At 42.0% G+C, this 53,768-nt stretch overlaps 1 protein-coding gene and 1 long non-coding RNA gene across 4 annotated transcripts; one reads left to right on the forward strand and one right to left on the reverse strand.

Moving 5' to 3' along the window:
- Positions 1-21,640: 21,640 nt before the first annotated feature.
- Positions 21,641-44,733, reverse strand: LOC116594335. Of its 3 annotated transcripts, XR_004287167.1 has the most exons (5): positions 44,469-44,733; positions 43,003-43,105; positions 42,679-42,808; positions 41,317-41,498; positions 21,641-21,819 (listed from the first exon to the last, which is right to left on the reverse strand). It is a non-coding gene; the product is annotated as an uncharacterized LOC116594335 (long non-coding RNA). The 3 variants fall into 3 exon arrangements; XR_004287165.1 differs by lacking the exon at positions 21,641-21,819 and having other exon boundaries at positions 40,027-41,498; XR_004287166.1 differs by lacking the exons at positions 21,641-21,819; positions 44,469-44,733 and adding an exon at positions 44,084-44,228 and having other exon boundaries at positions 40,027-41,498.
- Positions 35,027-37,971, forward strand: OTUD1 (OTU deubiquitinase 1). Its single transcript, XM_032349621.1, has one exon. The coding sequence runs from the start codon at positions 35,410-35,412 to the stop codon at positions 36,859-36,861; it is 1,452 nt and encodes a 483-aa protein (XP_032205512.1). The 5' UTR covers positions 35,027-35,409; the 3' UTR covers positions 36,862-37,971.
- Positions 44,734-53,768: the final 9,035 nt, after the last annotated feature.

Below are 53,768 nucleotides of genomic sequence, written 5' to 3' on the forward strand. Positions count from 1 at the left end.
CATATGGAATGCTCTAGAATGACATGGCATGGGAGAGACATCAGCTGATGACATGCCTCCTTCCCTTTTCTGGGCTTGCATTTGACTGCCTTTCCCTCAGTTAACTCTGGCTGTAGGAAGATGTTCTCCCTCGTGGCCTGGGGACTGAGGGATATTTGCCCACAGCTGCCCCTGCACAGACCTCCAAGCTCTTCTCTTGGCCAACTGGGGCTACATGCAGAGTGATCTTGAAATTCAATTGCGGGCACAGCCATCAGCCCAAGTTTTAGAATGACTTCATGAAGACAAAAGCCCAGTCCTTTCTCCCCTCCCCTGAAAACCAGAACTCTTAACAGAGCAAAAATATAATAATTTCTTTAAGCCACTGTATTTGGGTTCTATCTTTTGAGACAATATGGCACACTCCAACTCACATGCATATATGCATGGTAAGATGTCAATACACATTTGACACAAATATAGCCAAGTTGTAAGACAGTATTTAGAATAGGGTCCATTTTGGTTTGCCAAAGTATTCAAATCTGGAGGAATGGGCACCTGAATAATTCACAGCAACTGACTCTGGGAGGAACTACAGGGTTCTCAGTTTCTACGGTATATAGCTTTACAGTGTTTAATGCTAAAAAATAATAGGTGTGTTTCATCTGTAAAAAGAAAATAAGTCATAGTGAAAAATGTTGCCTTTGGCTTCATGTTATAGGAGGCAGACGTCCCCTTTTTAGCAACGCTTTTAAGAAACCTACATCAGATACATAAATCTCTCCTCAGAACACAAATTAAAAACTTTAAAAGAAGACAGGTATACCTTAATTTATACAACTAATATATTCTTAAAATATTATCTATAAAACATACATCAACCTTTATTTCCTCAGTGTCATTCAAAATGAAATTTAAGAGATGTTTGCCAGGAAGAAAAACATCACTCAGCAAGAGAGCAAGTTCACCTATTAATGTGTCAACCTTTGAAAGGATACGCTTTAAGGCAAACGATATTTGTTAGTTAAAATATTAACATTCATATAAGCTAAGCGCCAATGCAAATAATTGTATTATTTAACATTTAGAAAAATATTTAAGATGTGAAAGGAAAGCAACCGTTGATAACTCCTTTGAGCTTAACAAAAATGAAGCTCTGTTAGTCCTCTCCCCGCCAGGGTCTCCCCACTGGTGTCTCATATGTCTTATGCTCTCCTGCACCCAGATAATATATATTGGATTGCCTGAGCTGTACATTATGAAGAATTAGTGGTGCCTCTGACTTCTAAAAATGTTTTTTTCTATTGTTACTTAAAAAAGAAACCATAGATACAAAAACACACAGTAGGCAAGATATCAAATTAATCAGTAGAAAAATAACATTATTTGAATGTCATCATAAGTATGCAATGATTTTCTTGAATTTTAATGCTATAAGTCGGATTTTCAGTGTACACATGAGGGATTTTTTCCCCCCAAAAGAAAGCAGTTAGCTAGATATGAGCAGGGAACAAGTACTTTGCAACTGATCAGAGGGTGGAGGTCAAGTTCCAAACAGCTGGGAGCTGGGGGGAGGGGTTTGTCTTTCTCTTTTTCTTGGAAGGATGGGTGGTTGGTGGGGCTTTGCAGCCTAGCAAGGTGGTATAAAATTGTATAAATGAGAAAAGAGGTTTTAAGAATTATGGCTGGGATTTATGCAGTGGATAGCCTTTGATGTTTTAGAACTTAGGCAAGGTTAAAAAACTAGAATTCATTTTAAAAGGTAATGTCGGCTGTTGGGAGGATGCTTCTTTGAAAGTCTCTGGGTACTGTAAGGAGTACCTCCTACCCATCAGGAGGCCCATAGGGGGCCCTACTTGGATCTCCTGTAGGTGTAACCTCTAGGTGAAGAGATGGGACCAATGAGATGTGTCCACCCCTCCTCCTTCTAGATCAGGCACCAAAGCACCCAGGACCCCAGATTTTCCTGCCCAAATGACCTTAGGTTGATTTACAGGGCTGGTCCCTGATTCACTTTTGGGTCCTTCTTCCCAAGAGTAGATTGAGCCACTAGATGTGCACGCAGGGCCCTGTGGGTGATGCAGGGCACAGAGTTCCGATGAACTGGGAGGAACCCAGCCCAAGACCTTTCACTGTGTGGGAAGAGGAGGACAAGCCTGGGCCTTGTGCAGTCAGCGTCTGGCTTGTAATCCCAAGGAGTCAGAGAACCCGAAATTGATATTTGGCCTTTCAGATTATCCTAAAGGTATATTCATCTAGGTAGGAAGATCAAACATAATGTATTTAACAAATGTTTACTTGGTTTATATTTAAATACTTCTTCGTATGGTATGTGAACCTCTACCGTACACTCGGGCCGTGAGCTTGCAAGTCTACAGGGGCAGCTTCAGGGGTGATGGCAGAGAGCCATGCCTCTCCCAGGTTCATCAGGGTGACCCCATCACAAACGCACACAAGTCAGAGTGTGACTTTTCTGATCTTCATCTGCATAGAAATCTGGACTCAGACTGACCGGCCTGGTTCCAACCCCACCACCATACCCCTTACCTGCTTGACCGTGAGCAAGTTTTTGAGCCTCATCTGGAAGCTGATGGATGAAGACCATTTGGCGTCATATCTGGTCCATAAGAGATGATTAATGACAGTGATGGGGACGAGTGTCTTGAAAGTCAAAACCTTGGTCTTGGAGCCATTTCCACATTGCCATTCATATCTTGGGCTAAGACTTTAGAATGCCTGAGCTGAAAGAATATGTAGTCATTTTGTTAACATAACAGTTAGGAGAACCTTTGGAATCAAAATAGTCCTGGGTTCTGTTCTCTTCTTATCCCCTACGAGGTGTGTACCTGAGTGTCAGCCACTGAACCTCTGTGACACCCAGTGTTTTCAATGACAAGACAGCAATGCTAGTAGTAACTAATTCATTGCACCATTATAAGGATTAGATGAGAAAAACACACGAAAATGTTTGTCATACAGGAAGGAGATTATCTTCAAACGTGTCATACTTCAAACTTAAATTGAGTTTTATTCAGTGTAAAATTATTCTATTGAATTTCATTCATGTGACAATTTCTTTAATTTACTGGGACATTTTGAATGTCCATGGGGTCTGCAGAACGAAAATCAAATCTGGCTGTAATTATTTGCTACATCCGGGACAGCTACTTTTTCTTTTTATTTTCTTTTTTTTTAATTGTTGTTGTGTGACTGGTTTTGTTTTTCACTGGAGAGTTATGTTAGCTTCTGCTTTGATTCCATTTATGCTGCTGACAGATGTTTATCTTTCATCCCTGGGCCTTCAAATGTAAGAGTTATCACCCGAACAAACTCATAAAATACCATGTCATTTCTGGCTCTTTTTAAAAGCCAAAGAAAATAGTGATCGTACTTGAAGTCAAAGTAAAATGTGACAGAAGATCTGAGAAAAAGAAGCGTATGTGCTCACTGAAGTGTCCAGAACAAGAGCAGTGACCTCGAGTCCACCCAAAGGGACAAACAGACACACGGAGTTTGGCTGTGCCCATAGGAATTCTGCCGCAGACATGCAGAGCCCAGGAATCCGAGCTACCCCGATCCTGGCCGGCCTGACGTTTGGGTTGGGACTAGTACAGTGTGGAGAGACCAAGTGCCAGGGACTCAGATTCGCTTTTCCTTTTCTCCTCCCTCTTCCAAGGGGGATTATTTAATAGCCTGTTTACACATATAACACCGCTTACTCTAATAATAGCCTGGGGACCTGAATCATCCCGCGTCACTGCGATGTCATACGGAGTCCTCAGCTGTTTCCACGACTGGTGCGGTTGGCTTTCAACACTAGCTGGAAACCACTAAGAATGTGCAGGGTAATCAGTGCTTTTAATTTTAGCTACGCATGACGTGAGGGATCTTCTCTGTATCTCCATTGACCTGTCTTTAAAATACGGAGTGTCACGGTGAAGGAGATTCAGAAGACTTTGGCGTGAACCCTCTTCGCAATCATATATGTAGGTACATACAAATGTATTTTATTTATTTTTTTTTTTAAAGATTTTATTTATTTATTTGTTAGAGAAGGAGGCAGAACAGAAGCAGAGGGAGAAGCAGGCTCTCTACTGAGCAAGGAGCCTGGCGGGGGACCCGATCCCAGGATCCCAGGATCATGACCTCAGTCAAAGGCAGACACTTAACCTACTGAGCCACTCAGGCGTCCTGCAAATGTATTTTAAATCTATTAATATAAATGCATCTTATTGCTATGATGGCTATAAATATGATCAATTTGCTGACACAATAGAGACAATTACCTGTGTAGATTAACACCGTTAGGTGATGGGCGGCTGGGGCACCCACCGCGTTCAGTATCTTGATCTGGGAGCTAGTTACTGGAGTGTATTCAGTTTGTGAAAATTCAGCAAGCGAAAGACTTATGATACGTGAACTTTGCTGTATTAAATTTCAATAAACAGTTCGAAACATTTCCTGTTTCATCTCACTTTTTTGAGGAATAAGTGAGCAACTGCAATCGTGTACCATACGAACATGACAATACATATTTGAGCTGTTGCAAAGATCAAATAATGTTTGGAAAATTTTATGAAGTTTGACACACCTAAATCTCTCATTTAAATGGGACTCTATTTTATCTTTTTAAAATTTCTCCCCCCAGACGAAAAATAACATTGCTCATCTCTCAACAATAGAGGCATAATACGCTGAATTTTAAAATAACTCCTCTCTTCAATCTTAACGTCTCTTTGTTGTAAAGATCTTACAAATTAAATTGGTAAACGCTTTCTGGAGGCAGTACCTATAAAAATACAAGATGTTCACAATTTCAATCCAGCAGCTCTGCTGTAAGAACTATCCCACAGGGCGCCTGCGTGGCTCAGGTCATGATTTAAGCTCGGGTCATGATCTCAGGGTTGTGAGATAAACGATCATGGAGTCAGGCTCTTTCTCCCTCTGCCCCTCCCCGTCCCCCAGTCCCGTGTGTGTGTGTGTGTGTGTGTGTGTGTGTGTACTCTCTTAAACAAACAAACAAAAATTACCCCAGAAATACACTGAGAAGTCTAAGGCAATTTTGATATTTAGTCTTTCATACACTTGACTTTCAGTTGACCTGTATTTACTGACTGAGATCTACTCTATAGTGGGTGCAGGGCTAGGTTTGGAGATATGTTAGTGAACAAGAGAGTTGTAGTCTAATTTTAATGGCAGACTCTCACAAAGTTTCTATGCCAGAAGAGAGCATAAATATGAAACAAGCCATAGAATTCATGATTTTTTTAAAAAGATTTTATCTATCTATTTGAGATCGAGAGTAAGAGTGAGAATGAACAGGGGGAGAGACAGAGGCAGAGGGAGAAGCAGACGTCCCACAGAGCAGGGATCCTGGTGTGGGGCTTGATCCCAGGACCCTGGGATCATGACCTGAGCCACAGGCAGATGCTTAAGTGACTAAGCTACCCAGGCACCCTAAGAATTCATGATTTCGTTATACATTTATTTTTTTTTTAAAGATTTTAGTTATTTATTTGACAGAGATCACAAGTAGACAGAGAGGCAGGCAGAGAGAGAAGGGGAAGCAGACTCCCTGCTGAGCAGAGAGCTTGATGTGGGGCTCAATCCCAGGACCCTGGGATCATGACCTGAGCTGAAGGCAGAGGCTTAACCCACTGAGCCACCCAGGTGCCCCTCGTTACACATTTAATTTACAAGAAAAAAAAATGACAAATTATTCAAATTATATGTAACAAATATTGTAATTAAAGGATGTGGGCCAGCCTGGAGAAGTGAAATAGAAAAAAAATTGAAGCCACATAAAGGGGTTTCATGAGGGGTTAAGAGTTCATGGATAGATTAACACATTACAGTAAATCAGTAAACAGAATCTCATATAATTGTCACAAAGAATTAGGCAGCTGTACATTTGTCCAAGATAAATTATAACTATTATATAAGTTGAAAAAACAAGCTGCAAAATAGTATTGCTGTAGTATTATCCTAGTTTCGTAAATGAAAATAATTATAATAGGCAGTTATATATATAAAATGCATACGGAGGCATAAAATATGAGTGTGTGTGTGTGTGTGTGTGTGTGTGTGTGTGTGTATGGCTGCCTAGTCATCATAGTCTCTTCTTACCCTCTTCCTGGGAATCTCTGTAGACATTTCCCAGATCTCCTTGCGCTTAGGTGTGGTCAAATGACTAAATTCTCAAAACAGAATATGGCTTAGGGGAGTGTGTAGGTCTAGGCTCTTGGAGAGTAGACATACCTCCACTTTGTCTTCTTCCGCATCAACTGGAACTCGATTCAATGGGGACCTATCTCTTATGGTCCAGACAATGATGACGTTGTGGGGATGGCAGAGCCGGAACTAGGAATCCAGGTCCTTGAATGACCATATGGAGCAGAATTCCGCTAACAGCTTGGAATTTCTACCTTCACATTAAACAACAACAATAACAACACTTATTCTCTCCAGCAGTTTTAAGTTTACAGAAAATTGAGCAGAAAGTACAGAGATTGCCCACAAGCCCTCCCCCGACACCCCCCCCCCAGTTTCCTCTATTAGTAACTTCATGTGTTAGTGTGGTCTGTGTGTCACAGTGGGTGATTATTATTCACTGAAGTCCATAGGATACATTCGGGTTGACTCTTTATATTAGAGATGCTATGAGTTTTGACAAGTGTATAATGCCATATGATAACCATTATAGTATCCTACGAAACAGCTTCATTTCCCTAAAAATGCCCTGCATTCCACCTCTTCATCCCTCTCCCTGCCCCACCCCAACTCCCAGCAACCACGGATCTTTTTTCTGTCTCCATAGTTTTGCCTTTTCCAAAATGTCATATATTTGGGATCATGAAGTTTATAGTTTTTTCTCACGTTGGCATTTTTAGGGGAAAGAAAAGCCTCAGGGCTTTTAAAGTCACTTAGTTCTTTGTAATTATAGCAGCTGAATTTTTATCCTAATGAAGTTAGTGCAGGCAGAGAACAAGTTTAGAGGACTGTAACCTACATGAATAGAGACTTTGTCCCTGGGTGGGGTTAAAGCAATTTAGGATATTTATTTCTACCGACAGAGAGTTTCTCCTTGACCTAACTGTAATCTGTTGTCTCTAAACCCTTTGCTTGACTAAGCCTGATTTGGGCTTCTCTCTGTCCTTGCACAGTCCGGTTTCAGCAAGAGCCCCTGCTAAGTTCAAAGAAACCCCCTCACCCTTGGCATCAGATCAAATTCTTCATCTGTCATGCCCCCCCATTTTATCATTGTGGCTTGCCTCCAGCAGAAATTCTAGGGGCGCCTGGGTAGCTCAGTGGGTTGAGCCTCTGCCTTCGGCTCAGGTCATAGTCTCAGGGTTCTGGGATCCAGCCCTGCATCGGGCTCTCTGCTGAGCAGGGAGCCTGCTTCCCCTCTCTCTGCCTACTTGTGATCTCTCTCGCTGTCAAATAAATAAATAAAATAAAATAAATTTAAAAAAAAAGAAATTCTGTTGGGTCTGGTAAGAATCCTTTTTACCTTTGAGACTTCCCCTTTTCCATCCACTGACTTCCCATCTCCTTGCATATAATGCTCCACTTGTCCTTGTTACACTGGAGTCTCCCCTGCTACCAAGCTCCATTGTAGTGGCCTCCCCTTGAAAAGTCTGCCTTACCATCTTTAACAAGTGTCACAAATCATTTTTTCTTTAACACTATGGTATTTGAATCTTTAGTGGTGACCTATAATTTTGTGACTGGGTAAGTCATACATACATAAGTAGTTTTTTTAAAATTTTATTTATTTTTTTTAAAAGGTGTTATTTATTTGAGACATAGAGAATGTGTGTGCATGAATAGGGAGAGCAGAATGGAGACGAGGGAGGGGGATGCGGATGGGGGGAGAGGGAGTAGGGAAGGGAAGAGGAAGAAGAAGGGGGAGGGAGGAATCACACTCCCCACTGAACAGGGAGCCTGAGGTAGGGCTTGATTCCAGGACCCTGGGATCATGACCTGAGCCAAAGGGGTGTAACCAACTGAGCCACCCAGCCATCCCCATAGTTAAGTCTGTAATTGTCTCCTTAAACTAAATCCAGAGGGATTGAAAGGAATCACAGTATCGATATGAGTTTAATAAATAGTGCTATTATGTATTACTACTACTGATCAGCTGTATATACATGACTGACAGGCCATATACACCTGAGGTCAAACCATGCAACTATGACTCTGCCCACGTGTGTAGGTCATGGTGCAGGAAACAGATACATGATATAAAAAATGTAAATGATATAAAGATACAAGGCTGCTTTTAGGGAAACTGAACATTCAGATTAAGAGATTAAAGTAAAAGCTAGAGGGACTCCTAGGTGCCTCAGTGAGTTAAGCATCTGCTTCCGGCTCAGATCATGATCTCAGGGTCCTGGGATCGAGTTCTGCATTAGGCTCTTTGTTCAGCGGGGAGCCTGCTTCTCCCTGTGCCAACTGCTCCCCTTGCTTGTGTGCCTGCTCACTCTCTCTCTTTCTGACAAATAAATAAATAAAATCTTTAAAAATGTATATAAGCAGTTCTATTTTCAACATTTTGAGGAACCTCCATGCTGTTTTCCAGAGTGGCTGCACCAGCTTGCATTCCCACCAACAGTGTAGGAGGGTTCCCCTTTCTCCGCATCCTCGCCAGCATCTGTCATTTCCTGACTTGTTGATTTTAGCCATTCTGACTGGTGTGAGGTGATATCTCATTGTGGTTTTGATTTGTATTTTCCTGATGCCGAGTGATATGGAGCACTTTTTCATGTGTCTGTTGGCCATCTGGATGTCTTCTTTGCAGAAATGTCTGTTCATGTCCTCTGCCCATTTCTTGATTGGATTATTTGTTCTTTGGGTGTTGAGTTTGCTAAGTTCTTTATAGATTCTGGACACTAGTCCTTTATCTGATATGTCATTTGCAAATATCTTCTCCCATTCTGTCAGTTGTCTTGACCCAGCAATTGCACTATTGGGTATTTACCCTAAGGATACAAACGTAGTGATCCAAAGGGGCACATGCACCCGAATGTTTATAGCAGCAATGTCCACAATAGCCAAACTATGGAAAGAACCTAGATGTCCATCAACAGATGAATGGATCAAGAAGATGTGGTATATATACACAATGGAATACTATGCAGCCATCAAAAGAAATGAAATCTTGCCATTTGCGACAACATGGATGGAACTAGAGCGTATCATGCTTAGCGAAATAAGTCAAGCAGAGAAAGACAACTATCATATGATCTCCCTGATATGAGGAAGTGGTGATGCAACATGGGGGCTTAAGTGGGTAGGAGAAGAATCAATGAAACAAGATGGGATTGGGAGGGAGACAAACCATAAGTGACTTTTAATCTCACAAAACAAACTGAGGGTTGCTGGGGGGAGGGGGTTTGGGAGAAGGGGGTGGGATTATGGACATTGGGGAGGGTATGTGCTTTGGTGAGTGCTGTGAAGTGTGTAAACCTGGTGATTCACAGACCTGTACCCCTGGGGATAGAGTATTATGCCTCCATCAGAAAGGATGAATACCCAACTTTTGTAGCAACATGGACGGGACTGGAAGAGATTATGCTGAGTGAAATAAGTCAAGCAGAGAGAGTCAATTATCATATGGTTTCACTTATTTGTGGAGCATAACAAATAGCATGGAGGACATGGGGACTTAGAGTGGAGAAGGGAGTTGGGGGAAATTGGAAGGGGAGGTGAACCATGAGAGACTATGGACTCTGAAAAACAATCTGAGGGTTTTGAAGGGACGGGGGGTGGGAGGTTGGGGTACCAGGTGGTGGGTATTATAGAGGGCACGGATTGCATGGAGCACGGGGTGTGGTGCAAAAATAATGAATACTGTTACGCTGGAAATAAAAAAAAAAAAATGTATATAAGCCGGAGTGCCTGACAGGTAAACCTTCACTGGCCAGAGACAAATTATCTTGACCCAGGGGTAGACCAGAGACACAATCCTAGAGTCATGTGTTTAGATGGAGAAGTGGAGAGTGATTTGCTCTGGAACCCAAGCCTGACTGATCCCAAGGGTGAGATTTCGTGGCAAGAACCAATTACCTTTAGTCAATGGATGTTAAATCATTTCAAGACAGTCCAGGCAATATAGATCTTTTGCAGATACGTTGTATCTCAAGATTCTCTTACTTTATCTTAGAGGGTTTATGGCTGGCTGGCTGACTGGGCCACGGAAGGCACGTGAAAGGGAAAGATGCCTTTTCGGTTTGTTCCTGATATTTGCTCATGTTTGTTGCTTGCTTCGGACGGGTCCAGCACAGAGCTCAGTCAGTTTCATGTGTATTGTCTCATATAATCCACACAATATATGAGGTAGGTGCTAATATTAAACTCCTGTCTGTCCACGCGACTCCCCTATGAGGTGGTTACTATTATAAGATCCGTTTCACAAACGAAGAACCTCTCAAGTTCATGGATGAAGCGAGTAAGGCTGCTGAGCCAGGGTTTAAACTGGACTTGTTTATATTCCCAACTTGAACTCTTCACCGTGCTGCATTATCTATAAAGAAATAGGATGGAAAGGTCCTGAGAGCAAGGCCTCAAGAAGGAAAACCCCACTTCTAGACCAACCTCTTCCTTCTCCAGGGAAGGTGAGGCCAGGCGAGTCCCATAGCTCTTGGTCACGTGCTGGGGAGCAGAGCCAGGGTCTGGAACCTGTGTTTCCAGACTCAAGGCCACTAATTGGCCACTTGTCCGGATCCTTGCAGACGTTTGTGTGGTGGCGGTGGGAGGGCTATCTGCCAACAGGAGAACGAGCAGAGGATTCGTTGTTGGAAACAGACACTCGGCTTCTCTCTAGATCATCATCAGTTCCTTATCTCCCACGCTGCTCTCGCATATGTTTAACTTCGTGGCGTTCCGAGCCAGAGAATTCCATGTGTAACGTTATTACTGAGATAGATCCATCATTTTAAGCATCATTTAAACATTTCCGAAATGTATAATCTGGATATAAAATGCCCGAGGGCAAGTTGTTGCCATAGCGCTCCAGACAGCATTCGCGACGCACAAGCCTATTCCTGATATCGTTCCTCTAATAAAAACAGAAAGCTGAGAGAGCAGTGACTTTAAGTCGGGTGAGGGGGTTCGGGGAATAAAACATACTTTGTTGTATTTTTTTTTTTTTACCATTTTCGAAGCCATTTTTTAAAAATTTTATTTATTTATTTGACAGAGAGAGAGAGAGATCATAAGGAGGCAGAGAGAGAGGGGGAAGCAGGCTCCCCACTGAGCAGAGAGCCCAAGCCGGGACTCAATCCCAGGACCCTGAGACCAGGGTCTGAGCTGAAGGCAGAGGCTTAACCCACTGAGCCACCCAGGCACCCCTCGAAGCCATTCTTTTAACTGCTGCAGCCAACAGGACAGCTGTCATCATAGGTCCCCATTCTACTGGTATTTATCTCTGTTTCTTAGGCCTGTGTTTCTGTCAGCTGTAGAGAGAGGACCCTCAAAACTCCTTATTGATCAGTTAGAGCAGTTCCTCAGTCACTACACGTGAGTGAATGCTCTTGTCAGGGGCGGGGACACCTGGCTGAGGTACGAGGACTTTAGGATTACTCAGTCCAGACCCTTCAACATAAACACTTTCTTTCTCTCCACCGCCCCCCGCGGCCCCCAACACACAGCACTTCTTTCTACAGGAGATGAAGAGTTACCATATGACAGCAACAACCCCATGCCTTTTTAGAAGCCCTTCCCAGGATTCCTGATGGTACCGTTCTGGGGACGATAATGACAATCTCTGATCACTCCCCAGGGAACAGAGATCTCTCCCCTGCTCTTTGCTGCCACAGTCCCCCCCCCCCCCCCATTTACTTTGGGGAGAAAAAAAGGAGCAGTTCTCCTGGCCTTCACAGCTAGGCCATGTTATTCTGCTCAGGAGACATAAACAGTGTCACAAAATATCAGATTCAGACAAGGTTACTCTGAGACGAGGGTGAGATAGGACAAGGCAAGGCCACTCTGTCATTTTGGCTAAGCACAGACAAAACCAGGCCACTGTAAGTAAATGCCCCAAATACCAAACTTTCCCTTCTCTTACGAAATGAGTGTCTGCTGCTTCTGTACCCAAGCACTGCCCCCACAACACACACACATTCTCTGACAGCATTTGATGTGGGACAAACCCTACATCCTAAGGCCTTCCCCCAAATCATCCAACCAGGTTCTTCGGACTCCGTTCTACACCCTGTCACTGAGACACCACCCAAGACCACATGGTATGTTCTCCATACGACAGTGAATAATGAACCAATTTGTTCAACTCTAAGTGTGTTCTCGACGGTCTTTGGCTGGATCGAATTGACCCCCATAGCATAGACTAAATGTTTCAGTTATTTTATGTTTACTTTTTTCTCTTTCTCCCCAAATAGAAGATAGATTTCCAGAAGACAGAGACCAAGCCTATCATGTCCTCCATTATATTTAAAATACCTGGTCTTTATTTGGACTATAGTTCAATATTTGCTGAATAAATGAATGACTATGGGGGAAATTGGGAGTAGAGTCAAATTCCTTGGATTCTTCATATCTCTCCTATATGGCAAGGAAACAAACACGGACCACTCAGCCTCTTGTTAGGAACTACTAACACACACTGGAAAATGCACATGAAAGCACTTTGTAAACTGTATTGACTCTTGGAACATTCATCTTAATGGTAATAAAGATTTTCCTCCAGAGTTTGGATTTCTATGGATCCCAACAACTGTTGTGAAGATGTTAGCTTATGCCTCCCTCCTACAGTCCATTTTTTCCTAACGTTTCATTGGTTTTCTCTCTGATTACAAAAGGAACAGTTTATTTTGGTATTTGGAACTTGGTATTTAGAAACACTGAAGAATACAGACAAACATAAAGGAGAAAATACAGCCATGTCCTGTTCTTAAAGCAGGCTGCTTTCCCCCAGACGCAAGTGGATGTCACCTCGTGATTTGCAGATTGAGACTCAATGCTCAAATATTTAGAGCTTGAAAGAGTAGTGTAAATTATGTTAAGTGGTGAAGAAAGGAGCTTTGAAGGTATTCGTGATAGGACTCAGGAAGGCCAAAACCCTGCTCCTCCGAAGAGCCAATCGCCTTTTCTGCCTCTTAGGCCTGCGAGTCCCATCTTGAAAAATGGCCCCAGGGAAAAAAGTTCCTCTTTATTACTTGTGCCTGAGCTCCAGAGAACCTGGGTGAAGGGCTGTTTGAATTTGCCATGAGGACAGAGCAGTGGGACAGAAAGAGGTAGAGGCGTGGAGGGAACAGGATGGAGGTGGAGGGGTAGAGAGGGTGGTGGGGGTGGTGGGGGGCGCTTCCTATCTCTCTGACTCCAGTCCAACTCTTGAGCTCCTACCACTATGTGGATGACTTTATAATTCAAGACCTCATAGCCAGGACCAGCAAGCTCAGAAATATATACATAGTTCTACCCCAGGATTTTTACCATCACCACCAAAAATACCTTTTCCACCCTTGGTTATTCCTCTTATCATCCTTTCCAATAGTCTGAGGTCTTTTGAATGAATTCATCTCACCCAATGCCTATATCAGAAGAGCACTGGTTTCAATAGCGTTATCTCCTTTTGTTTTTTTCCTTGCAAAATTGAGCCATGTATTTATCAGATAAAAATCATCCCAAATTTTTTAAAACATGAAGATCACACAGATCAGTGCTGTGGTTGTGATGCTAATAAACAGGAATGGTAGTTGATATTAACAAGCAAGAACATAAGTAATATCCAGACACTTTAGTGCTCTTCATGGTTATTATTGCTCACTAAAATTTAGCAGTCGCTCTGTATTTATGCATGACATTAATTATGTGTTAGATTGATAAAATTGGGGTTGTTAAAAAAAAACCTAACATGCTGAAACACTCTGGTAACCATCTGTTCCATTTAATAAATCCCTGGAATCTCTATGATGTCATCAGCAGCCAATCAGAGCTTCCGTTGGTATGTAGTCACCTCACTAGATAACTGTTTCCTTCCTGCCACGTGCCAGGCATGTTCTGAGCACTGTCCCAAGAAAAATGAATGAAACAGGCCCTTTCTAAAGAACTTCCACATGAATTACTGTTGATATATTCCAATTAAAAAAAATAGAGACATTGATATTTAATTAGCTTGTGTATCTTTACAGAATTATGATTTTACTCAACTTTTAAGAATACTGAAAGTAGCTCTAACTCCTTATTATTATATTCCTGGACTCCTGGGGGAAACCACCGGTTATGTCACAAATTTCAGCAAATACCACTAATGTCCCAAGAGATTAGAATCTCTTTTCTCAGTTTTATTATGACTTGCCTGCGGTTTTAAAAATGTCTGAAATATGGAAGGCTTTTAGTAATCAGTTCTAACATGAGGAAAAACATGACAAACTAGTTTGAAGTTGGGAAGCACATCTGAATTAAGGAGTATCATGTGTAAACCTGGAGTGAGGCAATGCCTTGTAGAATCAGCCTTGATCCCCAGATGCTGAAGTCCTTTCAGTTTCTTTCCACATGCAAAACTCCAGTTACCACTGGAATTAACTTGAAGTCACTCTTTAAATGAAGATACTGTCTAAGAGCTGCGTGTTAAGAGCCTGTTCTCTATTCCTGACAGATGTCATTCCTCCGTCTACTTGGCTTTCTCCCAGCAGTGAGTGATCAACCCGAGTCAACTAGATACACACGTTTACAGAGCAACGCATTCTCCTTTCTGATGCACAAGATTTCAGATGGATCCCAAAAATTTCACTCAAAAAAAAGGGCCAAAAGACCCTCAGAATGAACATTAACTGAATTCAGCTTCATTGCAAAGATCCCTTTGTGAGACTGCAATGAATTTCCTTTCTTCCCATTAAAGACCGTAACCTGAAAAAGCAATATGGCACAGCAATGAGGAACGTTTGCACCGGAGTGGGACTGTCTTGGGTTCAAGGCCCTGCCCTGCCACTTCCTGTGTCTTCTGTACCTTAATTTCATCATCTATAAAGTGGCCATAATAATAGTACCTATCTCGTGCAGGGGCTGTAAGTTTGAACTGAGTTTATACAGGTTAACATCCTTAAACAGTGCCTAGAATATACAAAGGATCTTAGTCATTATCATGTGGTTTTATCAAAAAGTATTCTGTTAAACAGATATTTCCTGAGGTAGAGATAATCAGATAATTTCTCAAGGAGTGGTTTCAGAAGAAATAGCTCCCCTCCCCTAAAATTTAACTCCGTTTTTTAATAAAAATCACTTGATCTTTGTATATTATTGAGTAAGGAGAGGTTCAACAGAGAGTGCCTTTCTTCTTAAAGGGTTTTCCAGTAATGCAAAAATTGCTATGTGGTTGAACTTTGCTTCCTGAGTCTAGTATTTTTTCCAAGTATCAAAAAATGATTGATAGAATTTATTGGTGTACTAAGAACTTTCTGCCTATGTCCTCATTCCCAGACTCAGAAGGAATCCATTAAACTAATCAATATATGTTTATGGTTGCCAAGCTGCAAAGAAATCCAATATCCCTAAGGTTGTAGTGAAGAGGCCACAGTTTCAGCAATGCTCCGTGACTCATCTTTTATCATTCTGAGTCATTTGTAACCGACTAAACTCTTCCCAAAGTTAATCCTGTTCTAAGAAAACGTCCAAGTAAATGATACAGTATGGTATTTTTGAAGCTCTGACCTCACTTTAAGAGCCAGAGAGCAAGGGGAAATTCCTCTCTTGGGGAAAAAAAAAAAAAAAAAAAAAAAAAAAAACCAAGAAGAAGAAAAGAAAAAAACAGTCAAAAACAAGCCCTTTGGAAAAAAAGAGAAGTCCCTATCTTCCACCACCATTTTGAGATTGTTTTTCTATTCCTGTGATCTTTTGTTTGCTATGCTTAGCTTTGGAGGGGCGTTAATGCCTGAAATAGAAAGGAGAGGTTGCATTCAGATTAAAAAAAAAAAAAAAAAAAAAAGATTGCACAATCCCAAAATGTCTAACCAGAAGCTATTTTAATGAATGACAAATCCTTACATTAGGGAGACTTACAGAGCGACAGCGGAAATTTTGCAGCACAAGCACATTCAGTGCAGTGTAGGTTAGAAAGTCTCCTGGCACAGTGAGAATGACTTGACTATTCTTGCGGGATTACTCAAATATCTCTCTGGAGATTGCTTCATTTAGACTCTCTCTAGAACAGTAATCCCTGACACCAGAAAGAGGAAGAGGCAGCATGCCAACTGAGTTATTTGGTTTTTATGCAAAAAATAGCAAGCGTTCAACTTAGCTCCCTAGGTACAAGGAACATACATCCTACCCAAGAAAGATAACCAGTGAAAGGGAAAAGCCACACTTTGAGGGAGGGGATAAGAGGATGAAAACCAAGTGTGGATAGTGTACCTCGCAACTGATTCTTTTTTAGAAGCTTGATGGAGATATAATTCATGTATGAGGGAGCACACCCATTTAAAGCCTATGTTCCATGTTTTAAAATATATTTGCCGAGTTGTGCAACCATTAACACACACTAATTTTAGAACATTTGCACCGTCCTCCAAAGAAATCTTGGATCTGTTAACAATCACTCCTCACTTTCCTCCTTATTCCTCTACCTCTCAGTCCTAGGCGACCGCAACTCTACCTTCTGTCTCTATAGATGTGCCGATGCCGAACATTTCGTATCGATGGGATTCCACAAATGTGGCCATCTGTGACTGACTTCGTTCACTTAGTTTAAGGGTTTTGACGTTCATCATGTCGTAACATGTATCAGTATTTAATTTTTTGTTTATTGCTGACACACCGTTGTGCTGGTGTGCTGTGTTTTCTTTATCCATTCATGGCTGCTGATGTTTGTTGCCACTTTTAGGCTGTTAGGAATACTGCTGCTCTAAGCATTCATTTCCAAGTTTCCCTGCGGACATACGTTTTCGATTCTCTTGCATAGATCCCTAAGACTAGAATTGCCGGGTCCTATGGTAACTATATTTAACCTTTTGAGGAATTGCCAAATTGATTTCCAGAGTGGCTTTACCACTATATATTGTCACCTGTGAATTGTGAGGGTTTTAATTTCTCCACATATTTGCTAACATTTCTTATTGTCTTTTCCCTGTTTTGTTGAGATATGATTCACGTACAGTACAATTCACCTATTCCAAGAGTATGAGTCAACTGTTTTTAGCCTATTCACACTTGTCAACCATCAGCACAACCAATTTTATTTTCTTATTTTTTTAAAAGATTTTATTTATTTATGTGACAGAGAGAGAGATCACAAGTAGGCAGAGAGGCAGGCAGAGAGAGAGGGAAACAGGCTCCCCACTGAGCAGAGAGCCCAAGGAGGGCTCGAACCCAGGACTCTGAGAGCACGACTTGAGCCGAAGGCAGAGACTTAACCCACTGAGCCACCCAGGCGCCCCAGCACAACCGATTTTAGAACATCTCATCACCCCAAAAGAAACTCTCAGCCAGTAGCTGTAACTCTCCATCTCCCCAACCCCCACCCCTTCAGTCACTCATTTACTTCCTGTCTCTATATATTTGTGTTCATTTCCTTTAAAAACAGTCCAGAAAGAAGTTTTAATTAATTGTGGTTTTCCATTTACATTTCTGTATAGACTGATGATGTCGAACATCTTTTCATGGGCCTATTAGCCACCCCTGTATTCCTTTTGGAGAAATGTTTATTAAAACACTTTGCCTATTTTTAAAATCGGATTGGCTTATCATTGTTGAGTTGTAAGAATTCTTATACATTCTGGGTCAATCTCTTATCACATATGTGATTTGCAAGTATTTTCTCCCATCCCACAGTTGGCTTTTCACTTAGAAATTCATTTCTTTAGACCACTCCTTATTCCCGGAAACTCCACATCTTCCATCTAGCTTGAGGCTGCTTCTACAGATCTGAGTCCCCTCTCCTTCCTTCAACTTGGCTGAGCACCTTGACCAGCAATCTCTTTCCGTTTTTTGCCCATGCAATCTAAAAATCCATTCCCACTTCTCTATACCTCTTTTTGCCTAAAAACAGGTAGTTCTGGTAAATTTTCCTGCCCTAAATTTTTGGCTTCCATCAGAGAATGAGACCACAGATTGAGGTCGTCTAAAAGCAGTAACAGTTATCTAAAAGCAACGACACTCCTTTACTTGTAACAAGGAATCTATTTAATTTGCCACTTGGGAAAGAGTTCTAGACATTTGGTTCAACTTTTTTTCCCTTCAGAAGGTTGAAGACCCTCTCCCCTTTTTGGACTTTAGTTTTGAAGTAAGTCTTTATCTGAGTGCTTGTAACATTGTTTTCATCAAGAGTACAGAATGGTTTTTACCACTCAACAATAGATATAGAACCAGGTATGTATGGTGTGTATAAGTTCATTCGAAAAAGAATATGATATAATTATATATGATATATGATATTAAATATGATATAATTATACTAGTTATTTGTACTTACTTTAAGGTTTAAGATTCATCTGCCCCTTTTCCTTCTATAGGTACATAGGAATATTTGTCTCTATCTTGTGACAAGATAGATTTGATTACAGGTTCCTTGGATTTAAAAAAAAACATATAGCGAAGTTAGTTAAGAACACTATAATTAAGAGATTTAGGAAAAAGGTAAATTAAATATAGATTATATTTTTAAAATATAATTCAGTTTATTCTGGGCACTTCATTAATTTCAAAAATATTTATTAAAGATGTGTTTAATGAGAAAAGATGTAAAATGTATACAAGAAGCCTATTAGCTTACTACTAAAAATTAGTAATTTATAATACATAGTATTTTTATTTTTTATTTTTTAAAAGATTTTATTTATTTGACAGAGAGAGACACAAGCAGGGGGAAGGGGAGAGGGAGAAGCAGGCTTCCCGCCAAGCAGGGAGCCTAATGCAGTGCTTGATCCCAGGATCCTAGGATCATGACCTGAGCCGAAGGCAGATGCTTAACAACTGAGCCACCCGGGCACCCCAATACATAGTTTTTTAAATCTCCTTTGCTGCATAGTTCAATTCAATTGAGTAAATATTCTTACCCATTTTATAGGCTATGATATGAAAACACAGGTTGCTGTCTAAAACATAGAAGACATACTTATATATTTACATGTAGTAATTCAATAAAAATAGAGATTTCTGTTTTGTTTTCAGTCTTTTTAGTTATATGTGAACTTCCTTAAAGTGGAAGGGTTTTTGAGAGAAGCACATATTCCTCTTTAAAACATTGATTTATTCAGCAATTATGTTATTAACCTGCAGCCTGCATAGAGATACAACAGGGAAAATGGACCGATCTTTTCCTGATGTTCACCAAGCCTGTGATCTAGGAAATGGGCGAGTAACCACACAGTACCCCAGCATAATGAGGCTCAGGCTACTATGAAAATACCGACAAGACATCCAACCCGGACTTGCAAGGAAGAGGCATCATCTAAATTGAGACCCTATGGAAGAATAAGAATTACCCAGGCAAAGTGTTCGAGCAAAGGGAGCAGTACATGCCGAAGCCTACTGATTAGAGAGACCTGGTCTCGTTAGGGGACTTAATGAAGTTTCCTATGATTAGAAGGTAAAGGGGAAACAGAGCATGGGTTTTGAGAGATGAGGGATGAAAAGAAAGCCAAGAAGAGCCTGACCACCAAGTCCCCTAATCTGTGCTGAGAAAATCAATGGGGCAGAATCTTTTTTTTTTTTAAGATTTTATTTATTTGAGAGAGAGAGAGACAGTGAGAAAGAGCATGAGCAAGGAGAAGGTCAGAGGGAGAAGCAGACTCCCCATGGAGCTGGGAGCCTGATGCGGGACTCGATCCCAGGACTCCCGGGATCATGACCTGAGCCGAAGTCAGTCGTCCAACCAACTGAGCCACCCAGGCGTCCCTGAGACACACAGAATCTTAAGCAGAGGAGGGTAACAGGACAAGATCTGCAGTTTGGAGATATCATCATGATCGTCATCATCATTACTAATATTTTTTGCACTGATCACATGTCAGACATGGTGTTTAATGTTTTATATCTCAAATATTTTCTAATAAATTTGTCAAGTACAGTTACTGTAGCTGACAATAAAAGCTATAAACATTCTGCTAAGATTGTCAGAAAGTGGAAAGGAGAAATATTTCACTTTAAACAGGGCTTAACTATGATTACCAGTGCAAGTGAGGCTTTATGTGATGTGTGGACCTCAACTTTAGAGAACGTCATTTGACAGTGTAAACAAACAGGATACTTTTCGTTTTGAGAATATAGAGTTATTTGGGAAAAGTGGTTAAACTACAGAGTAGTTTTGAATATATTTGGATTATGTTTAATTTACATCCCCCATAGTGCTGTTTCGTGTTAACTTAATGATTCTGTGTGTGCGTGTGTGTATGCCTAATAAGGTAAGTGTGGAATTGGTGGGAAGGCGTTGGAAGAATGTTACAAATGTATACCTTGAATTATGTAAATATATATAAAGTCTTTGAGCAGACATGAAACTATCAGAATAGTATCTTTATACTGATAAGTTTCCTTTTTTTAAAATATTTTATTTATTTATTTGACAGACAGAGATCACAAGTAGGCAGAGAGGCAGGCAGAGAGAGGGAAGCAGGTTCCCTGCTGAGCAGAAAGCCTGATGCGGGGCTCGATCCCAGGACCTGAGCTGAAGGCAGAGGCTTAACCCACTGAGCCACCCAGGTGCCCCTATACTGATAGGTTTCTTAAAGGCATTGTTGAAACAGAGCTTCGAAAATTATCATGTTACTTTGTAAGCCATAGGCTGGACATGCTTCCAGAAGTGCCATTAAAAATATTTAGTAACCAATAGAATAGAAGCACTCATCAATCTGAAAGGACTCAGGCCACAGAGCTAGAGGCTCCCTGTTGGTTTCTGGGTGAAGAAGGAACCATAGATGTTAGAACAGCTGGGAAACCTCTGAAGTGGTAGGGTGTTGGCTGTTTACCAAGGAATATGGAACTATTTCAATATTTATTAGCAACCAGTATGCTTAGACCAGTAGGTATTGGCTTAATATTAGCAGTACATGTTCTTATTTTTAGGATGAATAGGAAGAGCTATATAAAGATGGCAAGATGATGGCAAGATGGTAGGCATCTGTATAAGCTACAGAAAAATGTGCTCAGAGAACACTGCATTTGAAAACAATCAGTAAATTTAACATCCTTCAAATAGACTTCTCTTCCAAAGAAAAATGAGTCAGAACCCCAAAACAGAACATAAGCAGAGCCCAAATTTTGAAAAGTGTAACATTCATCCTAATGGAGATGGATTGTGCTCAACATTGAAGGAAACATAGTTTTGGTTCTTCACTAAATAAGGGCATAAAATTGTCCAAATGAACTCTCCCATTTTCAAATATTTATTGAGCTCTTAGAATACACAGGAGCATTCGAGAGCAAAAGTAACACTCTCCTGGAACACCTGGCTGGCTTAGTCAGTGGAGTATGCAACTCTTGATCTCAGGGTCATGAGTTTGAGCCTCATGTTGCGTGTAGAGATTACTTAAAAAAAGAAGTAACATTCTCCTTGACAAGGACACCTTCCTGGTTCAAGTGTGATAGAGAAGAAGCTTGAAAGCAAAAATGTTTTGGATCTGCCACTTAAGGCCGGGTGATCTCGGACAAGTTCAAGTGTTGGTTAGTAATATGGGTTTGATTGCTTTCTTAGAGATTAACATAACAGTGGCTGACATAATATAAATTACTTTATATCTCTCACATTTAAAAGTCCAAGATGGCAGGAAGTCCAAGCTGATAGGCAGCTTCATGCGGTCATCTAAGAACTTGGGTTCTGCCATGCCGTAATAAGGTTGTGGTCTTATCTGCATTGTGGAAGCTGACTCAGCTCCACATCTGTCTTCCCGCCTGCTGGGAATGGGGGAAATATAGGTCAGTGGATGGCACTCTTTCAAAAGGTATGACCTATAAGTTACATACATCTATTCTAGTCATATTCCATTGATTATTATTGAATCACTTAGTCTTATTACCTGTTACCTATTACCAGCTATTACTTAGCTGCAAGGGAGGTTGAGAATTGTAGTCTCTAGCTGGCCAGCTGTGTACCTAGATGAAACCACGGAGGTTCTAATACTAAAAGGAAGAAGGAAAACATGGATGTTGGGAAACAATTAGTAGACCCTGACCCCTTTAACTACTTTGATCCTTAGTTCCACCTTTGTGAAATGCAGGGAGTTGTATTAAACAATAAGTGTATAGAAAGCCCCTAGCCTGGTGCCCAGCACAGGTTGGAATGCTCAACAATAATTAGTTCCTTCCCTACTGGTCTTCACGCAATGGTGGCCTGGTAGTGTTCATGGGATTCATGCTTACAGAGTGCCCAGCTAAGTGACAATACAGACCTGGTGTGAGCACAGCCATGTGGTGCCAGTCCTGTTACTGTTCCTCATTCTCTGCCACATCCAGGAAGACGTGCTCACAAGGTCTACTAGGGCACAAGGTTGACCGGTTTACCACTTTTATTAGTTCACAGGCTTTATGATTAAGTAATTTCTCCCTTGAGCCCCAGGATCCCTTTGTATTTTGATGAAATGAGTTTAATGACCTAAAGGAAGTTTCTCTAGGAAACCTGAAGGATCCCTTTGGGATCTAAGCTCTGAGGAAGAGCCTGGTACAAATCCCACATTGCCAGGCATTCAGCTCTTTCTCCCCCATGTTCTACATTCCTAAATATATCCCTAGGATCTAGGCTCCTCTGGGGACCAAGCTTTCTCTTCTATCCAGGTCCTAGGTTCCAGAGACCCTTTCTTTCTTTCTTTCTTTTTTAAGATTTTATTTATTTATTTGACAGAGAGAAATCACAAGTAGGCAGAGAGGCAGGCAGAGAGAGAGGAGGAAGCAGACTCCCTACCAAGCAGAGAGCCCGATGCGGGACTTGATCCCAGGACCCTGAGATCATGACCTGAGCTGAAGGCAGAGGCTTAACCCACTGAGCCACCCAGACGCCCCCGGAGACCCTTTCTATAAAGAAAAGTTCTCCATTCTTTCATCTCTTATTACCTAAAGGGGAAACACGGCTCTTTTCCTAATCCTATTTCCCTAATTTCTGTAATATTCTGTCTCCAAGATGGCCCCCAGCAGTCCTCACCTCACAGAGTTCACTTTCTAGCAGTCTGTTTTCACACTGAGTCAGAACTGACCTGTGTGATTCACAGATTACAGCGGAGATAATGGAGTGTGACATCAAGACCAGGTCATCAAAGTCATGGAAGCTTTTGCTTTGCTCCTTTTTTGAGCAAAAGGGAGGCGTGAGCCACCACGCCATAAAGACATGAGGAGCCTTTTGGGAAAAGCCCATGTGCCAACACCCAGCAACAATTAGCCACTCCTGGGAGCGAGCCAGCTTGGAAACAGATCCTCCAGTCCCAGGCAAGTTTTTCTTGAACTTGTCTCCCCCACCATTTGCGGCTGATTTTATAAACTACTAAGCCAAACTATTACTGCATTTATGTTCTATCCACACTATAAGAGATAATAAATGTGGGCTGATGCTTTAAACTACTATGTTTTGAGCTCATTTATTACACAGAAAAAGATAACTAATATACTACTGATCTTTATATTTGGGGGGGGATAGTCACGCATCTCTTGCCTCAAATCTTCCACTGTATTTGTTGTGCATTTTCCAGGGTGAATCATTATGATTCTTTAGTCCAGATGAGAGGGGTGCAAAGTAGTTCTGTACTGACAGATAATACAGATGCAATTGCAATCAGCTGTTAATAATAGTAAGTTTCTTTAGGAATTACTTCTTTTTTAATATATAAACTAGAGTGGATTCAAAGTTATGCATAGAGTTTTCTTGTTTAATTTATCCCGGTTTGTTTTCATAAATGGGAAGGAAAGACCTCTGTTGCAGGCTACAAGACAGAAGGACTCATGGCTCATACCTTGCCTCACCTACAAGAAACAGCTACAGTGCCTTGATAATAGTTATAGGATGGGGCCCTGGCTGGCTCATTCGGTAGAGCATGTAACTCTCAAGTTCTGAGTTCGAGCCCCATGTTGGGTAGAGAGATGCCTTAAAAAATAAAATAGCGGGGCGCCTGGGTGGCTAAGTGGGTTAAAGCCTCTGCCTTCGGCTCAGGTCATGATCCCGGGGTCCTGGGATCAAGCCCCACATCGGGCTGTCTGCTCAGCAGGGAACCTGCTTCCTCCTCTCTCTATGTCTGCTTCTCTGCCCACTTGTGAACTCTGTCTGTCAAATAAATAAATAAAATCTTTAAAAAATAAAATAAAATAGCTATAAAGGGCTGCCTGGGTGGCTCAGTCAGTTAAGTATCCAACTCTTGATTTTGGCTCAGATCATGATCTCGGGGTTGTGTGCTCAAGCCCCGAGTTGGGCTCTGAGCTGGGCGTGGAGTCTGCTTAAGATTCTCTCTCTCCCTTTCCCTCTGCCCCTCCCCCACTCACAAAAGAGCTGTAGGGATTAAAAAATTTACTTCCATATTTTACTTCCTCATATTACCCCTCCACCTACCGCCAAATCTCAGTATATACATGGGAGTGTAACACTTGTGAAAGTTACATATTCCAAAAGAGAGAGAGAGTGAGAATCCATTCTGAGAACACTCAGATTAAATTTCACATAAAAAACATACTTCTTAGGGCACCTGGATGTCTCAGTGGGTTAAGCCTCTGCCTTCAGCTCAGGTCGTTATCTCAGGGTCCTGGGATCAAGTCCCACATCGGGCTCTCTGCTCGGCAGGGATCCTGCTTCCTCCTCTCTCTCTCTCTGCCTGCCTCTCTGCCAACTTGTGATCTCTATCAAATAAATAAAAATCTTTTTAAAAATATTTAAAAACAAACAAACAAAAATACTTCTCCTGTATTGTCTCCATCTTTCCCATCCATAGTGACTGTCATAGCACGGACAGCATATATATAAGATCACTAAACAGACTGTGGGATGCCTAACCCAGGAATCCTGGTAATATTACAGGCATCAGTTATATAATTGAAACAATCATGTATTGGTATGTACAACTCATTAACACAGTCAGATAATCAGCTTGGCCATGATAGCTTCATGCACAAGATTCTGATTTCACAACATGGCTGCCCATCTTTAGGATCTAAAAATCCCCCCCCTTTTTTTTTCCTCCACCACTTTTCTTCCCAACTGTCTCTTTATTCCCAAGAGATTTTGTTTGTTTGTTTTCTTCTAGATGTATCTTTCAGGAATTCTAATGGAATGATAATATTGAGACCACTGAGTGAAGTGTTCAAACTTAACTGTGAAAGTGTGCATGTCTTTGTTGCCAACATCAGCTCTAATCACTTCACATGGAAGAAAAGCTTAAAATGACTACCTTTTGCTCTCCAAATCGTGAACATGTATGTCAGTAGGCTTAGGTTTCAGAGTCTTTTATCGGCTCTGCGTCGACTTCCCCAGAACCAGCCTTATTATTCTCCTGCCCCAGCATATTCCTTGTCCAGAAGAGGGTCTTCATTGTCTCATACCAGCCTGTGTCCTTTAGGACAAAACTAATCTCTTATCTCCTTAGTAACTTTGCTAGACCAAACAGACTGTAGCTACGATAGCCCTCAGTATTGATGGTACAACAGCATTTACTCTAAGTAGCTTTGAATACATTGCATAATGTCAGGAGGTGCAGAGACTTCCCCAGGCAAGTCAGAGGGGGGCTGGAACAAGCCCCCACGTTAACCCTCGGGGGGAGGCTCCATCACCCCACCAGTGCTCACACGGGCTCCACTCTTGCACAGATGGTGATGGTGACCCTGGCAAGAGAGGCTTTCCCCCATGCATCTGTTCGTTCCTGTTATTCTCTTCTGAATTTAAGTCCTGGGCGTGTGGGGTGTTTAATGGCTGGAGCCTTGGTCAGATACTGGACCTCATTTCACGGTTCTGGGAGAGTCAATCCAGTCTTCTCGCTGGAAAGGAGGGGCTCTTAACCAGATGAAAAGGATGTTTCAAAAGCTGCTGGGCAGGGACAAACATGACAAATGCCCTCTCTAGTCAGTAACTCTTAAAACCAGATGTGCTGTGTTTCATTTACTTTGAATGAAATTATGAGGATTAACTTATTCAGCTGCCATGATTTTATGTTATTATTTATTTATTTTTACATGTTAGTTAACACACAATGCCACAACCAAAATTTTAAATAGGATCTACTCTTAAAATTGTGACATCCAAAATGTCGTTAACCTCCCATTTAATTTTTTAGCATGGTTTTCTTCAATCCCAGACTCTTGTTTCTTCCTACATGTTTTTCTGTGTTTCCTCTGGGAAACTTACTCTAACTGAATCATCTTGTCCTTTTTTTGGAATTGTGGCTGGGCAGATAAAAGAAGGGATACCCTTGAGGCCTCCAACTCTGCTGCATATTTGGCTGCTAATTCTTTGAGCCCAGTCCTGCTATTTTATTCAGGCATTTATATTGAAACATTCTAAGAAACAATACTTTGGGGTATTACATGACCGAGTTACCTCATTTATACTATAAACTTTTTAAGGCCGTTTTCATATTGTTTCCTGTGGCATAAAGTCATTTAATTTCTTTTAAACTTTATTTGTTTGTTTATTTATTTATTTATTTGGTAATCTCTACACCGAATGTGGGGCTGGAACTCAACCGCTCCAAGGTCAAGAGTCACATGCTCTACCTACTGAGCCAGCCAGGCGCCCCAAAGTCATTTAATTTTGAGGTTGAGGGGCACCTGGGTGGCTAGGTCAGTTAAGTCTGGGTGGCTAAATTAGTTAAGTATCTGCCTTCTGCTGGGGTCACAATCCGAGTCCTGGGATTGAGCGCCATGTCAGGCTCTCTCTTTGGCGGGAAGCCCGCTTCTCCCTCTGCCTGCTGCTCCCCCTGTTTGTGCTCTATCTCTGTCAAGTAAATAAATAAAATCTTAAAAAAAAAAAAAGGTTGAAAGGAATTGTTGAGATCATTAAACCCTCATTTTTTTATATGAAATAAGGGCCGGGGAGATACAAAGATTTGTTCAAAACCAACCGTTTAGTTTTGAAGTTGAGGATAGAAACCAGAGCTTCTGATTCTAGCAGATACTAGCAAATTATAAGACTCATACGCCGAACATCAGAGATCTTAGATTTTCATGAGTATGACAGAGGAATGGATGCTTTAGGAGAAAATAGGGAAAAATATGAAAATAACTATTTTCTCTTCTGTCATTAATTGATGGGGTGACCCCACCTGCGATTTTGTCTAGGACACTTTTGGCTTATCCCTGACAACTGCGATAATTATTAAGAGGAACCCCTTTCACTCTTAAAAGTGTGCTGGAACATAAATTAACATACATAAAATTAACATAAAAAGGTTAGTTCGCTTAATGAAAAATTATATTGTCCTTCAATGATTCCATCTGCTCAGCAAATGTATCGAGGGAAAAGGGTCAGAATAAACTGTAAATACAATGATTAATCAGAGAAAAACTAGGGCCATAATTGTTTTCAAATTCCAAGTCACCACCATTGGTAGGCCATGAAATGAATTTGGGGTTATCATCAACATTTAAAATAAGGAATAGGGGTGCCTGGGTGGCTCAGTTGTTTAAGTATCTGAGTTTCACTCAGGTCATATTCTCAGGGTACTGGGATCAAGCACCATGTCAGGCTTCCTGCTCAGTGGGAAGTCTGCTTGTCCCTCTGTCTCTCTCTCCCCCAACTTGCGTGTGCACACTCTCTCTCTTAAATAAATAAATAAATAAAATTGTTAAAAATTAAAAGAAGGAATAGAAGAGGACGCATCTATGTAGTAAATATAAGCATCTTAGGAGACTTGTTTCAGTTCTACGTATATAGGCAGTAGAATACGTGGTCCCAACATCTGTTTCTTATTGTAGGTTGTAGTAAAAAGACAAGTGGAAAGCCACTGCATAAAGAAATCCAGAACTTAAACAACTCTAAAAAAGAAGATGGAAGTTCATCATAGTTTATACCACTTTGCAGTAAGCTACTAGATGAAATAGCTATATCAATAAGTTAACCAGAATTGACAGGCTTTGAGACCTGGTAAGGAATATTAAAATTTTCACTATAATTATAGAGTCAGAGGAAGCAATAATCACCTTAAAGCGTATATTCTTTAGTTATCTTCATATTTTAAGGTATAATTAAGCAGATAATACAATGCAGATCCACCTGCCACAAAAACTATCTGGCACTTACATACACCGTTATGCAAAGATATGACAAGATTTCTAAAAGACTTAAGGATAACTGATTTATTAAAATGCTATCAGCAAATAATGCATATATATATGTATATGTTTTTTTTTAAAGGTTTTATTTATTTGAGAGAGAATGAGCACGTGCAAGAGAGCATGAGTAGGAGAAGGGGCGGAAGGAGAGGGAGAAGCAGACTCCCCACTGAGCAGGGAGCTGGATGCAGGACTTGAACTCAGGTCCCTGGGATCATGGCCTGAGCTGAAGGCAGATGCTTAACCGACTGAGCCACCAGGTGCCCCTTTTATAACACATTAAAAAAAAAAAATAAAAAAGTAGCTTAATGTCTATCCTCCACTCTTTCCTTTTCTTACGTTTTGGCAATATAGTTCTATAATGGCTGGGCATTTTCACAATTGACCTCTTAGTAAAAAGGGTGTGTCTCCCAGCCTGGCCTTGAACCTCTGTGGAGACAGGGAAGAGTATGAAGGCGCCTCCCTGCTTCTCATTGGTCCCTAGGAGGGACGAGCCAGTGAGCCATCTTGCTACCTTGTTCACTTCTTTACGGTATTTAACTATGTAAACAAGGAAGATTGTGGATATTTAAAGTGTGGGCAAACAACCAGATGACTGAGTAATGTTAGAACCACCTTTGGCAACAGATTACAGCACTCACTGCATTGTTACTGTGTGTGTATATATGTTGTGTATGTGTGTGTGTGTGCACATGCACACACGCAGGCACCCTGTGTGTAATGCCTTGTTTTTGCTACTTTATGTTAAGCCCTTTATAGGCAGGGGCTTCTTAATCTATCCCAGCTTTTACAACAAAATACCGTAGGCTAGTGGGGATAGCTTGTAAACAACAGAAATTAATTTCTCATGGGTGGGGTTAAAAGTGGGGGGCAGTTTAAAAAAGGGGATGGGTTAAAAAAAAGAAGTTTATTTCTCGCGGTTCTGGAGGCTGGAAGTCTGAGATCAGGGTGCCAGCATGGTCAGATCTGGTGAGAGCCCCCTTTCGGGTCACAAACCTCTCATTGTGTCCTCACATTGTGGGAGGGGCCAGGGACCTCTGGACCCTCTTTTGTAAGGCACTAATCCCATTCATGAGGGCTCTACCCTTGTGATTTAAACTCTTCCACAAGTCCCCACCTCCTAATACCATCATGTTTGCAGGTTAGGATGTTAGGATTTCAACAGAGGAATTTCCGGGGGTTCACAGATACCCAAACCGTATTAGGAGCCCTAATCTTACATTTTCATTTCTACCTCTCCAACTAGCAGGCCTAGTTATTATTAAGAGGCCTAATCATATTAAGGCTATCAGAAGTAGGTAACAGAGCACAGAACAAGATATTTCTGGTTTAACTGCTCCTTTGCTAATATAATACCAGATCTGATGAACACAGTTCAGGGAACACCTGAGGTGTCTGGGCTCCTCCCCTTCATGCTGGAATGATTCAAAGCTGTGTGTGGGAACCGATTATTCTGTTCAGATTATGTCATCTGAACCTCCCTGTGAATACCAGGCCTGGCTTTCCTTCTGTTCTCTCAATAGTCCATTGAATCCGCAAGAAAAATGCCATTGCGTGAACAGGGACCTGAGCCATATTGCTAGTCACTAGGGGAACTGTTGGACTATTTATCAAAAGGGTCAGCACATTTTCCAAGCCTAAGCTTGGGAAATGATTACACATACTTCCCAGACTTCTCTCCATTCCTTGTCCTATTTCTCTTTTCCTATAAAAAGCAAAAATCTTCCTCATATTATAAAAAACAAAAAAAAAAGCAAAAATCTACTGATTACTTGGTCTAGTTATCCTGAATTAATTTAGATTTCCTGGAGTTATAAGATCAGTTAGATAACGGGATTTTCAGTGATACTAATAAATACAATTTCAGAAGAGCTATAATGTGTAAATAATTAAGAGAAGCTTCCACTGTTGCCTGGAAATTTCACTTCTAGCCAGTGGCATGTCAGCAGCAGTAAATGTGCTGGGGAGAGCACACTGAGCTGTTTGCATGCTATGTTGCCCTTTATTTATTTATTTGTTCACTTTAAATTGTCAGTATAATAGAATGAATATATGTCAACCCACACAATATTTCCCAAGATGCCTGCCTTCGTTGCTTAAGTTCCATTTTTCCTTGACAATATTTAGAAAATATTTATTGAGAGCCTGCTGTGTCTCAGGCACTTTTCAGAATTTTTCAACAACGTTCTACATATTTTAAGTTTGGTTGTTTCTATATATGGTTAAGTTGGAACATATTTCCATATGCCTTGTGAGTATTAGTTCCCAATAACTGTTAGTTGAACAGAATGTAAAATTATTTGTTATACCAAGATGATTAAATAAAAAGTTTAAGACAAAAACAAAATTATAAATTCAAATAGCCCAGCTTTTCAAATATCCTTTCACCTGGCCCTAAATAATTTGATTTTAGTAAGCTTCAACTCCTTGATATCATCTTAACAATTACACTTAAGCTGCCATACACGTACCATGAATTTGTCAGAAAAACCATTAAGGTATGTGAAATGGGTGACTCCTAGTAGGCTTTTTAAGAACAGATTTATTTAGATGTAACTCACTACCATAAAATCCATCCATTTAAAATGTTCAACTAACTGTTTCTTAGTATATTTCCAGAGTTGTACAACCATCACCATAGAAAGCATTTCCAATACTCCAAGTAGAAATCTACTCCCACTGGTAGTCCCTCCCAATTTGCCCTTCTCCCCAGTCCTTAGCAACAACTCATCTATTTTCTATCTCTGTGGATTTGCCTATTCTGGATATTCGTATAATGGAATTAGGTGACACATGTGGCCTTTCATGTCTGGCTTCTTTCAGTTAGAATGTTTTCAAGGTTCACCAATGTAGTACCATGATTCTTTTTATGGTTGAATATTTCATTGTGGATCTCCCATATTTTGTTCATCTACTCATAAACTGATGGATACTGGGTCCTTAGCACTTTTTGGGTATTGCAAATAATGCTACCATGACAAAGTTGACTTACAAGTTTTTGTGTGGACATAGGCTTTCATTTCTCTTGGTTATATAACTAGGAGTGGAATTGCTGGATCATGTGATAATTCTTTGTGTAACCTTTTGAGGAACTGTTGTTTTACAAAGGGTCTGAACTTTATAAGATGCACAAGCAATGTATAAGGGTTCTGTTTCCTCCACATTTTTGTCAACACTTGCTATTGTCTGATTCTTTTAAATTAGAGTCATCCTCATCAGTATAAAGTCTATCATCTCACTGTGGGTTTTGATTTGCATTTCCCTAATGATTGGGTTTTTTTTTTTTCATTGCTATCTGAATATTATCTTTGGAGAAATGGCTATTCAAATTATTTGACTATTTAGGGGCACCTGAGTGGCTCAACCTTAAGTATCTGCCTTTGGCTCAGGTATTGATCCCAGGGTCCTGGGATCGAGCCCCGCATCTGGCTCCCCTCTCCCACTCCCCCTGCTTGTGTTACCCCTCTTGCTGTCTATCTCTCTCTGACAAATAAATAAATCTTTTAAAAAAAATATTTGACTATATAAGAACTGGGTTATCTTTTAATTACTGAATTCCAGGACTTCTTTACATATCATTTACATACGAAGTGCCTTGTCAGATACATGATTTGTAAATATACTCCCTCACTCTACACTTTGTTTTTACACTTTCCCTGTGGCATCCTCTGAAGCACAAAGCTTTTAGTTTTGATGAAATCCAATTTATTTTTTCTTTTGTCATTTGTGCTTTTGGTGTCACATCTAACAAATCACCACCCTCCTCCCTCAATCCAAGGGTCCTGGGATTTCCCAATTTTTTAAAAAAGATTTTATTTATTTACTTGACAGACAAAGATCACAAGTAGGCAGAGAGAGAGAGAGGAAGAAGCAGGCTCTCTGCTGAGCGGAGAGCCCGATGCGGGGCTTGATCCCAGGACCCTGAGATCATGACCTGAGCTGAAGCAGAGGCTTTAACCCACCGAGCCTCCCAGGCGCCCTGAATTTCCTAGTTTCATCTAAGGATTTGATAGTTTTAGCTCTTACATTTCATCCAGTTTGAATTAACTTTTGTATATGTCGTGAGGTAAGGGTCCAGCTTCCTTGCTTTGCATGCAGATATCCAGTGGTCTCAGCACCAGTAGCTGAAAAGACTATTCTTTCTCCCACTGATTAGTCTCGACCCCCTGCAAAATCAGTTGACCATAAACATAGATTTTATTTCCGGACTCTATTCCACTGATCTCTATGCCAGTACCACATGGTTTTGATGGCCATTGCTTTATTTATTTATTTATTTATTTTTAAAGATTTTATTTATTTATTTGACACAGAGAGAGAGATCACAAGTAGGCAGAGAGGCAGGCAGAGAGAGAAAGGGGGAAGCAGACTCCCCGCTGAGCCCGATGCGGGGCTCGATCCCAGGACCCTGAGATCATGACCTGAGCCGAAGGCAGAGGCTTTAACCCACTGAGCCACTCAGGCACCCCATGTCTATAACTTTAGAGTAAGGCTTTTTTCTTAAGATTTAACTTACTTACTCATTTATGTATTTACTTATTTATTTATTTACTTGTTTATTTTAGAGAGAGCAAGAGCATGCAAGGGGAAGGATGGGGGAAGGATGGGAGAGAGGGAGAGAGAATCTCAGAGTCCTCACTGATCGTGGAGTCTGTTATTGCTTGTCTGGTTACTATCCTTTGGTTGGTAGTTGCTAAAATTTCCTGTTTTTCTTGCCTATTCTGTAATTTTGGTTTAGAATCCCATTTTCCTAAACATCTGCCAATTTTCTTCACAACACCAAAATATGCTAGGCAGATGATCTTCCAGGATGGAATCATCAGGAATTCTTTTCAGATGGAGTATCAAGGAATTGGATTTGTCCTTCTCTTTCCTACCCTCATGCTTTGCTAGCACTTGCAAGGAGTTGCCTTCTCTGGACTCTCTAGGGCAAAAAACAACTGCCATTTCTAAGACTGGAAATCATTCCGGCTTTGACCTCCCTTAGGTATCATTTCCCCCAGGGGAAGACTTTCCAGATTGAGATATAGAGTGGACACAGATTCCATCGTGAATATGCAGTCTTGGACAGCCCACCACACCCTCCCCCCAATCCCGCAAGATAAAATGGGGGAAAAAAGAACCTTCATGTATGTTAAAATTTTGTATTTTCATATTTTTGTTTATATCCTTCTGTTCCTAATTTGGTACATTTTTTCTGTTTACCACAACCTGTTAAAATGCATCTTGCTTTAGTACTTAAATGGAAGTTTCCTTATCTCCCTCCAGGTTCCTGTTATACTAGCTCTACTAGGCACATAATGGGTACTTAGTAAATATTATTTGAGATGTATTTTATTAATTGTCCTGTCTTATGTTTTAGAACAACCAGCTACTGAAAGGCTAAAGGCAGACCTCGGTGTAATGTTTAAGACACAGAATAACAGATCCTCCCTCAAAAGCAATAATGAAATCGAAGTAATCTCCCTTTTCTAGATAGCCAGGGGGACTACTAGATCCCAGCTGGGTAGTCACCAGAAGTTTGTATTTCCTCCTTAATGATTTAAGGAACAGGTTGGAATGACCTAAGCAAAAGGCTAAATGCTGGGATCCTGCCTGTCACGGATGCCCCACCTCTGCCATGGCAAATTAAAAGCCATGGCCAGGTGGCCAGCGTCAGGAGACTGGGATCCCAATTCTGGTTTCTGCAGACTGAAAGCCCTTGGGAACTCATTCTCCGTTAATTACTTCATTCAGTAAAATATTAGCTTTAACTCTACGCCAGGTACAGTGCTAGGGGATGTCACCCAAACAGCAAACAGGACAAAGTATTTTCATTTCAAGGACTTTACACGTCAACGAAAGGTTGTGTGTGTGTGTGAAGGGGGGCGCTTCCACACCGTAGCTTACAGCTATTTCCCCATTTCTTAAAACGGTGGGATAGCTGCCAGGTTCAATTTGAACGTTTAGGGCCTGTTACTTGCAAGTGGTTAAAACTCAGAATACAGCAAAAGCTGCCCGCTTCTATAATATGAGTACATGGTTCATCCTATGAATACTTTTTCCTTTACAGAGAGGGTACAACTAACACAAACACAGTGGGGCTTAACTCTTTTCAGTATTCTACTCGGTCTCCATGAGCAGCACCTGACTCTGACCTATGGTTAGCGGCTACACCGATCTTCCAAAGGCCCGATGTGGTTAAGCATTTGGTGTTTCGAAAGGCTGTTTGCAAGGCTTCCTTCGCCCAAGTCATGCGTTCGCTAGTCGACACGGGACAGGGGTGCAGAAAAGTTGCTTTCGGTTGAGTAGGGTAGCAAGGTCTTGGGGAGGACGCGAGGCGTCACGCTATTTTAACATTTTAATCCAAAGAACTGAAATGAAAAGTCGGCGGTGGGGCCATGGCCCTGCAGAGGGCATGCAGGTTTTAAGGCAGCGCTCCGTCCTCCATAGCGAACCCGGAAGCTTCCTCCGGAATGCACGCTGTCAAAGCGGTGTAGCTTCCCCGGGCAGTGCCCATCCCGCCCCCAGCGCAGCAGCAGCGCAGAATGGCGCAGCGCCGTAACCCGCGGCTCAGAGCGGAAAGCGCGGGACGGCCGCCGCCTCCCCACCCGCAGCTTCTAGAACCGCCTTAACCGCGCTGGCTGCCGCGCCGCAGCGATCTCCCGCCCGGGCCCCACCAGCGCGCCCGTTTCGCTCCCAGCGCCGCGGGCCACGCCCGTGACGTCCGCCGAACGGGCCGGGGGGCGGGGCGTGGGCCGGGGGGGCGGGGCGAGCCCGCGCTGTTGAATGGGGCGCCGCGACGAGCCGCACATTCCAGCGGGCCCACGTGACGCGGCCGCGCTGCCTGAGGTAAACAACCGCGGCCCCGCCTCCCGGCCCCTCCGCGCGCCCTGCACTGCTTCTCGCCGGCGGGACGCGCTCCAGCGGGGCGGGCGGCTTTCTCCGAGAGTCCCCAGCGGCCGCCGCGGTCGGAGCAGCGGCAGCGGGCGCGGCGCCCCGGGTCTGCGGGCCGAGCGCGCCGGCAGGGGTCGAGCGCGCGTCCCCTCCCCGCCCCCACCGCGCGTTGTGGCGCAGCAGGAATTTGGCGGGGACCCGGGCGCTATTTGCGGCTCTTGACGCGCCGGCGGCCGGTGGCCCTTCGGTCATTTCTATTCTAGGGGCACTGGGTCATCGCGCCCGGCCTGCCCCCTCCGCCGGGCCCGGAGGGTGTGTCCCCCTCACCCGGGCTCGCCGCGCCTATAAGGGGCCGGAGCGGCGGGCAGGGACATGCAGCTCTACAGCAGCGTCTGCACCCACTACCCAGCCGGGGGACCGGGTCCCACGGCCGCAGCCTCCGCTCCCCCAGCCGCCGCCGCCGCCGCCGCCGCCGCCCCCTTCAAGGTCTCTCTGCAGCCCCCGGGACCCACCAGCGGCGAGCCAGAGCCCGAGACCGGTGAGTGCCAGCCTGCCGCGGCCGCCGAGCCCCGAGAAGCTGCCGCCGCCCCCGCCGCCAAGATGCCCGCCTTCTCCTCCTGCTTCGAGATGGTGTCCGGGGCCGCCGCCCCCGCCTCGGCCGCTGCCGGCCCTCCGGGCGGGTCCTGCAAGCCGCCGCTGCCGCCGCACTACACGTCCACGGCGCAGATCACCGTGCGGGCCCTGGGCGCCGACCGGCTCCTGCTGCACGGGCCCGAGCCCGGCGCCGCGGCCCCCGCCGCTCAGCGCGGCCGCTGCCTCCTGCTGGCCCCGGCGCCGGGCGCCCCCGTCCCGCCGCGCCGGGGCTCCTCCGCCTGGCTCCTGGAGGAGCTGCTGAGGCCCGACTGCCCCGAGCCCGCGGGTCCGGACGCGGCCCGGGAGGGTCCCGACAGAAACTTCCGACTGAGCGAGCACCGCCAGGCCCTGGCCGCCGCCAAGCACCGAGGCCCCGCGCCGCCCCCGGGGAGCCCGGAGCCCAGCCTCGGGCCGTGGGGCGAGGAGCACCCGGCGGAGAGGAGCCTCCGGGGCTGGGAGAAGGTGGGCGACCGCAGCGACCCTCCCGGCGCGGACGAAGCACGGCGGCCGGACCCGGAGGCGGAGGCGCCCCCGGCGCGGAGCGGCGAGGCGGTCCCGAGCGCCGCTGCCGAGGCAGTGATCGTCTCCAGGTCGGATCCCAGAGATGAGAAACTGGCCCTGTACCTGGCGGAGGTGGAGAGGCAGGACAAGTACCTGCGACAGAGGAATAAGTACCGATTTCACATCATTCCCGACGGCAACTGCCTCTACCGCGCGGTCAGCAAGACGGTGTACGGAGACCAGAGCCTGCACCGGGAGCTGAGGGAGCAGACGGTGCATTACATTGCCGATCATCTCGACCACTTTAGCCCCCTGATTGAGGGCGACGTGGGGGAGTTCATCATCAATGCTGCTCAAGACGGGGCGTGGGCCGGGTACCCGGAATTGCTGGCCATGGGGCAGATGCTGAATGTGAATATACATTTAACTACTGGAGGGAGGTTGGAGAGCCCTACGGTATCTACCATGATTCACTATTTGGGCCCAGAGGATTCCCTAAGGCCTAGTATTTGGCTCAGTTGGCTCAGTAATGGACATTATGATGCGGTGTTTGATCACTCCTACCCCAACCCAGAGTATGACAATTGGTGCAAACAGACTCAAGTGCAAAGAAAACGCGATGAAGAACTTGCCAAATCCATGGCCATATCCCTCTCCAAAATGTATATTGAACAAAATGCATGCTCTTGAAGTGTCTGAAAACGTACACCCTGGGAGAATTGCATACATAATGTGTTGGGAGAATTATGAACTCTAATCAGGGTAATAGCACTTTCAAACTTCTAGTAGATTTACCATAGGTGTAATGCCTTAATCATTTTTTTGAATGTTTTCTCCTCAGAGCTGAAGGTTGCTGGGCACCTAAATGATGTTTCATGATGGCTTTGGGTGATCCTACTGCTATTTATAATTTGCTGTATAAAGTTGGCACTACTTAATTTGCAAGCTAGTTTCTCACGGTGTAAATTTGTTCATTCCTGGTAATCTGTTTTCTATAAAAATGTATTTTTGCACAACATTTTTAAAAATTGGTGTAACTTCATCTATGACGTGTTCCATTTTGACAAACAGCTTTCCAGCATAAATCCAGAGAAGTGCTTTATATGAAGTTTATTCCTTTGGACAGACTTTGTGATTTAGTAGTTATTTTATGTTCGATTTGGATTTCATGATCCTTAGATAATTATTTCAAATGGATATTGATGCATTTGTGTTACCAGATGATTGGCCCATTCCATTTTAATGAAAAACAGGTTTGTTTTGGAAATCATTATTTTTCTAGAAATGGTCAACCTTTTAAAGAGAAATATTTAAGGGAAGGTTGTGGGAAGAATTTTCTTTAAGGGATAGTACCAGGTCTTACTTGAATGAGTCTGATATTTGCAGATGGCAGTGTGATGACTATTCTGTACTTTGGTTGGCATTTAGAGTAGATTGTCTGGTGCTCTGAATTGTTTTTATTTATATTTGTCATTTTGTTATAAAAGGATTTTAACTTTGTGACAAGATAAGCCTCCTGCTGCTTGTATTCAACTAAGATTTAAAAAAACTACTAGCATAAATGCCTCAAATCAACCTTGGCAGTTGTTCTATAGCAGGAGAATACTGTCTTAATATTTTATTCCTTTTAAATTCTTTCAAAAGGCAAAATAGAATTGCCCTGTATTATGTACAAATAAAAATGTCTGTAAACAAATCTTGTATGGTTTGCTGGGTCAAACAATGTTCTCAACCTAAAATCTATCTCATTTCCACTTTAACTACTAGTCATATTTATTAAGTACTGCAGTTTGTACTTTTTTATTTTGTAACATTTTGTGATTTTTTTGTACAATACTGTATTTGTACAATAGAGCGATTCTCAGCTGATGGAATGAATGAATAAAATGCGTAATTTTACTTTTACAATGTCTCTTTGGCCAAGGTGGTTTTTCAATTAAGAAGTGACACTTGTAGGAGCATCTCTTACGTGTATACATTTTTATTTCCTGTGTAAAGATGTCATGGAATTCTGAGGGGGATTTCTTAAGTTCTCACATGAACAGGGTAGGATAATCATTAGTAATTTCAAAGGATAAGTCTTAGTTAACTATACTTCAAAGGAGTAACTCAGGACATTGCTCTCGTTATTTCCAATGCTAATTCCTGTTTAAAACTAGAGTACCGTGGCTAATAAACAGAGAGATGCAAGTATTGTGTTAACCAGCACAGCGTTTAAGTATCATAGTTTTGTGTTTCACTTACTCTCAGCACAGATTTAAATGTTTCAGAGGGTGACCAAAACAGTGTTGTTGTAATTTTTATCTAGTCTGGCATCTTGAGACCATGTGAATCTCTTAATTTTGAGATGTGTTAATGGATTTAGTGGGTAAGTACACCTGTAGACATAATCTGAGTACCTTGTTTATTGTAGAATAAAAACAGCTAGTTCGGATGTTTTACTTTACAGTTGGTAGTTCATATGTTTATATTTCATGGTTATAGACACATTTGAACTTGAGTTCATCCTTTAACCACATTTTTGGAAGAATGCCATTAATTATCAGGACAATTTCCTTTAAATGTTAATTAGTGAATTTCTTTTAGATGTTAGCTAATCATGCATCTCTTTATTTGGGGTAAGAAGAGGTTTACTTCATGGGTTCACTGAGTAACTTGGGAAAGAAATTATTTTATTTGAATTACCTGTCTAAATATGCTGCTTTCCTTCTTTATTTAGACATGTATAAAATTTGGGCATGCTTAAAACTTAACACAAATGGATAGACCAATTAGATAGAATTTCCCAAAAAGCCATCTAGAAGTTCATTGCTGTTTTGAAGAAACAAATTCTGGGTTCTGTTTCATTTTCGAATTAAAATCCCAAGTCCTTGATTTAGATTCTCAAGGGTGGTATGTTTAAAAAAATGTAATGAATCCTAAGGTGGTACTGCATGGCAGCATGTTTTTTTAGTTGTCTTGCCTAAGAGGTTTTTATGTCTTAATGTCCTCTTCCTATGGCTTGATTTTTTGAAGAGAAATACAGTATTGGCCACTCCCTTAGGCTCACTATGTATTCTCTACTACAGCACCAGCTTTATGTATGAGCAGCAGTCCTGGATCACTGAAGATGAGCAGGTGAAGAGCTGGAAATGTGGTTGACTCTTAACTTCTTTTAGCAAACAGATTTTACTAAACAGTTTCTTCCTTCAGATACTCTTTATAGCAGCCAAGAGGCTCAAAACTGTATGAAGCAAACACCTGATGGCTGTGAGCTAAAGTCTCTTTAGTGTATTCCCTTCCCCAGAAAGTATGAGGAAGGAGGATAAAAATCTCTAAGTCAATCCAACTGTGGTTTTAGGGAAATTAGTGTGAAAATCACACTATTAACTTGAAAATTTTACTAAGGTGGTCCATGGATAAAAACTGATACAAACCTGGGTGGCTCAGTTGGTTGGACGACTGCCTTCGGCTCAGGTCATGATCCTGGAGTCCCAGGATCGAGTCCCGCATCGGGCTCCCAGCTGCATGGGGAGTCTGCTTCTCCCCCGACCTTCTCCTCGCTCATGCTCTCTCTCACTGTCTCTCTCTCTCAAATAAATAAATAAAATATTTAAAAAAAAAAAAAAGGCAAAAAAAAAAAAACAAAACAAAAACCGGCAAAAAACTGATACAAACCACTATTAATGTGATTTTTTAAAACAACTGTTTCTTTCTTTTTTTTTTTTTTAAGATTTTATTTATTTATTTGAGAGAGAGACAGTGAGAGAGAACATGAGCGAGGAGAAGGTCAGAGGGAGAAGCAGACTCCCCATGGAGCTGGGAGCCCGATACGGGACTCGATCCTGGGACTCCGGGATCATGACCTGAGCCGAAGGCAGTCGTCCAACCAACTGAGCCACCCAGGCGCCCCAACAACTGTTTCATTTTTAAAAATTAAATGGCATAATACTTATACATTTTGGCAAAAACCTAGTTTCCTGACCCTTTAGTTCACTTTCCACTCATATTTCTCTAAGATAAGAAAATGTACTCATTTTCATGTTTAATTGGACTAAGCAGTAAACCTACTGATGAGGCCCAGAAGGATATGTACATATGATTCTTTTTTTTTTTTTTACATGTGATTCTTTTAATTACATTTTTTTGAACTTGTAGTCCATGTGTTTCATATGCTAAAATTTTCATTAGGTGGAAAGGCTTTCTTCAGATACCATATTCTGTAGAGGAGGGGAGATGCCTTAGGAATCCTTGAACATCAGAATTGGTTAGCCTCAACTTGGGTAAATAGTCCTTATGCTGCAGTGTTTTCTTTGTACTTCTGTATTTTTTAAAAAATGGATCTTGAGCTAATCACACTGCTTCATTAAAACTTATTTTGTTTTCCCTCTTTTTCTAAAAGGTGAGAAAGTTGAGCTCTTAGAATGTTACCATGGTATTCAGTGTGCTCATATGGAGGAAAAGCGTTACAGAATAAAAATAGATTAAAACCTTTGGACATTTGGTAATTAAATATGCTGGTAAACATACTGGTAAATTCAAGTGTATATTTCAAATGTGTAACGTGTTCACAATTAACACTTGTTTGTCACATGAAATTTTTAGTCCAGACCTTATTACTATTTTGACATTCTGGGAGTGTCTATAACCATCTCAAAGAGGCACCAAAAAACTGGATGGCGTTTAATTCAGTTTCATTCCCTAAATATACTAAGTACAGTACACATGAACTATATATTATGTTCCCTGTTGGATCCCCTAGTTCCAACCCAATAACTAGCGGAATAAACACTCAGTACATACTTGCTGAATGAACAACGAATGACTTGAAGGAAATAGTGAGCTTTGGGAAATACTTATTTGGTGGATGTGAAATCAAATAAAAATAACTGGAGTTGACAATTACTGGGAATTACCACTGACTGACAAAGTAATTCCAAGCATTTTAAAGAGAAGTAGTGTTATGGAGAGGCAGTAAAGTCTGTAATGAAAAAAACAGATTTGAAACCCAAAAGTTGAATTTGATTCTTTGTGTCGTCTTCCAAACATCTTGAGAACTAAACCAAGAAACATTATTTAAAAATCGAACTTCCATTAACCTGAAGTGACAGTAAAAGTGTTGCTTCGCCTGAAGGGACTTGCTCTGACTTTAGGGGTTGCACCTACCTCAAGTCCAGTCTGCAGAAATTCCTGGTTCTGCTGTTTCCTTTCTCCAGCCCGGTTGGGAAGGAAATGCTGGACTGATTTCAAGCAAGCTTAGGACTGTTGTGTTCAACAGCACAGGCAGCAGGCTTACGCCATTGGTCAGTGGGGCGTGGACAAGGCCCGCAAATCAGATCCAAACAGAGCTATTGGGGGAAAAGAGGCAGTGTTATTACCTCATGCTGTAAATTAGGTCAGCGACAGTTATTCTACAAGGAGAGGTCAGAGAGAGAGTTCACTGTCATCACATAAAACCCTAGCTAGCCTGGTTTTCATAAGTGAGTTTTCTAATTGAACAGTCCATTTATGTGTAAAAGATAAAGCAAAACTGCTTTTGATAAAATTCTTTTAAGAAGCAATCTATGGTGCACTGATTTGCCTTTGTAAAATAACTGAATATAGTTTAATCTCTCTTTAATGACTGAGGGCTTTCCCGATGGCCTGGCTGGATGGCCCGGAAGCCTTGGCAGATTGCTTTGTAGTTTAAAGGACCTCAGAGCGCTAGGACTGTTCTCTTTGTGTTTTATTCTTTTCCAGTCTCCTCCCTACAGCCCATCATGATTTCCTAGGTTGTCTTAAACACACCAACAAGCGTGCTTGTCAGAATTGACTCTAAGATCACAGGAAATGGGTTTCTAATTTGAGACTAGGATGCTCTGCTATGAGGAACGTGTATAAGCTTTCGTTTTTGGTCAACGAGACAGCTTTTTTTTTTTTTTTTTTTTTTTTTTTGCTTTCATCTTTGTCTTTTTTGCATTCTGTGGTGGTATCCTGGAAATGGTGAGTTTGTCCAATTAAGGGACTTCTGAATGTATGCAGTGCTGCGTTAAAAACAAGACAGCGGGAGGTTATCTATCAGTCCTCAAAACTGTGCTTGACTTGCCATTGCCTGGCTAATACTTTGCGCTTCCTCTGGGCCATACATAATCCTTTTTAGTAGGTACCTGCCAGTGCCTGTCTTTTGCTTTTCCTATTTAGTTTTCTGGTTCACCAAGATGGGCTAATTATGAGGTCATCGAAGCATCAGTTCTTCATCGAAGACTCCAAATTCCAGTACACATAGACAGGTCTAGTAGAAACATGACTTCTGTCTTTTGAACTCCTCCTGTATACTCCCATAATGAATGTGCGTTATGTCTCCACTGGGTAAATGTAGACTCTGTGCTTGTATTTCGTAGATTATCAAGGTACAAAAGGGTGGTGTGCAAAGTAGGTAATTGTAAAGGAAATTTATACCAGTGGGTCGTGTAACACCTGTGCAGCCAATTTGTAAAATAAACTCAAATAAAGCCTTCAGTTCTAAGGACCAACAGGAGATATTCTCACCTTTTGTTTCTTACAGTGAAATTTGACCTGTCGTGGTGATGTAATAGGAATGAAGAAGTGGGAGAACATCGTGAGGAACTTCTTAGCTGTCACTTCACTGTCTTTGTCATCTTGCTGAAAAGTGCCAGACCTCGGGGGAGTTAACAGATCTTTTTACTTAAAATCTAAACAACGCTCCTATCTCAATAAACAGTAGATACCTGAAACGGAAACCTCAATCACTGCATAGTCTACAGAATTCTAGGACGGAATTAGAAGAGAGATTGAAGATGTGTGTTGAACTTTTCAATATACAGTCATTTCCTCTGACAGATTTTTCATTACCTCTCCACAGCATTGATAGTGGCTGTTGGCGGAAGTCAGTGCTGCTCAGAAGTGTGGCAATTTGCAGAGAGATGGCTGGACGGGTTTAGAAAGCAACAGGAACCTACAGGAATAGACAGTGTGATTTTAATAGTTAAGCTATGCTTCTAACAAGTTTATTTCTCTTTTCACTTGACTGTTCCCAAGGGAGCAGGCCAGCCTGGTGGGGCAGCTGTGCTCGGAAGAAGACACATCCCCCAGGACCCTGTCACTGTGAGAGAGTTCAAAGCCAGGCCACCTCCCTGCCCATCCCATGCCTCCTAGAAAGAGCACGCACACCCTGAGGTGGCACGTTTCGCTTCTGCTCTCGTCCCTTGGCCCGAATTTTGTCAGATGGTCTTATCTAACTGGGGAATATCATCCAGACTGTTCCAGGAAGAAGGGTAAATGGATTTTTGGCAGGAAAATAGCAATCTTCTCCAAATCTTTATTCGTCAGGAATGGGTTAGGGTGAAAATATCTCTAAGAAGAAAATGCTAGTTTGGAAGTATCTGGGAATAAAGGGAATAAAATACGCCTGAACTTGTTTCACATTACGAAGAGACAAAAGTAGGATTAATAGTTGCCACAATTTTGGGTTCCTTATCAGCTCCTCAACAAAGCGTCTGCCACAGGTTAAATATATACATATGCAGAGCCCTCCTCATTTTGAGAAGGCTGATATTTTTCTATTTCCTTTCCATTCTTAATTGTTCCCTAGTATATAGAAATATCTTGAAAATCTGGCCTTTGACACAAACCCTGGTTTTCTTCAAAAAGAACAATATGAAACTTTTTCCTCTTAAGTTTTTATAGATCTTGCTTCTTTCGGATATTGCTGGTTTTACCTCTCTCCCTTTCTCTATTTTCTAATTATTTTTTATTTACATTGTCCTCCTTGGTTTTCTTTTAGAAAATTTGTATGGGGTCTACTGCGCTTAAAGGAAGGTAGTCTTTACTAAGTTTTACTAAGTTGGTGATTTTACTAATTTACTCAGCCTTTAAAAGAAAATGTCTAAAGCTCACCTCATCCAGTAAAGAAGGGGGGGAAAAAGCCCCATACCACCAGGGGGTTCTTGTGGGCTAGAAGCTCCATAGAAGTATCATTTAAAGATGAGGTTTACAAGCAGGGCTCCTGGGTGACTCAGTCGATTCAGCGTCTGACTTCTGCTGAGGAAGTGATATCGAGGTCCTGAGATGGAGCCCCAGGTCCTGTGTCCAGCTCTCTGCTCGGCGGGGAGTCTGCTTCTCCCTCTGCCCTTCCCCCTGCTCGCTCGCTCGCTCTCAATAAATAAAATCAAAATAAATAAAATCAGGTCAAAATCTGTAAAACAAACAAAAGATGAGGCTTACCTTCTGTATAACTCTTGTAACTCTTACCCACTTTCTTAGGGGAATCCATAAGAATCCTAAATGGGTCAGAGCAGCCAACTGTAAGCATAACTTACCCCAAAGATGGTCACTAAATTTCTTGTCAAGAAGGTGGCCCTCCTGGTTGAGTCAGGGCAGCTGTATTACAAGCATAGCCTCGGCACGGACTAATCGAAAGTAACTGATGATGTAGGGGAGCCTGGGCGCTCGCTCGGTTAAGTGTTTGACTCTTGATTTCGGCTCAGTTCATGATCTCAGGGTTATGAGACTGAGCCCTGCATGGGTCTCCACGCTGGGCGAGGAGTCTTCTTCAGATTCGATGTCTCCCGGCCGCTCTGCCCCTCCTCCCTCTCTAAAAAAAAAAAAAAAAAAGAATTGATGTAAAGAAAGCCATAGTTGATGGAAGTGTCCATATCCAAATTATTTGTCTGGCTGGCTACTGAAATGTATTGTCACAAGAGAAGGATAGTTGTCTGTACGATGCTTAGAGAAAAGAGAGCCAAAGAAAAATACATTAATTAATGTGGCTGCATTTATCTAGATAAGAGACTGTTTTCGGCAAGCCACACTAATACACCAAATAGGTAAGAAAAATAAAGGAAAATACTTCTTGGAAATACGAGGTAAATATTCATCCAACAGATATCGACTGCCTTGAAAGTAAATACTGTGCTAAGTAGTAGGAGAACTCATAGGCTATATGGTAATAGGTCTGTAAAAACTGGAGGCTATCATAATCGTACCTTATGTATATTATTTTGCTCATGAGAGGTCTTTGGAGTCAAGCTAGCGGGCGTTCAATTTGAGGGTGAACCACTTACTGTAAGAATGACTTTGGGTGAGTTAGTTAACCTCTTTAACCCTGCATCCTTTGTGTAATGGAAACAGTTACTGTATTTATTTCAGAAGGTTGAGTAAAGATTAAACTAGAAATAATGTATAATGCATATATCTCAAGCATAGAGTTAGCACTCAGTAAATGTTAGCTACCTCTAGAATTATTACCTTTAGAATCACAGGACACCTTCATTATGTGCATCGAACCTGGCTTGAAGTTTTGCTTTCAGGTTGAATTCTGATTTATGTTGATTTACGTTGAATTCTATTTTACGCTTATTCTGATTTAAATGATTTTTTTAATACTGATTGCTGACCGGTATTATGCTTCATTATTATTTATGAATAGGGTTTTGCTTTTCTTTATTTATACAAGTATTTTCTCTTAATATTATTTCATTGGCATATGTAATATCCACATTCTATTTCAAAACTTGAAGGGTGCTTCCGAAAAGAGTGGTTATTTTATAGCTCCACTGTGACATTTATATCTTCTGTTCATCAATACTTGAGAGTTTCCATTTGCCTAAAACTATCAAAACTGTTTGAAATGGGTACATTTTTTTTCCCTCGGACTAGGGATTTTAAGTGAAATTTTGACCATGTAGGTACATGTGCTTCAGAACTGCAGGATTCCGTCCTTTGATACAACATTCTGCTTTGTTTATATCCTCTTTAGTATAATGTCTCACCCACCAAATTTGATCTTATATTTGGGAGGCATGATTTTGAATTTCCTATATTCACAAATCTCATTTTACCCTCCCCACCTTTTGAGAAGGAAGAAAAAAAAGGGGGCTAATCTCTGTTCTAAAAACGATGAAGTCAAAAGAGAGAAGTTTTTCCTAGACCATGACAATGTTAGGACTAAGACCCGGGCCTCTTTAAACCGGAACGTTTTAGGTGACAGCATCTGTGTTTTCCCCATTGGACTGGCAGAAGCCCTGAATTGAGAAAAGGCCTTCTCAGGCTCAGGAGGGAGGAATCCACAGTTCATGAGAGCAGAAGGAAGGGGCAACCCACATGACGACAGGTATTTGCTCTTTCCATGTTAGACTGTGTTGTCTCTGTGACCTTTTCTTTTTTTTCTTTTTTTTTTTTTAAGTGGGGGGGGAGTAGAGGGAGGGAACCATTTTTTAAGGATTTTTGTTTTATTTTATTTATTTGACAGAGATCACAAGAGGCAGAGAGGCAGGCAGAGAGAGGGGGAAGCAGGTTCCCTGCTGAGCAGAGATCCCGATGCAGGGCTCCATCCCAGGACCCTGAGACCATGATCTGAGCCAAAAGGCAGAGGCTTAACCCACTGAGCCACCCAGGCGCCCCCTCTGTGACCTTTTCTGTGGCTACTTTGCAGACTGGAGGAGGAGAGCTTCAGTTATAATGATTCTCTATGAAAAATTAGCTTTGCTGAATGGTGTAACTCTCAAAAAAAAAAAAAAGAAATATTCATGCTTCACCTGTCACCGTTTCATTGTTAAGGAAGACAATGAAATTCTTCACATTAAGAAAGCATAATTTTCAGGCAATGCAAATGAAGCCATGTGAAGGGTCATTAGTTTTTTTATATGTAAGTATATGTATATTATTATATCTTCATTTTATTTGTGTGTGTGTGTGTGCGTGCAGAAAATGGCTCAGAGAGGTGTGGTGGGTCTGGAGTGGGGCGTGCAGATTATAGGTTTAGAAATCTCCCAGGTCATTTTAATGCTCAGCTAGGTTTAGGGACCCTTAAATTATAGGCAGATCTTATGGGTCTCACTCCATGACAAGCAAGTGCTCTGTGAAGTTGAGAAAGATCAAGTGAGATAAGAGGAAGAATAAAGAGTCTGATGAAAATGCAAAAAATCGTGACAGTTACAAACGGGGTGAATATGGTGGCGCTCACCAAATCTTGAAATACAAAACAAGGTAAATTGATTCGATTTGATTCTTGCATGTGTAAACATGATCATATTTGTCCAAAATATGTAAGCAGAGGAAACATGGAATTCAGAGCGCTGTGAAAACTGTAGAGGCCAGAGCCCTATTGGCAGACTCTACTAGCTGGCCGGCCATTGGGAGCCACCCATGGCCACCACTCCTGTGTCGCTGGAGATGGTCAACCTGGGAAGGTCAGGTCCATTCTGCTTCTTAAAAGGAAGGGTCTGATATTTGTCAGGATCCTTTGGATTCCAACTGCCAGACACTTGATTCCAGCTGGCCTCAGAAAAACAAGCAAAGCAGGGAGTGTGTGTGTGTGTGTGTGTGTGTGTGTAGGAGGGTCTTACTAACCTATGTTGTTAGTTAGGATCCTGGTGTAGCTCACAGCTGAAGATATGGCTGCAGGACGGGCCCGCCGGGCCTAGAATGAGGTCTCCCCTGTACAAGCCTGGCTCTTCTCTGGCTTTCATCTCACAAACCTCTGCTGTTATTTAAATGCTGGTCTCATTCTCCTAGTACCTGAGACACACCGGTGACTGCGGTTGGTGCCCAGCTAGCACCTCCAGTGAAAGGAGTCCATTTCCTCGTGTCCAGATCAGTGGGTCCCAAACTGCCGAGGGCATCAGAATCATACAAATTTTGTGTTAAAAGGCAGATTTCAGAGCCACCTTCATAGTTTCTGTTTCTGTCCCTCTGGGATGGGGACGGAGTGCTTGAATATCCCGCCAGTTTCCGGGTACTGCTGATGCTGCTGGTCGTGCCAGGACTGCGGGGCAGACCTTTTCCTCCCCTCCAGGCTTGGCACATGCTGTTTGCTCTGCATTGCTTCGTCCTCATTGTTTTCACCATCATCATAGTCAAATTCAAGGCTTCACCTGCTTTTCTCACCTACTCCTCAGGATAGTCCCATGCAGTAGGTTGTTATTGTATTTGTAGTTGTTATTATGTATAAATGAAGAAGAGAAGAGTTGAGTGCCTCACATACATTTGGCCTTACGTAAGTTTTTCAACGTATAGAGGGAATATTAGATTTTTAAAAAATGGCATTTGCAACATATTTTCCACCTTTCCCTCTCAGAATACTTCGTGAAAAATGACCAGGGAGGGGGACTGAATCATAATCTCACAAGGATGAAGAACCTGGAAAACGAGATGACAATAATAAAATAAACGTGTGGACACTGGAAACAGGGTTGGTAAATAATTCAGCAGATAGGAGAGCCAAAAAACCTTACCAGATTTGAGGGGGAAAAGTCCAGAAGCAGCCCCACTCTGCAGAATCCCAGAGAGCAAAGGCTAGAGGCACTAGTCCCCCTCTGCTGGTGACAGCACAGGTGGGGCTAAAACCAGTGGATATGGAAACAGAGCTCAGCCCCCACCTGAACTCAGATCTGAGTGTCCTGGCCTACAGGCCAGGCTGACACGTCTCCCCCCCTGCCACACCCAACCACAGGCAGATTTCTTTCCGGGAGAATGGACTAGAACAGAGAAAAGGCCTCCAGAGACTCCCAGTTGGGATCCTCAGGAAAACAGGCGTGCAAGGTGATTTACAGGGAAGTCACCACCTGAAGCCACTCTGCACACACATCCCAAACAGCTTTTCATCCAGAAATACCTGTGCCACTGATCATGAGCCATTTCATATCATCTCTAAAATCAAAGCAAGATGCCAGTAAATGAAAAAGAAACAGTTAAGTAAGAAGGAAAGAGAAAGGCAACCGAATGCAGTGCATAGAAGAAAATCTAAAAGGAGGAAAAAAGTAACTAAATTCCTAATTGATATCTTCCGAGAAATAAGACAAGATCTTGGATCTGGGAGAACAGAGAGCTGCTATTTTTAAAAAGAACTCTTGTAAATTAAAAATAGCATAGCTGAAGTTAAATATTCAGTAGAAGTTCGGAAGATAAAGTGGAGGAAATCTCTCAGAAAGTGGAATAAGGAGACACGGAATGACTAATAAAGACCAAATAAGAAAATGAGGAGACTAATCTGCAAAGCCCAATATTTGACTAATAGGTATTTGAGAGATAGAATGAAGACAATGGTTGAAAAGAAAGATTACACAAATGAATTCCAAGAACTCGAGGATAGCAGTCTCTCAGCAATAAGGTACCATGGGATGTCCTCAATGTCATCAGGGATAGCCATATAGGCTGTATCTATACATGAAGATAGGAATAGTACTCTCCAGAATGGTGGAGTGCACAACATGTACAACTGTGTGTGGCAGTCCAATGAAGGCAACCCACACTGTGTCATTTCAAATAGATTCCACAAAATATTAGGGATTTTAAAAAAATAGCCTCGATGTTTTCAGAGAGTACAAAGAAGTTATATCTAGAACCATAAGAACAAGAATGGTATCAGACTTCTCAACAGAAATATTGTAACCAGGAGACCATGGAAGGATGCCTTGCAAATTCCAAGGGAAAATGATTTCCAAGCTATAATTCTATACCCAGCCATCTCAGTATTCTTAATTGTAAACAGCAGAACCTATACGGTTAGTTTAAGCAGATAAGAAGTTTATTGACCTTACACTATTTAGTTTGTATATGGACTTTCCTGGTGAGCAAGAGAATGCCAGCCTACACGCCATATTGCCAGGATCCACACCGAACAACTGTTGTGGGGCTGCATGTGAGATCTGTCCACTAGCACACCTTGTCCAGACACTACAGCATCACAGCTGGCAGCAATGGCGAGGAAGGTCTGCTAATGAGCCATCTCACTCCTAAGGAGCAGATGTCTCTGTCTCCACAGGTTACCAAAAAAAAAAAAAAAAAAAAGAAACAGCCACTCTCTCCTGTTGCTGACTTCTGAGCTGAAATTACACAGGTGTGTGTCCTTGGAAGGATTTAGGTTACACAGCTCCTTCCCTAACCCTACTAGCCATAGAGAACATTCTGGATTTTACCTTGGAAAAGTGAGACTCAAGATGTGGGACATTTACCAAGGGAAAGGTGACCAAAAGATCTTGGGTAGCACTGATAATAAATAATATTTACTATTCTAGCAAACTATTAAGAACAAGGGTAGAATAAACATATTTTTGACACTGATATCTCAAAAAATGTACCACCCCCTTGGCCTTTCTCAGAAATCTCCTGGCATGCTTCCTACCTATGTAAGAGTATAAACCAAGGAAAATGAAGACATGGGATTTAGGAAACAGGCATCCATCTCAGATGAGGCAAAGGTAACCCCCATAATGGTGGTGGAAGGAACTTCCAAGTTGACATGTGGGCAGCTGGTCTACAGAGAAGCTGGAGTCGGGGGGCTCTGGGCTTCGGGGCGGCTGCCTCTGAGAACTGTGTATCATGAGGGGGATTGACACTACTGTTGAATAGTTTGGGGACAGATCAGTGACAGGAACACAGTAAACAAAGCAAATAGAAGATATTACTTTTAGGGAGAACAAAAACGTTGTGCGGGAAAAGGAAATATAACCAAAATATGAAATGTTTATTCTCAGCTGTGAAAACATAATTGCATAATCATAAAAGGTACACCCTGGATATTGTTTGGTAAAAATGAAATATATAATTGGGAAGAGAAGGTGGAGGGAAAGTATATATATGTCTGTAGGAGAGATAAAATCTTATCTAAAAGTAAAAACCGAGAAGTTTAAAAATATTTTTGTTAAATATAACTACATTATATATTTATATGTGTATAAATTACATTTATATTAAAAATTCACATGGAAGCCATTATTTTTAAATATGAGGCATATACCAGAATAAAGATTAAAGGACAGAAACCAGTTACTTCTGGGGAAGGGGGAGGTTGCGGCAGGGAACTATTTGCATTTTAAACTGTGTTGAACTAGTTGACTTTCAAAAGTATGAATATATAGAACTTAATAAAAATAATAATTTGAGAGTAAATTCAATATATTGCAGATTCTTGCAAGCTCTGCGTTCCAGATTTGAGTTGTCAGCACTGTTCTTAATGCTATGTTATGATGATCCAGACCTGAGTTCTTGTACTAGGGTGTGATATTGGAAATGGCATAAATGAGAGATCTATGGGTAACAGGAGAGAAAAGCAATGAATAAAGTTATATTCAGTCTATATTTAAATGAAGCTAGTGTCACCTGGGTGGCTCAGTGGGTTAAAGCCTCTGCCTTCAGCTCAGGTCATGATCTCAGGGTTCTGGGATCGAGCCCCGCATCAGGCTCTCTGCTCAGCAGGGAGCCTGCTTCCTCCTCTCTCTCCCTGCCTCTCTGCCTACTTGTGATCTCTGTCTGTCAAATAAATAAATTAAATTTTTTAAAAAACTTTAAATGAAGCTAGATTCAGGTCTCATTGACACAGATCAAAACATATGCTCAGGGCATAAGAGTAACTAAAATTTCTAGGAGAAATGGCAGGAGAAAGAAACCACCATGTCCAGCAGGCTGAGAATTCCATGCTGGATCAATTAAGCCCCCGTAATGGTTGTCACCGATTAGTCACTGAGGCATCTTTATTTTATAAATAAATAAAAATCTTAAAAAAAAAAAAAAAGAGGTTCACAAAGGAGGCTGGACTCAGAGCAACCTTGAAGGGAGAAAGGATTCGAATGGTAAGAGGGGGAAGAGGGGAGGTATCACTGGGCCCACACACCCGTGAATGCCGGCTGTTGCAAGGACTGTGGTGCATTCAGATCAGTAGAAAAACAGTTCTGTGTTCCCTTAAGGAGTTCCTGTGGAGCACTGGGGAAATGGTTGGATAGGTGGGGCAGGGCTACATTACAGAACGTAATGACAGTCTGGAGAAAGAGGTTAAATTTGATGCATTAAAGATGGTCAACTTTATTTATTTATTTAGATTTTGTTTATTTATTTGACAGACAGAGATCACAAATAGGCAGAGAGGCAGGCAGAGAGAGAGGAGAAATCAGGCTCCTTGCCGAGCAGAGAGCCCGATGTGGGGCTCGATCCCAGGACCTGAGCCGTTCATGACCTGAACAGAAGGCAGAGGCTTTAACCCACTGAGCCACCCAGGCACCCCAAAGATGGTCAACTTTAAAACAAGGGAGTGATTTTTCTTTGATGTATCTTGACTTAAAATAGAATTCTAGTTTTTTCTTATTATAGGATTAAACCTACTAATTATAGAAAATACATGCATCTTAGGTATTTTTTGATAGAGTCCGATGGGACAGTTCTGTTAGAAGTGGAAAAGCTTGAGGTTTGAGATTAGATCTAGGTTAAGTCATAACATGGCCCCTGGTAGTCTGTGACCTTAGGAAGAGTTCCTTATTCTTCCTGAACTTTGGTTGATTTCTTCATCTTTTAAATTGGACAAATGTGGTAGACACCTTTCGATTTTCTCAGTTCTCTCCCCCTTTCCCTGGAAACTTTCCTGTGCCCCCATCTGCAGGGATCAGTCCTTGGGAAGCCTTATACCCCCAGTGCTCTGAGTACACATCTGACTGAAGTTGTGTTCGTCAGTTTAGTTCTTTTGGAAATTCGGCACATTTGTCGGCCTGGGAGGGTAACATTTGAATTTAGAAGGCCCTGTGTGTAACCTCTTCCAGAGTCCTAGGGAAACAGAAGAGGTAGCTGGTTTGCAGAAAGCAAGGAGAAGAATGAAATCAGGTGCTGAGAGACCTGGGTGATCGAACAAGAATCCCCAGATGTTCATTTCCAGCCCTGACATTTTTGAGGGCTCTGTTGCTGTCTTGTATCCTTGTTGTAAGTTACCCTTTCTCCCTTAAGCTAATTCAAGGTAGTTTTTATTGACTTAAAATGAAGAGTCACATGAGATAAAAATAGCTCTTTGTATAGCTTACGCACTTCCCCATATTGCTTGGCTTTACCTCCAAATTTTGATGTTGGTCCTTGCTGGATGGAGATCCCAGTCACCATCTCTTCTCCTGGTACCACTGGCGGCCTCTGCTGCCCCCATAGTACAGCTTCAGTATGGCACCTATCACACCCATTATGGGGAGACTGTCATGGTTTCATTGATATTGGATCAGAGCCCCAGAAGCCACAGCTCCTCCAGCCATTTCTGGACTCCAAGGAAATACTGAAACATGGATCACAGGATCTCGCTTCTCCAGCAGCTGCACAAAGGGCCAGCTAACCCCAATCTCTACTGTGTTCAAGTCCATCAGTTGGCTTTTGCTATGCACCCCAAAATGTAATGTCTTTAAACAACACACCCTTTTTTTTCCTCACAGTTCTGAGGGTGGCTGGGCTGTTCTGGTCTACGCCGCCTCTTCTGGCTGGATAGTATAGAATGGAGTTATAGGCCTGTTAGTAGGCAGCTGGTGGTCTGCAGAACCTCCCCCACATCTGGCAGTTGGTTCAACGTTAGCTGGGACAATTGCATGTAGCTTCCGTGTGTGGTAACAATGAGCCTAGGGTTATGCACATGGTGGCAGAGGTTCCCAGCAGTGAGAGAGGGCATGCCCCAATGCACATGCGCTTTTCAAGTCTCCACTCAGCATCATATTTGCTAATGTCCCACTGGCCAAAGAAAGTCATATGGCCAAAACTAGATTCAAGGGGTGGAGAAAGAGACCTGTCCTCTTGCTAGGACTTGCTGCAAAGTCAGATTACAAAGGGATACATACAAGGATGTATACAGAAATGGTAAGAATTATTGTGGCCATTTTTGCAAA

The sequence above is a fragment of the Mustela erminea genome, chromosome 6, assembly GCF_009829155.1.
Source record: "Mustela erminea isolate mMusErm1 chromosome 6, mMusErm1.Pri, whole genome shotgun sequence".
In the NCBI taxonomy this organism is placed as follows: Eukaryota; Metazoa; Chordata; class Mammalia; order Carnivora; family Mustelidae; genus Mustela; species Mustela erminea.

Bases quoted from the DNA above. Each gene is read 5' to 3' on its own strand.
- OTUD1 (XM_032349621.1), top strand. From the start codon at position 35,410: ATGCAGCTCTACAGCAGCGTCTGCACCCACTACCCAGCCGGGGGACCG.